Raw genomic sequence first — 72,089 nt, 5'->3', positions numbered from 1 at the left:
AATTAGGGAAAGCAGGATGAAATTTTGGACAAGCATTTCGCAAGATGTACACGCATCACTAGGAGTAAAATATTCAATAAGTTTCAAGTGTAACGGTCCTTTTATTTTCACTATAATTATGTAATCATAGTTCAGTGAAGAAAATAATATCGACTGTTAAAAACTACTCAGTTTACAAATACACTTTTCCTCCATTTTTCCGTACGCCTTTCCGCCCTACTCAGATACCTAAGGTATGTTCGTGTGCTGCTCTTTGTCCTTTGCAAACGATGACAAGTTGTACTTTTGAACACCTTAGTAGCGCCCTGTTAGTGCACAAGCCTCGTTATATTGTCTACCTATTTATGAAAAAATCTTGCGGCATCGTAATCAACACACTGAAGACAAAAAGTCTTATTGAAAAAAAAATAGCGAAGTGGTACAGAATTTGCATATAGGGCTAAACATTTCAGAGATTCTAGCTCATACTGATAACTAATAATGATCAAATTATTAGAGTAAAATTCTGAAAGATGACAGCCGAAATTCGCATCATTTGAATTTTGTTTAGTGGATGCGCTCTTTTTTAGCGACGTGAGTTAAGCACCTTCTGCCACACGCATATCCGTGATTGCTGACAATGATCAGTAGCACTCAGTGTTTCAAAAAACATTATTGAAATCGTTATGGTGCCAAATATTATGCGAATGACTTAAGATATCGGATCTTTTTCATTGTCGGATGAACTTATTATGTAACAGGGCTAAACACTTGTAGGCATGTTCTTAAGAAGCTGCTTAGTTATTTACCAATAACTAAGAGCGTCAACGTGGCGAATGGCCTCACAAATAAAACAAAAGTGAAAAGCAAGATATGTTCAAGTGGACTAGGTTTTATGCAGCTGCACAGCTCCTTTATTCAACATTTTACTTGACTTAAAATGAGGAAATACGTCGCATCTAAATTGTTGTATGTAGCCCAAAATAGATAATATAGTTGAATGAAAGTTTTGTATTTAAACGAACCTTTGTCCGAAAGTTTTTCCGCCATTGTTGATTCTGCAGGAAGAAGGAAAACATCAATCAACGTTTTAATGAGCTGAATGTTTTGGTAATTTTTTGACTTGCAGAAAACTTTAAAAAAAAATCATTTAGCTTCAAACGTACAAAACTGGAAATACATACGAACGTTCCCCAAATATCCATTTTGCCTACGATGCTCGGCATAGCAATAAAGTGTTTAATTCTGTACTCTCAACCTGTAGCACAATGAAAGAGAAATTCGCTAGTTCGGAATGAGGCTCTTTATTTCGACAGGTTGATGAAGTAAAATGAATAATTTTGAATGTTAAATCAATAGAGACATGCGGCAACCTTTTAGTAGCATTGCGTGCAATCCCTTTTCATGCGTGATTGAAAGTCGTTGTGAATGTATAAAATTTCCGCCAAAGATCATGTGGCTTTGACGCCTTGACTCTGTCGAGGAATAATAATGCCTCATCATGACCGAGAATGTGAACTCCTACATTTCTCCGGCGCAGGACACTTAAAGTTAACGCTTTAAAAAGTTCTTGAACATAAAAAATTGAACACTTTGGATTTACATCGCCTTGTCTTCGTATTTTCAATGCGTAGGCAACAATACTTATTCAGTGTTCCTTAACTAAGGTGATACTTTTAGTGCAAATATGGAACACTGTTGGTTGTTTTAAATTTAGAGTAAGAAAACAACTCTCAGTGACGGATAATGTTGTACACTGCAGAAAAGTTTCTTGCTATTTATATATTTTTTTTTTTGCGTAAGCTCCCTACTCTCCAGAAATTGTTGCGAACTTGATTTCGTCGGTAACGAAGTTACTGAAGCTTTACATGGGCCAACTGAACTGGCGTAAGATTATCTTGTGGGTTATGGTTGTAAACATGCATCTTTGGGCTATTTTAACCAGCTAGCAAGTGTGAATACGGCGCTATAACTGCTTCTCCAATCGCACGCTGTGAGCTTTTGGTGGTATTGTCACTATTGTGCATACAAAGTCTGGCGCAGGTGTGGAAGCCTTCTTTCTTGTATCTACTTATAAATGACAAGGAAACTACTCTCGCAATAGTATCAGAGACTCTTAGCCAAAGAACTTTGCTCAGCAGAAATATTTCAGGAGGTTTCTAGAGCAGACATTTGTTTACTTTTTAACTACATCATAACAGCCGGAGGAATCAGAATATTGTAACTAACTATGAGCCCACATTTGCCATTTACACAGGCGAGGGATTGATTAACCCATTTGATTTAGATTTTGGGTATAAAGAGACATATATTACGTTTTGAACTAAGGAATCTTCTTGTAATCAAGGGAAGAAAAACGAGACGTTTCTATAGTTGTCAAGTCTGTAAAACAATGAGAACACATGAACTTGTCTCCTACTGAATTCGCCTTGAGAACCAAAACGCGTGAAGAATTTTAGATTATATAAAGGCGATTCCTCAAATTCGCCTTTTCGACCTTCGCAATTCAATCACAACGGATAAAAAACAGCCCTGCTTCTAATTAAAATACCATTTGTAGCTCCTAGCGTCACGTTTCGCTGCCCAACTTTGATTCTTAATATAAAATATTGGCTTAAGTGTATCACTTCGCAATAAATACGGGTGACTTCATGCAGAATGTTGTTTAGTAGGATTATTTGTTTTCGTAAACTGTATTTCAGAAAAGGCAAAGGTTACTATGCATTGTTCGCAGCTTTCGTTTTCGTATGTGACACTGGGAACCAGGAAGGATCCCAATTATTCACTTTAGTCTGCACTTACCAATGGAAAGCAGTAAGCAAAAGATCCAGACTTTCTGACGCATGTTTGGATGACTTGCCTGCCAAAGACTCGGTATGTGGTACCGCTATACCAAGAAAATGGGCTTATGTACTATTTTCTGCAGTTGTGATTTTATGCCTATTTGAAAGTATATAACCTGCAACCCAGTTACCAGAGGCGCAGGTGTTGTTTTGAAGAGCAGAAACATACGATGTTTTCCTTCTCAGAGAAAAGAAACACCGTTCTGAAAAGGTTATGTTGATGTGTACCTGTTACTTCATGTTGTGCCAAGTGCTTATGGCACGTAAACGGCCGCTGACGTACGTCACAGATCAACGTGAAGCGAGAAAATAGATGGACAGCAGTGAAAGGGTGCGGTGTCTAACGGACAGATACATGCGCCCATACAGACGACCTGCGCAAACACAATGGACATCAAGCAGTGGGCGTACGATTTGTGACGCGCCCTCCTCCAGCTTCGTGGTCGTTTTTTTTTCTTTTGCTCCTATGCCGCCTAGAGAGAAAAGCTCATATATGCACTTAAAAAGAGAAAACAGGCTTTTATAACGTTATGTGAGTGTGAAAGTAATGATCATTTCAGGGCGAGGTTGTTGTGTTAGTCCGAAAACATGTCAAGGAGGTGTAATTTATACAGCACAAAAACCCACCGGAACGGCGCGCGCCGATTGCTGTGGCGGGAAATGTGACCCGCGACACCACATCGGGAGGTTTCAGTCATCTGGGTTCCAGGTCACGAGGGTCTACCAGGCAATGAGGCTGCCTCGCTCGAGATATATACACCCGAGCGGCCATAGAGACCCTGCTACCCGGAGACAAAGACCCCCTCATCACCTACATGGAGCTCTCTGAGACTCCCAGACTAAACGGAAGAATCTATCCACCACCAGATAAGTCTCTGACACCCTCAGAATGCAGGGCCTGGAGAAACATTCAGGCTAATCGTTTCTTTCCTCATGTTACTCTCCATAATGAGTTGACAGGGGACCCAGAGGCTTGCAATCTCTGCAACGTACCTCTGAGTCAAAATCACCTAATCTGGCAATGCCCCGATTCTCCGGGAGCTAAAGAAACTGATCCCCTTGATCAAATTACCTGGGAGTCCTACATCCGCAACCCAAATGTGGATGAACAAAAGATCGTCCTACGCCTGGCGGGGGAGGCTTACTTCAAGACCTTCTCTGCGGCCACGGCGCAGGATAGACGGCAAGGAGACCCTCCCCCTGGCTGAGCCCCTGCCCCGAGGTCCATGTCGGCGTAAATAAAGTCTTCTCACTCACTCACTCACTCACTTACTCACTCACTCACTCACTCACTCACTCACTCACTCACTCACTCACTCACTCACTCACTCACCCACTCACTCACTCACTCACTCACACGGGAATAGGCCGATCAGGAAGCGGCGCGTAATTGGGCTCTGCCTGATAAGACTCAACAAACATCCAAATATAGGTTCCAGGATGATGTAGCTGTCCTGCGGTCGGTGCGATGTACTGTGTGAGTAAGACGTCTCTGCGCTGATGACAAAACTACTGATAAATCTGGTCGGGTCTTGGTCACGGGGTGTCCAGGTCTTCGCGGCAGGCAAAGTCGGTGTCATTCACTGAGTATACCTGGACGCCGATGTGCACGCAAATGCATGGCCTGTAAAGGCTTATTCTTCATCTGCGACACGAGAGGGCCGGTTAAGGTAGTCAAGTCATGAAATCCCATCCCGAAAGATTTCACGAATGGCGCACAGGAGACTTTGGGATGGAGGTTCTTCGATAGTGACCACACTAGTTACATTTGCCAGCCGCCCAAACTTCGATGTAATGTGGCGAGCCTTGAGGTTGTCGAATGTCTGGCAGTGTCGAAAAATGTCGGTGACCGAAGTCAAGTTGTCCTTGGCAGTGAAGAAGTTGTAGACGTCTTAAGCAATGCCCTTGAGCTTACCTTGTCTTCCTCGGTCATCCGACTGTCTACTGTCTTGCATTATTTCAGTATTGCCTTTATGTAGGTGGTGTAAGTCTCACCTATTGTTGGCCCCTCTGGGGAAGTATCTCCTTGGCCTGTTTCTTCTTCGCAGTCAGATCGCGGAAACGTTCTTTTATGGATTTTACAAAGCCCTCCCAAGTTATCAGGGAGACTTTGTGGTTCTCGTACCACATCAAGCCGGTCTGCGTCAAGAAGAGCATGACATTGGCCAGCTTATTCAGTGAATCCGGTCTGCTGCATTTCACGGCAACGAGAGGGGGACAAGCCAGGTGACGGCTCCGGCGAGGCTAGAGCGGTTGAGAATACACCGTGATTGTAGGCGTAACCCAGCACCTCCACCAATTTTTTAAGATAGGGCGGTTTCACGTCGGAGTGCTGAGCAGGTCGAGAAGGCAAAGAGCTAGGCGCGAAAACGGCTGCGCGTAAGACAAAACCTTTCTAACGAATGTTTCCTTCTCTTATGCTACCCTGTTCATCTTCTTCAGGACTGCTACAATATTAATAATTGGCTGTTTGGATAATGAGAGCGCTTCTCCTAGACCTACTTAAAAGCGTCCTTTTAATTTGTTACGATGTTTTACCAAGAGCGGTCCAAAAACGAGAGCGTAATCCATGTAACTGCGCTGAATAAATATTTCTCAAATTTTTTGTGCATTTTTCGTCCTACAGTAATAATTAGGTTGAGACAGCCGATATTTTCTTACTAGTGGTCGACTAAAATCATCGGTTTCATGAAGTGTGCAAAGCTAAATTGACATTTGGGAGTTAGTGAGACGATACATGGAAGCCTATGGTGAAAACAACTCCAGTTCATAATTTGCCTTTTTTACTGAAGGACACGAAAATCTAGAAAGAATACATTAACGCTCAACACCAAAAGGATTCCGCTGACACCAGTTGTTCATAAGCTTACCACTTCTCTCATAAGTAAATGATTTGCCGTTGGAATTGATTGTTCGAATTGGGCCTATTACGTTACGGTACGTTACGTGCGTAAGCAAGTCGCGGAGTCGAAAATTCTTTAAATCAGCGTCGCTTTCAAACCAATAAGTGTAAATTGAGAAAGGTTACAGCATGGGGTCTTCCGTGCTGCATATACTAGCATCCATCGAATGTTTAGTGACGCTCCTTGAGGATTAATATGAAGAATTCTGCGATTCTCGTTACACAAGCCATCAACATAGTAGACAAAAAAGAGCATCAGTTGAAAATGACGGTGTGCAAAAAACAGTGTGGTGGGAATAATTAGGTTGTAATACAAAACATTTAACAAATATAAGCAACACTAAACTCGGCAGCTCTGCATGTATTCTGAAGATTATACCGCGGCAGTGGTGGCGGTTTTGAGGCGAGCCAAAGTGAAGGAAGCGTTTGCTAAGGTGTAGGGCGTTTTTGAGCTAAACTAACATTTATGATGAGCGACCCCACAGTGGAATGCTCCTGAATCATTTCCACCTATTAACACTTTTAACGTGATCCTATGTCACACACTCTAAGCGCGTTCCTGCATCGAGACGCGTATGGGATTGAATCTGTGTCTTCGGGCTCTTCGGCATTAGAGGGATGCCGAGGCGCATTTATGCTGTAACACGTTATTCGTTATTGCAGTGCATATAGTGGCAAGACTCTAAATTCTTCCTGATACTTTCTCTGAAGTACCTGTTAGAGCCTACTTGCAGTTCGGATATCGCAACGTATCAAGCTAGTACAATATTTTCAATAAATGAAGGGCTTTCCGGTAATCCAAGAGGATGCAAGTATATTTATGCATCAAATATGTGTTTCGTTGAAATAAATAGGAAAATATTGTGACATATATGCCCTGCATCGCAGGACGTAAAAGAAGACAACGATCAGAAGGAGTGACACAGAAGACGAAAAAGTGGCAGCAACGTTCAGTGCTAGAAGAAGGTTAACGCTGCTGTGATTCTGTGCTTTGTGTACTGCGTCATCCTGGACTAACGTTCGTGCACTAACCTTGCCACGTAACATCTTGGTGGAGGTGATCAAAGATCCCCGTGTGCACACATAAATCCATTTAAGCAGCCGAAAGCTGGATTTGCGCAGCGGCCGCCACCTACCTGGGATCACAACGTCAACAACAGCCACTATGACCTCTGAGGCAGCTCCTGCCACCGCAACAACAGCGGCGCAACCACTCGTCCTCACAAAAATCCGCCATCCTCCCATCTTCAATGGCGAAGACAAGACAGATGTTGACGACTGGCTGGATGAATACGAGCGATGCAGCCGGAACAATCATTGGGACGCGACCAACATGCTGGCCAATCTGATATTCTATTTGGCGGGAACCGCTCGCACATGGTTTCAAAATCACGAGCACGAGCTGGTGACCAGGGAAATTTGCAAGCAAAAGCTTCACGACTTGTTCGGAAAGCCCATTGGACGGGCTCTCGCAGCCAAACCGAACTTTCGTCTCGCGCCCAACCCGCTACGGAGTCCTACCTGGCCTACATTCAAGACGTGCTCGCGTTGTGTCGCAAGGCGAACAGCTCCATGCTGGAAAGTGAAAAGGTAGGGCACACCCTCAAGGGCATCGCAGATGACGCGTTCAACATCCTCTTCTGCATGGATTGCTCTACCGTCGAGTCGGTGCTTCAAGTTTGCCGAAGATTCGAGCAGGCTAAACAACGACGCCTGGTAGATCGCTTTGAGCGCCTTCCGAACACGGCAGCCACATCATCCTGCGATGATCTGGCTCCTCTGCAACAGCCTTCTCAGTCCGCAACAATGACTCGGATCATCAGGCGAGAACTCGAGGCATTAGCTCCTGCACCATTCCCCTCTCCAGTGCCTGACACCGTGGCCATGATACAGGCTGTTGTCCGACAGGAACTTGCCAACGTCGGTCTTTCCTCCAACCCCGTACCGCCTTCGTCACCTTCGCATCCTGTTCCTGTAGTGGCTGCTGCAACCACTAGCCAAGCTCCCGCACGTCGCTACGTTAATCGAAATCCTGCAGAGTGGCGCACCTCAGATGACAGGCCAATTTGTTTTATTTGCTGTCGAGCCGGCCACACTTCCTGTTATTGCCGCAGTCGCACCTTCCCCACACCTCGTTCCTATTACAACGCTGACCATCGGTACTACTACGGACCTCGACGCTTCCCTGCCGAACCTGAACAGCTCCGCCCCGCATATGATGGACCTGGACAATTCCCTGCTCACCCAGATGAACCTCACACCGAAGCCGTCTCAAGTGTCCGTCACTCCAGCCGATATCCATCTCCACGGTCTCGTCAATCTCGTTCACCGCTACCTCATCGCAACTCCTCCCCCTCATACGCCGGCGCCCACTCGGGAAACTAGTGAGTGCAGCGCCCGGGAGTGACGCTGCATTACCGACCCGGACTGTCAACTCGGAACTGACCCTCGCACCCAGACGTAACCTCATTGACATTTTTGTGGACGGAGTCTCAGTTTCTGCCCTTATTGACACTGGCGCCCACATTTCCGTCCTCAGTTCCTCGCTCCGTCAACGCCTCAACAAAGTCCTCACACCCGCTTCCTCATCTACCGTTCGTGTTGCTGATGGCAATACAGCTACTGTGATCGGTATGTGTACTGCGAGAATTATCATTGCCGACCGCCATATCCCTGTCCTATTTACAGTCCTCACCAGTTGCCCTCACGACGTTATATTAGGACTCGACTTTTTAACTGCACATTCCGCGCTCATTGACTGTTCTTCTGGACTGCTTCATCTGGACCTGCCACTCTGTTCTGACAAACAGGCCTCTGATACCTCAACGCTCCGTCTCCGCTCCTCTCCATTTACTCGTCTGCCACCAGAAGCTGCAGTGTATGTGCTCATGTCGCCTTTCCCCTCCGTTCCTGATGGCGACTACGTTGTTTGCCCCATAACCGACGTGACACTGCAGCGTAGAATCGCTCTCCGTCATAACATCGTGCACGTAGAAAATAACAACGCTTATATTCCTGTCTTGAACTTCGGCCTTTTTGTGCACGTTCTTCCTGAGGGCATTACTCTGGCCGAACTGACCCCACTGTCTGACGCCACAGTTGCCGCTCTTTTGCCTGACCCTACTGCAAAACTGTCGACACGACCTGCACCGTCCCCATCTCTGGAGGCCCGCATATCAGGAATGGTTGCATCTAATTTGCGCCCTGACCGTGCTACAGCACTTACGAGTCTTCTGAATTCGTACAGCGATATTTTCGATTTTTGTGACCGCCCCTTAGGACAAACGTCCCTCGTTACACATCGTATCGACACCGGAGACACCCGCCCAATTCACAGAAGACCTTATCGAGTCGCCATTTCTGAACGACGCGTCATACAAGATGAAGTGAACAAGATGTTAGCAAAAAACATTATAGAGGCTTCGAGCAGTCCCTGGGCGTCGCCTGTCGCGCTTGTAAAAAAAAAGGACAATACCTGGAGATTCTGCGTTCATTACCGACACCTCAACAAAATTACAAAGAAAGACGTTTACCCGCTCCCCAGGATAGATGATGCCCTCGACTGCTTACACGGTGCCAGCTATTTCTCTTCCATTGATCTTCGGTCCGGTTATTGGCAGATCGCAGTCGACGAACGGGACCGAGAGAAGACCGCCTTCGTCACTCCCGATGGCCTGTATCAATTCAAGGTGATGCCTTTCGGCCTGTGTAATGCGCCCGCAACATTCGAGCGCATGATGGACTCTCTCCTGCGCGGCTTGAAATGGACGACGTGCTTGTGTTATCTCGATGACGTCATTGTATTTTCTTCTACATTCGAGAGCCATCTCCATCGCCTTGATGCCATTCTTGGCGTCTTCCGAAGAGCTGGCCTTTAGCTGAACTCGACGAAATGTAGCTTCGGCCGACGTGAACTCAAGGTGCTCGGCCACGTGGTCGACGCCCGTGGCGTTCAACCCGATCCAGACAAAATACGTGCTGTAAGTGCATTTCCTACACCCCGTTGTACCAGTGACGTGCGTAGTTTTATTGGGCTTTGCTCCTATTTTCGGCGGTTTGTACCTAACTTTGCGGAGACGGCTCGTCCACTCACCAATCTTTTGAAGAACGACGCTCCATTTTGCTGGGACCAAGAACAATCCCAAGCCTTTTCTGCGCTCATTGCAGCCCTCACCAACCCGCCCGTCCTGGCACACTTCAATCCTTCGGCACCAACAGAGGTACGCACCGACGCCAGTGGTCACGGTATTGGTGCCATACTCGCCCAGCAGCAGATGGGTCGCACTCGCGTCATTGCTTATGCCAGTCGCCTCCTTTCTGCGGCTGAACGAAATTACTCGATCACAGAACGTGAGTGCTTAACCCTCGTGTGCGCCATTACAAAGTTTCGCCCTTACTTGTTTGGCCGCCCGTTCTCCGTCATCACCGACCACCATGCCTTATGCTGGCTTTCTACGCTGAAGGACTCTACTGGCCGCCTAGGTCGTTGGGCCCTCCGCCTTCAGGAATACACTTTTTCTGTCGTCCACAAGTCTGGCCGGCTGCACGCTGACGCCGACTGCCTGTCCCGCAACCCGGTAGATCCCCCACCTGCGAGCGAGTGCGACGATGACACATATGTATTGGCCATCTCTGACCTTTCAAACATTCGCCATGAGCAGCGCTTAGATCCGAAGCTTTGCAGCATAATCAATCGCCTCAGCACTGAACACCTTGATGCTACCCTTGCTCTGTTTGTGCTCAACAACGGCACCTTATACCGACGGAATATGCGACCAGATGGCGCCGAGCTTCTGCTCGTAGTCCCCGAACCACCGTTCTTCAACAGCTGCACGACGCACCCACAGCGGGTCATCTTGGCGTATCTCGTACGTACGATAGTCTCCGCCGCCGCTTCTTTTGGCCAGGTCTCTATCGCTCTGTTCGTCGTTACGTTGCTTCTTGTGACCGGTGTCAGCGACGGGAGAAGCCCTCGGCTATGCCTGCTGGATCCCTGCAGCCGATCGACATCCCAGTAGACCCGTTTTCCCGAGTTGGCCTTGACCTCCTCATGCCTTTCCCACTTTCTGCGTCGGGGAATAAATGGATTGCAGTGGCCACGGGCCACTACGCGCTACGCTGTCCTCCGAGCGATACCCACCAGCTGTGCAACTGATGTGGCTGCGTTTCTTCTCCATGACGTCATCCTGCTCCATGGTGCTCCACGCCAGCTGCTCACTGACCGTGGCCGTTGCTTTCTTGCTCGAGTAGCGGATGAAATTCTTCGGTACTGCTCCATTAAGCACTATTTTACCACCGCTTACCATCCACAAACGAACGGCCTCACCGAACGCCTCAACCGCACGCTCACGGACATGCTCTCTATGTATGTCTCGGATGATCACCGTGACTGGGATATTAATTTGCCGTTTGTAACGTTCGCGTACAATTCCTCTCGTCACGACACAATGGGCTACTCACCGTTTTATCTTCTGTACGGCCGCGACCCTCCCCTTCCTTTTGACAGCGTATTGCCTCCCACCGCTAACGCCAGTTGCTACGTTCGTGACGCCATCTCCCGAGCTGACGCAGCCCGTGTTAGTGCTCGCCGACGACTGGCCTATTCTCAAAAACGGCGCCATGATTCTCGCCACCGGGATGTACACTACTCTCCGGGCTCTCTCGTCTTGCTCTGGACTCCCGCTCGTAAAGTTGGGCTGTGCGAGAAGCTTTTGCCATGCTACGCAGGACCCTACCGTGTTTTACGGCCAGTCACTCCTGTGACATATGAAGTCGCCCCTGTACATCCGCCGCGACAGTCCTCTATGCCACGCACCGAGATTGTTCATGTCGCCAGAATGAAGCCCTACTACCCCTCCAGTAGTTCGTCCTAGTGCGCACCGGGACTGTGCTTTTCGTGGGGGGGTAATGTGACCTATATGCCCTGCATCGCAGGACGTAAAAGAAGACAACGATCAGAAGGAGTGACACAGAAGACGAAAGAGTGGCAGCAACGTTCAGTGCTAGAAGAAGGTTAACGCTGCTGTGATTCTGTGCTTTGTGTACTGCGTCATCCTGGACTAACCTTCGTGCACTAATCTTGCCACGTAACAATATTCTTCACTGGTTGCTTGTGACAATTGAGAATAAAGTTGATTCTCCCTTTTTTAACATTTCTGGTGTAATTAACGGGCTTTTAAACATTTAATACAAAGGTAAAAGCTAACAGCCATGCTTAGCCTTTCTCTCCAACCTGGAAAAAAATACTTGCAGTCTACGTATCGTACTGGTATAAGAATCGGTTACTAGAGTTTAATGCCGCAAAAGAAGCTTATGAGTTAAAATGTATGTCGCAGTTGGCTCGACGGGAATAATCAAACAAACCCATACAAACCTTTAACAACGTAGTGATCTAATTCGTAGCATTGGAAAAAGTCGCTAAACCTGCCTGCCTCTAAATGAATGCTGCCTAAAATTTTTGTGCTCATCTCGCACATGATTGCACGCTTAGTGCTTTCTTTTCGTGTATTTGTCAGGCGTAACAGTTGGTGTTTGCACACGTGGGTGACGCTCGTGACGCCACGGGTCTTTTGTTTACCTTCTCCCATCACACAATAGTGTAATTAGCTGTAATAACTGAAAAAAAAAAACGAGGCGGGGGCTCAAAAATTCAAGTTGACAGTTATCACGCAGAAAATGAATGAGTTTGTGACAAACCTAGCTCTTTCAGCTAACGAATCTACAGAATTAAAACATAGTATACGGCTACTACTCCACCGCGTCATCAAGCAACGACGTTCAAAAGCCACTATTAGCGCTTGGAATCTTGACCTGGAGCTTGCACGGAGCAAACTGGAATAGGTATGTATTTCAAGTTGGCGTATTTGATGAGATTTATTACAGTTACTTTAAAACATTTTTTTTTAAAGCAAGTAAAGACATGGCCTTCCGTCACTGCTTTATCAATACAACATCATACACGGCACCAGTTTTGGAACTTTGAGTCATTCCTGCACTGGCATAAGCAGCACCAACTGTGTCCTGCTCCTTTGAAACTTTATAAGGCTTCTACGATTCATGCCTACAATGAGGTAGCTTCAAGAACCCACGTCTTCGGCTCCTCTTTAGGCTCCCTGTTCCAAAGTGTGAACACTGCCACCTCTTTTGCCGCTAAGCGCTTGGTTTCACCCTAAATGAGTAGACACACATGCATCAGTACAGTTATAAGCTACTCCATTACGTGAAAGAAGACATGGTATTCATATAAATCTGCATTTTAACCTAGCTACATCAACTCGCCGGCGTGATCATCGGTACCATGTCTAACTAGGGATCCAATGATCTCGGAGAGTCCGGCTTCTATCCTTCCTTTCTATTTAAAAGAAGCGGGCATAAGCAGGTCTCGCCAATAAGTCTAAAAGATCACCATGTAAATGCATTCGCAAATATACTCTTAAATTTTATTTGTCTGTAGCGATGAATCTCTCCGCTCAATACTCATTGCACTTGCGTATTCTGGCGTGAAAATATATGTAAACGATTTTTTCCTTTTTTTACTAAGTGAAACATACAAGCTCCGCAAGCTTAGATATTTTGGACGTTACGGAGGCCCATTGACTGAAATTAAGATTTTAGGTCCCTGGCCAAGGCGATCGTCTGTGGTGAAGGCCTCCCAGGCACTGCTCCGCTTTATGAAAAGCCCACGCCTAATCGAAAGACTATGAGTTTGCTATGATATGACTGTGACGTGATGTGAAGTGTCATGTCTGTTATGTGACTGTACTAACTTCAACTATCCCTCTCTCACAACTTTTATATCCACTCATCCGCTACCCCCAGTGCAATGTAGCAGACCAGTTGCTTTTACTTGTTAACCTCCCTGCCTTTCCTCCTCATCTTCCTCCTCCTCCTCCTCCTTGGACGTCTCAAATGTATGAGTCAAGTGGAAACTCGTGCTTTGTATTTTTTTCAGCCGCGGGGGCATGCTTGCCCTACAGCTGACAAAGTGAAAGAACTGCAGTATTTTTCTTTTATTTATATAACAAAACTGTTATAGACCTTTAATTTTTCTGGAAGGAAGCGTGATTGTCCAGCCAAACAATAAAAGTGTATTTGTTGTGCGCAACACGAGCGGAAAAATAATCGCCCCCGTAGGCGTCTCAATATATAACGTCGGCGATCACATCTGGCGTAGATATCTTGTCCTATCCTTTGTTCAATCTACTGACATTATCTGAGGCTCAGACGGACGCGCCGGTAGCCTAGCGGCTGGAAAGGTGACAGCGAAATGCGCACCATCTCCGCGATTGCTCAATCCGTCCCAAAGAGGACTGCGTGTCTATGGTCGTTCGTGAAAGCGGCAAACAGGAAGAATCACGTCATTGTCAAGGCCAAAATACAAGTCGTGAAGAACTGGTTTTACAAAAATGTTTACTCGGTGAGGTGTGCACGGACACTTTTGATGTATTATTTATAGTTGGAGAACGGTGAGCCTGAAGCTTTTCTGTGCCAATCTGCACTCTTTTTCAACTGTAACGCAGCAGCCACTCCAGCTAAAGCAGCAGGAAAGCAGCTGAGCAGTGGCGCGATGGTAGCCGTTTCTAGCCGTTATTGTTTACTGCTGCAAGTGCAAGCTACATCACCTAAGCATGCGACCTCGCTATCCCTCGAGATGAGAAAAGAATCGGGCCGGATGGCTGGGGTCCAGCGTCCAGTTTCTTGAAGCATTATGCTACCAACAAAAACGCGAAGTGCCCATCAAAACTGGCTCATTACGTATCCGCTGGCAGCGCTAAGCTGCATCCTCCGTCAAAGTGCCCGGCGTGATTAATATCAGGTCGCGTCTGCTGTACTTTACTAAACTGTTGCGGTTATGCTCGCTTGGAGGGCTCTGAACTTACAATGGAGAAAGGTTCTCGAAAACTTGGGGCCGTTTTTACCGCCGTTCGACGTCTCGGACCTTCATTCAGCCGGAATAGAAAAAATAAGTCACAATTGCCAACTCCTTTAGGTGCACCTATTCCTGCATGTTGCTTCTCCTGCCACTTGCTGACGCACAACCGTGTGCAATGCTTTTCGCAAGGATTCTTCATACCGATTGAGGGAAACGTCTGTAGAGACTTTAACTGCCTTAACGATAGTTACCAATATAAAGGCTCTAATGTAACTGCTTCCTAACGTATGATTCCGCAAGAAAAGTCTCTACTCTTGTGGGTGTCATCGAAGAAAACGTTTTTCTAGTTTTATGGAGTCTTCCTATGAACTCTTACCATGCCTAGGAAGAGAGAGCAGAAATGGTGCGAAATCACAGGCTTCATTTGCGATTTTAAATGAGGGCTTCACCTACCATACATTTAAGAAGTTCTTGGGGACACCATTATAGCACCGGTCGATGTACAAAAGAAGTTGGCATTATTGATGGAGTGCGTCTGTTGTTGTCTTTTTTGTAATTTCCCGAACCCACTATAATCAGGTTCAGGACATTGTGTCCCTGTAAAGAAACGGCTGTATTTATTGTAAACATTGAAGACGTATGTTTAAAATCTGGCAATCAACTTGTTTCACGTGGTGTCGTCACAAAACGGAAACATTTAACGCAGGAGTTGGATTTTTTTTTTTTATGGCCAAGAGGTGCAAAATGGAGGCAACGCGAATTGCTTTATAATAGAGAAATCTTCTCGTATTATTTCTTTCAGTGTAGGTTTGTATTAGAGGTTTCACTTGCCAAATCAACACAGGCTATGAGAGACCCCGTAGTGGAGGACTCTGGAAATTTGGCCACCTGGGGCCAACTTTAACGTGCACTGACAACGCACACCACACGGCCGCCTTGCTTTCTGCTTCCATCGAAAAGCGACCGACGCGGCCAGAATTTGATCCCACATCCTTGGCCAAAGCAGCCGATGGCCTATAAGCAGTGCAGCCTCGCGGCTGGGCCTGTCGAGGCCATTCTTTCATCTCCTTCTAGCTGCATGAAGTGTCACAACTGAAGCCTATAGGTGTCGCGGGAAAAAGCAATTCAATTTTAGAGAGTAAGCTCAACTACGTCACATCGCTAAAGGTTATTGATCTCGTCGTCGCGACATTGGGCTCGCTCAGAACGTGACCGCTTCTCCCCATGCCACTGCTTGCGACTTCGTTGTGCTCATCCACAGCAATATCTATGCACGTATGGAGAGAAAGACGCAGTAATTGCGCATGTCGTCGTGAGCACCTGAACCGCGCCTTCAGGTAAGGGAGGCAGGTTCGATTGAGAGAATAAATTAGCAGTGGTTTAGCTCTTGTTTAACCAGGAGGATGGCTAAAGCAACATCTGAATGGCTACGCTTGCAGTTTTGCTATGGCTAGGCCTAATTGTTTCGCTATGGTTGCAGCTTGTGGTTTCGTTCAAAAGAATAGACATGGTGATTATAGAACCGTTTTATTCACATTTCATCTTAGTCCCCCAGGAATCGAACCTCCATCCCTTTGATCCCCACCCCAGCGCTTTACCAACTGCGCCATGGCCCGGATCGTGAAACGCTGTTCATAATTTCCCTTGTCTACCCTGAAGATAGCGGGATGCCGCGATTGATCGATACAGCGCCTTCCCTTCTTGTAAACGTATTATAAAATGACGGCAAACTTGGATGCCTTCAATGAAATGATGGTTGTGTTCGACCAGGGGCACGCGGTGTACCGTCACAACAGATCATGACGTCACCAGGCAATTTATGCATATATGAAGCCTGCCCCGCCGGGCGTCCGACTCAGGAGTCCGTGCGGCGCACTTCATTTGCAGTTTTGCAGCTTCCTCGAGTGCCGCACCTCACAGCAAGCAGAATCAGATCCAGATGTCAAAGAGGCGTAAGTATAGCAGGAATCAGCGGCGTTTGAAATTAATTTACAGGATAGTAAAGGCACAATATCTGTCAAAATTCTCAGCGGAATTATGTACCACGCCGTAAGGAAGCGAGGAAGGTTGGAGTGAAAGAAGAGAGGGAGATAGAGGCGCCGGTAGTGGAGAGCTACGATCCACTGCGCCTTCTGCCAAGCAACCACATCGAGATCTGAAGAGTTAAAATTTTCAGCTTTCCTACGCCGTTAAGTAGCTGCTTTACTATTCTTACGACCGCAATGCCAACCACAACGAGACGGCACACGCCGAGGCGCGCGCGCTAACGGACCGCGCCTCGGTCGACTGGCCGCTGTGGTTCAGCACCAAAGACCGAATGACCGACTACAACGAAATAACCAAGATGTTCCGCCTAGCTCGCAGAACTCTTCCACCCCCTTGCTCGGGGCTCAGTCGAGAGCAAGCCGTTTTATTCAGACAGCTACAGACGGGCTCACTCCCCAGTCCGTCGCTGATGCAAGAATGTATCCCGAGACGCACCCGACAGACAAATGCAGAGTCTGCCGAACGGAGACGGCCGGCTTCGCACGCATGCTGTGGAATTGTACCAAGTACCAGGAAGAAGCTAAGTCTGGGAGGATCCCGCCGCGACTAGAAGCAGCCGCATGGAGCGACAATCAAGAGCAACAACTCTGGGCCGTCCAGCAGATCATCAAGGCGCTGGCCCGGCAGGGAACAAGCGAGCCGGCCACGGCGAGCGGGGACCCAGGCCGCGCGGCCGGTGCCCAGAGGACGCGCGCGCGCGCCAGCGCGCGTTCTACTGCAGACCCCGAATAAACGTTTTACCAATCCAAATCTCCATGGCTGACTGTTTACTGGCAGCTACGCTCTGCTGGCCATATATATATACATCACAAGATGACGAAGGTGCAATCGCTACTGAGCATCAGAGAGAGAGAGAGAGATAGCGAGAGAGAAACACCCTAAGATAGGCGTTTGGGGCTCGGACATCTCTTTTTATGCCAAGTGATCAATGTATTTTTGTTTTTTCGCGATGTTTCCGACCCATTCTTGTGCACCGTCTTCAAAGTTAGGCTGCGGTGCCTGTTTCCTGAGTTTGTTATCTCCACTGAAGGAGCAGTGTGTGGAATTTCTGGATATTTGAGGGAGGTCATTGAGAGTGTTAGATTTATTTTAGCTCATTGTTTCTTGAATACTTGTTTGATGTAAAGAGAAAAAAAGTTTACCGTGATCTGTGTCACATTGTCTTCCCAGATCCCTTGTATAGGGCCATATACAGTGCAGGCCGTGGCAGAGATGTATTAAAGAGAATTAAGTGAATGCAAGTGGCCGCCAGGAGCTAAGACCTTTTTTTTTCAATCACATACCGGAACATTACCAGTAAAGTTTTTGAGGGAAGGAGCTTTTTTTTACAGTGCGGAGCACATTGTTTATTCTGTAAGCAGGCGGAAACAATAGATCATGTTTGTTTGTTTTTACATTTTAGAAAGCGGTGTATTTTTGGGATATATTACAATGTATCATAAAGAAGGATTTTCCACTTGGCTCGCACGATATTCGATATTAGAGAGTTTTTAGTTGTACAATTTTAAGATAAAGCTCCGGCAGTGTTTTTTGTTTATTAGCTTTTTTGTCGTCTGCGTACTCCCTTGAGAATGTGTCGACAGGGGCATGCAGACGACAAACCACGCAGCGAGATCACCAGTACACAGACGGAACGGCACACAGCAAGACATACGTATGAGGAGTGCGCACTGTGCACTGCTTCTTTTTTTATATGCGGATGGTAGGGTAGGCGATGAAGTGTTTCGTCGTCACATCGCTCGCAGCTCGCATCGATATCTATGGCCGCATTAAAACGCCACAGGCAGTTTGTACCGATACCGAAATATTATTAGAATAAACCAGAAAGCCTAACAAAGGGAGCCTATGGAGATATTTATTATAACAGGGATATTTTAGTATAGAGAAAACATCATCTCCGTAAACTATTTCCTAGATGCAAATGTTCTGTGCAGAATTTCTGAATATGTATTACGAAGGAAGCAGTTCCACTCATAGCAGCACACTTTCCCGCACAATGCGGCGGGTTTCGTGTAGCATATTCCTTTGCAACAATGCATATTATGCCTGATAGTCCTCTACTTTCATAGCGCAAGAATGCGTTTAAGTTAAGCATATGTGGCATCATGCGGATCTGATACCCAGGACTGAGGGGCAACGTAGACGAACACGCAGAGAAAAACGTGTTCGTCTATGTTGCCCCTCAGTCCTGGGAATTATGCACGAACGCGCCCCACAAGCTATTATTATGCGGGTCCGCTGAGGTAGAATACATAACCGGAGGTAATGTCGTGTCTGATTAGCGACGAGCACATTTTCGGCGACGGACGTAAATGAGGGTACTGAATCAAATCCCTCGTTGGTACAAAATGTGAGTCGACCTTTTCAATTTTTGACCAATACAGATATTGAAATGCGCTAGCCATTTTGAAGAACTTTTATTCTTTGAAAATTTGTTTAACTTTCCAGATTCCTGAATCTTTCAGTGTTCATTCCGCATGAATGTTCTGACCTCCATTGCTGTTAGCGTAGTGGAAGTGGTCTTCATTATAGTCTCCATAGTCATATTCATAGCTTCCTCCGTCGTTGTAATAATAGTTGCTCCCGTCGTCGTAGTAGTGAACAGTTCCTCTGGGAGCTTTGCATTTCAGTTGTTTGTGGTGTGACGGTAGACACTTTCCCAGATAACACACTCCTATCAAACAATTTCTCTTCCCGCGTTTATTATGGTTTCCCCTTTTTGGCAAGCTCTGAAAAAAAACAAAATATCATTTAAAGTGCTTAGTAGCATTAACCGCATACATAATAGCATCCCGTGCACTCAATCTTCAGCCTTCTACCTCTGAATTAATATACTTGGAACACGTCACCCTTTCTTGGTCTAATTTCACACCGATACTCAAAAAGGAATTGAGAGCTTGTACGGCGATTAGTAACAGCTTTGACGAGAGCACGCGCCTCTTATAGCAGAAAGTAAGATGAATAAGCTACGGAGACCTTTAATAACACATTGCCTTAGTTGTATATATATTACGATTACCTCCATATATGGCGCCCCATTAGTCATTTACATTTTGCCTCTCGTACGGGATTTGGTCGCTTGCTTTATTTCATCAAAAATTAAAGCAAGGAAGCTTACTTTTTGCCTAGGAATCTGGAATGAGAGCCTCAAGAGGTTTCTAACAAAGTTATTTATCGGATAAGCCGTATACGCAAATAACAGCCCACAACTACGCGTATATTTATGAATGACGCAAATATGCAACATATACAGCGCTACTGCTTTGGTGCTTTCCTAATGGCCATATTGATCGACGTGTAGCAGTTTTATATCTCAGGGAAATGGTTGAGAAAGTCAGTGAACAACCCCTTTTGGGAAATGAGAATTCTACCGTGAGTTTTTTTCATTTACAGAAAGTTTTCTCATACCTTGCGAATATATGTCGGTGCAGTCAGTGCACGTAGTTGTACAGCAAGGTGAGCAATACGTAATAGATAATGATCAGTCAAGGCACGATTGACTATATTTAAATAGCGAACTTTTGTGCTTCTGATTTCAAGGAGCAGGATTATATAATAAATGTGATGTTCTCAGTAAGAAATTTGAGCTTTTTTTTTGTTTTCATTTGTTTGATCGGCAATGCATATGAGAGCATTTACCGTCAATAATACGCATCTTTTCGCTCCGAAAGTGCACTGCCCACAGTGCACATTTTTACAATGGCCTCGCTTGGCGTACTATTGTCACGGAAATCATGTTAACTACCTACACAGCGCAAAATAGAATTACGGCGTTAGTATTTTCTGGAGTTGGAATGCGACTGCTAAATTTTAAAGTGTGCAATTTAACAAGCCAGCAATACAAGCTTGAGGCGAATTCGGAAGGCTTAGGAGTTCTGTTTAGAACCCCGTTGCCGACAGAGAAGGCTTAGAAATTATACTCAGGTCTTATTATGTTAACTACCTTCAATTTGGTAGTATGTGTTTGGCCCCAAAAAAGGAAATTGTGAAAAGGAAGAAGTGCACAAGGAACATGCCAGTCAGTGGCATCGTGATCGTTGCGCGTGCTGGATCTGCCTGTGTTCGCTGCCGCTGTGTTCGAAGCTGATCTGCTCAGTCCTGCTGATCAAGTCCTGTTGATCCGCTGAATAAACCCCCCCTTCTTACATTTGGTGGAGCTGCCGGTCAAGATCTATCCTCTCGCCCTGGAACTCCGCAGCCGTACATTACCACCTCGTGCGATGCCTGAGGACGTCAACCACCAAGCCGTACAAGTTGGCTCTGCCATCATCTGTCCCGGCTCCCTCCGCCAGCGTGACCCCGCCATCTTCAGCGGCACTGACGACCACGATGTCGAGGACTGGCTCACATCCTATGAACGAGTGAGCGTTTACAACAAATGGGACGCGGAAAAAAAGTTAAGCAACGTCATTTTCTATCTCACCGGCGTAGCAAACCTATGGTTTCGAAACCATGAAGCGGACATTCCATCATGGTCCGCGTTTAAAGCCAGCTTCTCTGAAGTCTTCGGCCGGCCAGCTGTGAGGAAACTCCGCGCTGAACAGCGCTTGCGTACGCGGTCTCAGCAAGTTGGCGAAAATTTCACGAGCTATATCGAGGACGTCGTCGACCTGTGCAAGCGCATTACCCCCACACATGTCAGAGGCCGAGAAGATCAAGCACATTCTGCAAGGCATCGATGACGATGCCTTTCAGATGCTGTCGGCTCGAGATATCCGCACCGTCGCACAAGTGGTCACACTGTGTCAAAGTTATGATGAACTGCGAAAACAAAGGGCCATAACTCGCGCGAACACCATGCACTCTGAGTCCCTTGCTGGCCTGACAGATGCATGTGAACATTCTGCGCTCCTACCACAAATTAAGAGCTGCATTCGGGAAGAAGTTGCTCGACAGCTCTCCCTTATATCCTGCCATCAAGAACCTTCCTCACACCTAGCTCCCAGTTTGCGCCACATTATTCAAGAACAGGTAGCTGAATCTCTTCCTCCAGCCCCTCAACCCATGCCTGTTACAGCGCCGTTAACATATGCGGCTGTTGCGGCCCGACAGCCACCTGCATATGCTCCACCGCCGCCAGCCTACGTTCAGCCGCCTCCTGCGCCTGCGCGAGAACCTGCGCAGTTTATGCGACCGGCTCCAAGACCACGTAATCCCTGGCGCACGACGGATAACCGGCCAATCTGTTGCACTTGCGGGCTTGCTGGACACATTTCTCGTTACTGCCGCAACCGTCTCCCGGTGTCGGCACCACCTACTCATGGTTCTGCATACTGGTCTCCGACGCCTTAGTATTCCGCGCCTACTGAGCCTCCAGCTGGCCCTCAGTTCTCCCCAGACCGCTCAGCCATGTCCGACCGCCGTTCACCGTCGCCGCGACGCCGCTCTATCTCTCCGATGCGACGTCGACAGAACGCTTCACATGAGGAAAACTAGAGGCCGCAGTTCCTGAGGCGAGAACTGCGACCCAGTCGAACTTCCCAAGTCCTCATCTGTCGCCGACAAACCTAATTGAAGTTTTCGTCGAGGGTGTTGCTGTCATGGCACTAATTGACACTGGTGCTGCGATTTCGGTAATGGACGCAAAACTATGTCGCACTTTAAAGAAAGTGAAGACGCCAATTGCGGGACTTTCGTTGCGAACGGCCAGCGCTCATCATATCAAGCCTTTAGCAGCGTGCACCGCTCGAGTAGTTATCCAAAATTCCCTTTATACGATTGAGTTCGTCGTGCTGCCAAGTTGCTCGCACGCTGTAATTTTAGGCTGGGATTTCCTGTCGCGTCATGCTGCTATTATCGATTGTGCTCGAGCTGAAGTGGGGTTCTCGACTATGCCCGATGCCTTACCAGACGCTGATCAGTCAAATTCCGGTGCTAAAGCCCTCGTCGCCGAAGATATCGACCTTCCTCCCTGCTCTTCAGTGCTTGTTCGTGTCGCTTGTGCATCTATTAGCGATGACACCGTTCTCTTCACACTAGCCCATACTTTCCTGCGCCGCAAGTGCCTTCCTTTGCCCTACGCAGTGCTCGCTATTTCCGCTGGCTTTTCCATGTTATGGGTCTCTAACCCTTTCACTCCCCTACTGCTTTGCGCCATGGCGAATGTCTCGGAAGTATCCAGCCAATCGCATCTCTTCTGATCTCTGAGGAACCTGACGACGCGCCGCACTGTGCCGTGACTGCGCTCAGCCCCCCTTCAATTGCGCCCGCTCCCCCCTCTACAGACTTGTTTCTCCGTTCCATCGATGCCGATCCTCCTCCAGAGCAGCGCACTCAGCTTTTGAATCTACTACATCACTTTCGCTCCTCCTTCGACTCTCATCAAAGTTCTTTGGGTCAAACTTCTACAGTCACTCATCGCATCGACACCGGCACCCACGCACCACTACGACAGCGTCCCTATCGTGTGTCTGCAACCGAACGCCAGGCTATAGAAGAGCAAGTCGACCTAATGATCCAAAATGGCGTGATTCAGCCCTCAAGCAGCCCTTGGGCCTCACCTGTTGTCCTTGTAAAAAAGAAAGATGGTTCTATCCGCTTTTGTGTCGATTATCGCCGCCTTAATAAGATAACGCGAAAGGACGTCTATCCTCTCCCACGCATCGACGACGCTCTCGATTGTTTGCAAGGCGCCGAACTCTTTTCTTCCCTAGATTTACGTTCCGGGTACTGGCAAGTCCCCTTGGAAGCGGCTGATCGCCCCAAAACTGCCTTTGTAACTCCCGACGGCTTGTACGAATTCACAGTTATGCCGTTTGGCCTTTGTAATGCTCCGGCAACATTTGAGCGGATGATGGACACCATTTTGCGTGGCCTAAAGTGGAAGACATGCCTCTGCTACCTCGATGACATTGTCGTCTTTTCTCGTGACTTTGACACACACCTCTACCGTCTGAAGCACGTTTTGACCTGCCTATCTGATGCCGGACTGCAGCTGAATTTGAAAAAAATGTCGTTTTGCCGCCCGCCAGCTCAACATTCTCGGCCACGTTGTTTCCAAAGAAGGTGTATCTCCAGACCCTGCCAAACTTCGTGCCGTAACAGCCTTTCCCAAACCGACTTCCATCAAAGATCTCCGTAGCTTCCTCGGGCTGTGCTCTTACTTTCGCCGCTTTATTAAGAATTTTGCTTCCATTGCTGCTCCCTTGACAGAACTTCTGTCCGGCAGTTCCGACCTTTCGTCGTGGTCACCAGCGTGCGACGATGCCTTCAATGCTTTACGACATATCCTCACGGCACCGCCTGTCCTACGTCATTTCGACCCCACAGCGCCTACTGAGGTCCACACTGACGCCAGTGGTATTGGTCTCGGCGCTGTGCTCGCTCAGCGCAAAGCAGGTTATGCTGAATACGTGGTCGCCTATGCTAGCCGTACACTCACGAAGGCTGAATCCAATTACTCTGTCACTGAAAAAGAATGCTTAGCGATTATTTGGGCTCTTACTAAATTCCGCCCTTACCTCTATGGTCGCCCTTTTGACGTAGTGACGGACCACCATGCGCTTTGCTGGCTTTCTTCACTGAAAGACCCGTCCGGCAGACTGGCAAGATGGGCTCTTCGCCTTCAAGAATATGATGTCCGCGTTGTTTACCGCTCTGGCCACAAACATCACGATGCCGATGCACTTTCCCGCTGCCCCCTTACAGCTGAGGTCGCGAGCCTTTCCCCTTCCGACGATTCCCAGCATCGCTTCACATCAATGACATGCCGTCAGCGCAGCGGCAAGATCCTTGGATAAACTCTATCCTCGATTTTATCTCCAATCCTACAGCTGCTTCTCCATCGCGTGCTCTCCGCCGCCATGCTTCCCACTTCGCCATTCGTGATAACCTCCTCTACCGCCGCAACTACTGTGCAGATGGCCGCAAGTGGTTGCTAGTTATTCCCCGGCAGCTACGTTCGCAAATGTGTGACTATTTCCACGCTGACCCACAATCCGGTCACGCGGGCGTCTTCAAGACATACACTCGTCTCCGGCTGCGTTACTACTGGCGGGGTATGTACACCTTTGTACTCAAGTACGTTCGCGCATGCCTCACCTGTCAACGTCGCAAGCCATCCCCTCAACGTTCTGCTGGAGAGTTGCTGCCGTTACCCAGCCCACCACGTCCTTTCGACCGCGTCGGCATTGATTTGTACGGGCCGCTTCCCTACACTGCGGCCGGCAACCGCTGGGCTATCGTAGCCGTTGATCATCTGACGAGGTATGCAGAAACCGCCGCACTTCCATCTGCCACAGCGTCAGAAGTAGCTTCCTTCATTTTGCAGCGATTTGTTCTTCGCCATGGCGCACCTCGAGAGCTGCTCAGCGACAGAGGACGCGTTTCCTTGAGTGATGTTGTAAAAGCCTTGCTCACCAAGTGCAACATAATTCATAGAACCACCTCCGCCTATCATCCCCAGACTAATGGCCTCACTGAGCGTTTTAATCGTACCGTTGGCGACATGCTCTCTATGTACGTCTCCTCCAACCACTCAAACTGGGACCTCGTCCTTCCGTATGTCACGTACGCATACAATACCGCAACGCAGTCTACTACTGGCTTCTCTCCTTTTTTTCTCCTCTACGACCGTCACCCCTCTGCAACAATCGACACCATACTCCCGTATCAGCCAGACATATCAGAGTATACACCTGCGTCTCAAGCAGCCCAGCATGCGGAAGACTGTCGACAAATCGCCCGCGCATTCACGGCTAACACCCAGTACCGCCATAAATCCAACCATGACAGCCAACACTCGACACCGCACTTCTCGTCTGGCGCTCTTATGTGGCTATGGATACCTTCCAATGCCCCTGGACTATCTTCAAAATTTCTTGCTAAATATCATGGCCCATACCGTGTTCTGGAGCGCACCTCTCCGGTTAATTATGTGGTGGAACCTGTTACGCCGTCCCATGATCTACGCCGGCGCGGACGCGAGATTGTTCACGTCCAGCGACCCTGCCGTCTTGCTCACGCCGTAAGTCGCCAGGATGTCTCCTCTTCGTCCCGCGGGTAATTGTGAAGAGGAAGAAGTGCACAAGGAACATGCCAGTCAGTGGCATCGTGATCGCTGCGCGTGCTGAATCTGCCTGTGTTCGCTGCCGCTGTGTTCGAAGCTGATCTGCTCAGTCCTGCTGATCAAGTCCTGTTGATCCGCTGAATAAACCCCCCATTCTTACAGAAATATTAAAAGGTAACATTAGTTAATTATTTCTTTATACACTGAGATCTGTCGCGTACATAATATCCGCCTAGTTGAGCAGACCACCTGTATCGACAGTGATGACGTAGCTCACAGAGGGTGCAAAATAGCGATAATTAAAGAGATAAAAATTCTCTATATATAAATACTGTTATTGAAAAAACCTCAGTGGGATTTGCTTCTCCATTTCAGTGCAGATCTCTACAGGAAAAAACTAACCTTCAATGATGTTTGGTTATTTCGCTATTGTAAATGGTAGCAAATTTGTCAAAATGCAGCCTAGAGCTGCTCAAAGATTTATTTCGAGGAAGGAATACTAACGTAGAGGCATGGGGTTCCATTAAGAATCGGGAATGTCTTCCTCCCGCACTGTCCGTTGCAGGTAGCTGTAAACTGAAGAAAAGAGAACAAAGAAATTCGAATATAAAGGGAGACGTTTACATCAGGAATCATAAGGTGGTTTGTTTCTTAAATATGTTCATTAAATAAAATAAGCTGGTGCTTACCAGTTGTCCTTTGGTTTCTAGAGTTTTGTGCTTACAGCCATACTTGTCGATGAGTGTGCCTGCAAAAATAATTCCACGCAGAATGTAATACACTAAGATGTTTATAAAAACATTATTGTGAAAAGCTTATCAGCTGGGTTCCAAAAATATATATCTTTAATGTGTTCCGAAAACGCACCTACAGTCATCACTATATATACACTAGATATCTGAGCTAAATTCTATCCAAGGAAACCCAGCTAAGAGCTTTTCACAGTAAATTGGGCTAGCCTGTAGTATTGTTTTTGTTCGAGAAAGTTAAATAATTAAGAAAGGAATAACTAGCAACCTCCTTAAATATTCTCATGAGGAAGATAATATTAAAGTAAATGCTGTAGATCGCGTAATATGACTATCTACGTTGTTTCTATGAAGCTAGTGTTTACACAAAGTGTTTTTTTTTTTTTTTTTTACCATCCGAAAACGATACGTGGCAGAATAAAGAACGTTTCTCGAGCCCGTGGTGCACTTTCATATCCCGAGAATCATCACTGATTAAAAAAAAATGTTTTTTCAGTGCAGCGCTCTCTCGAATTATGCTTTGTGTGTTCACTTTGAAAAAGATTTTCCATAGTAGCAGATCAGGTCACAGCTTTTTGGAAGGCCAATAAATGGAGCTGCTGTGCTAAATCCTACAGACAGTAGCTCACGCCACACAGCTAAGACTCTGGAGCCTGGGCTACACCTGACCGGTCCCCAGCCATACCTTTCTTGAGGGATATATACCATATGTATAGAGGCGAGGTGAAGACACATAACAGCATGTTCGAGTAAGTCTTCAATCGCCGCCGGCCTCGCTTATCAAGCGTTCCTTATGCTCCTGGCTAGGAAAGATACTTCCATCGGTGACGTTTCATTCTGTCAAAATGAGCTGCGGAAGCAACGTGATTCTATGCGGAGATCTCGTAGACATGCCAAAGTCCTTGGTGGTTTGGCATTTTCTCCATTGTCTGCGGAGTTGTCTTTGTTCATGCAGAGCGACTACGACTTCATCGACGAAGAAGTCGCTCGCCAGCTGTCACTCCCTCGTCCTGTTCAACGGAGCGCCTAACCTCAGCACTTCGCACCGTCAATCGCACACCGGCTATCCGCCGCATTATTGAGGAAAATATGTGCTGAAGTCCTGCTACCAAATATTTCTCTTCCTTCTCTACGAACGGTACTCACATAGAAGTAACCGTTAGGACGCAGGGCTCACTTCAAACTCCATCTTATTATAGCAGCCCGACATTTTATGTTGGACTCTCTTAAATACCATCAGAAAGGAAAGCAGTGAAGGCGCTCCTTAAGTTTGTAAAGGGCTTGGTGTTGAGTTCAAATTTTTAAGTCTAGGCTCTGTACTCCCTTTTACTCTAGACCTCTGGGCATGTGATAGACTACTTACCTTGGCGCTCTTTCTTTTCTTTTTCTCCCTTTGTTCCCCTCTCCACGTGTAGGGTAGCCTACTGGGCATCGCCTAGTTAACCTCCCTGTCTTTTCTATTATATTCTCTCTCTCTCTCTCTCTTTACATCCGCCGGCACCAGCTTAATTTACTCAACCTCGAAGATGCACTGCGGACCTATGGCGAACCGCCCGCAATCGCCTCATCTGCTACGCTTGCCGGCTTCCGGGCTACGCCGCACGTCTTTGCCATCAGTGTCGGCTTCATCCCGGGAAAGATGTGCATCCGTATAAATATTATTCCGAGTTACACATGCCCAGTGCCTCTTCTGGATTGTCACGCCTCGCCCTCGGTACCCTACACACCACTGGCCTTCCTCTCGCCAACTTTCCATTCCGGCGACGCTCAAGCGACCGGCTCCCACACAAGAGGAGAACTGAATGATGCAGTTTTAAAATCAAGAACTGTGTCTTATGCTAACGCGTTAAGTCGTCTGTCTTCTCACGCAAACGAGATTAGGTATTCCTTGAAGGCGTTTCTGTTTTCGCGCTAGTGTGTAAGGGAGCTACCATGGTCGTCATCATTGATGCCTTTCGCCGAAACATTTGCAAGTTAATGAGGTCGATGTCGACATTTTCGCTTCGTATAGGGAGTTCGCAGTGCATCCACTATGTGGTAGCGTGCACGGTACGAGTTTGACCCCTGCCACTAATTCATAGTTTGCACATCTGCACCAGTTTTCTTATCATGTAATTGACTAGGTAAATATCATCAAGCTCGCATTATGAGAGCACATCTACTCTAAATTGCTCGCGCCATCCGCTTTTAAAAGGATCTTCCGGACTACACAGCCCTGCGGTAGAGTGACATCTTTCACGAACTACTGAAATTATCCCTGGATTCAGACCAGATCATTTCTATATCCGTGATTCATTTAACTTTTATTTTAGCTACTTGAGCCTATTACTGCGTTGATTCTGTTCATGCACACATTCCTGAAATATGCACGAAGTATTTGTTTTTTGCACTGTGTGATATACTGTGACTAGCGCATTTTCCCTATTTTCTAATATTGTGAAAGAAGGTCAGGTCGAGACAGCAAGGTCGTGACGGCAAAGCAAGGTAAGTCGTGTCTTGCGTTTAATCTGATGGCGAACCCAGGCGCGTGCTGGAGCCGGCGCCGCGGGATGGTGACGATGGTTTGTACAAATGAAAAAAAGAGCATGGTATGTACAAATTAAAGATCCATGGCTCATAATATTGCACATAGTTACTTTGTTACTTGCATAACTTATTGCAAATAGTGATCGATTATCTGTGCTCGCTTGGTTTACTCTCCTGTACCCTTATATTTTGACGTGTTTTTGATCTGTATTTTTCTCAACCTCATACACAATCTTGAGACTTATCAGGTATTACATAAATAAATAAATAATCAAAAGTAAATAAATGTGTAAGTGTATAAAGTATTCAATCAGTCATGACTACCCCATTGGTTGCCTTGCTACCGACAACAGACGGGTCTTCCTTAGCATTCCGCCTTCAGTCACTGCAACAACACCACTTAAATATGGTTAAACCTCGTTTAATACTTTAGAAGGCAATATGGAAGCCGCTAACATTTGCTATGAAATTCTTTTAACGTTTTGGCATAAAAAAAACCACTAAATGATTGGTTGGGTTTGGTTCATGTTGTTTAACATCCCAAAGCAAATCACTTTATGAGGGACGCTTTAGTGGAGGGCTCCGGAAATTTCTAGCAGCTAGAGTTCCGTAGCATGCACTCACAACGATCAGTATGCGGGCGCCTTGCTTTTCGCCTCCATCGAGAAGAGATCGCCGGGACCGGGACTCAATTCCGCATCTTTAGTTTCAACAGTCGGTCACCATAACGTTACACTAGACTGCACTGCACCAACACTGCGGGGATAAAGGATTGGTGCTAGGGCGCACTTTGTGGCGATGAACAGGTCAGCATACCTACGAAGGCGAGTATTTTTTTGCTGTCATTTGACTTCGCAGCTGTTGCTTCTTTGAAAGCTTAGCCATACGTTCTACCACTAAGTCAGGATATGAATGCACCGATTCTTGTGTCTCGTATAGCTCTATGTGTTTTCCTCGTAGCATGAAGCAATATATTCCAAAACATGTGCCAACACGCACGCTAATAACCTTCCGATCTCATTCTTTAATTAAATATAAGCCAATCTTTTTTTCAATGCAACATTTGGCTCTACGTGCTGTAATTTGCTCTCACTTCGCCACATGCATTAATCTGCCCCAGGTAAATCTTTACTTGTCAACCTACCGTAGTCGTGCTGCTTCCTGCGAGGACCTGAAAAAAGGGTGAAACATTATATGACTTTTAAATTCTACAAATAAACGTTCAAATATATGGAACGAAAATGCCGAGGCATTTGGACGTAAAGTCTTCGCCAAGTCTTGGATGAGGGGATCACGGCATAAGAATATTGATAGTTTAGCTTTGTGCTGAGTGGTGTTTCAAAACGTTTTTATATCTAGAAATTTGTGTAATGTAAAACCCTTTCGTGCTCTCAGATTGTTCATGACTACGAAAAAGCAACGGTCTGTCATGTGTTCACCATTATGAAGGCATACTAATATAGCAGATGAATACTGAACTGGTCTACATACGTTTTGGTCGCTTTGTCGGTCTCCTTGGTGGTTCTGAAATAAATTACTAAAATCAACCCAGAAACCTTGCTTGGAGCTTCGTGTACCTAATATTGACTAATATATGTATAATATATTATACATATAATGTGTGTGTGTGCGTGAGTGCGTGCGTGCGTGCGTGCGTGCGCGCGCGCGCGCGCGCGCGCGTGTGTGTGTGTGTGTGTGTGTGTGTGTGTGTGTGTGTGTGTGTGTGTGTGTGTGTGTGTGTGTGTGTGTGTGTGTGTGTGTGTGTGTGTGTGTGTGTGTGTGCGTGTGTGTGTGTGTGTGTGTGTGTGTGTGTGTGTGTGTGCGTGTGTGTGTGTGTGTGTGTGTGTGTGTGTGTGTGTGTGTGTGTGTGTGTGTGTGTGTGTGTGTGTGTGTGTGTGTGTGTGTGTGTGTGTGTGTGTGTGTGTGTGTGTGTGTGTGTGTGTGCGTGCGTGTGTGTGTGTGTGTGTGCAAATGCGAAACACACATTAAACTAAAGCCTGCTCATAGTAACAGATAAGCTGAATCAAACGTATCAACCAACTAAATCGAGATTGGTAATCCAACCGATCAATCATTAAAATCTACTGATCTCGTTCTCGTAAGGAACTCTAAAATAGATAGCGTAATAAACACTCAAGCTATGCAAAGCATCACGATAGAGACAATGCGCGACCTATGAATGCCTCATTTATAATGAAATATGATGAAGCACATAATAATAAGGAAACATCAAGGTGTGACGTAGTTTATGTCCTGAAATATTCATTAACTGAAGTGAGCCTGCAAGCATTAAGAGACAGAGCTACTTACGTGTACGCCTCGTTCGTGCAGTGCCTGAGAAAAGAAAAATAGAGTAAACAGAGACAATAGTGCATCTATACTTAACAATATGTATTTTACAGTATTAGTGCTCCTAATTTTGTAATCAGGAAGTACAAAGCCTTTTCCAGTGATACTGCATGAAAAAACACGAGAAATGAGGATACCATTGGAATGTTGCAGAAAACTGCGGTTCCTGATAAATTTACTCTACCATAATAGTCATAAGACGTCTTACAGTTTTGTTGTTACAGGCGCCCTGTTGTTTACTGTTGCGGGCTTTGATGCTATACTTGCTTAATACAGACCTAACGCTAAACACGCCAATTGTGGCCTCGGGACACTGCGTGTTTATTCAGTCAATAATAAACAAGGTATTTTTATTATAACACTTTTTATCAAACTATGAATTTCGGTACATGAAAGCTGCGTCCCTCATAAATTTTAGACAGTTTTTGGCTACTGATTGTAAGATGTACCGCAAGGATATCTACAGTAAGGACTAAATAGTACACACATCTTAGAGAGCCACTCAAAACTGTCTTTACGCCTCGATGTAGGGCGCAAGAGAAACCAACATATGTGGCCCAAGTATTGCAAGAGGACTCTTTAGCAAACCTTTAAAAATATATAATGCAAGGCATGATAGTTTTCCCGCTTGTTGGCTGCAAAGACGGTAGTAAGCAAACATACGGACGAATGAGTTGAAAATGTTTCCGCTGACGTGGTCATAAAAAATGAGATGACATAGTATCAGCGTAGTAAAGTAATTTTCCACTTTATATAGGCACGTATCGCCTCGGCAAGGCGCATGTGCAAATTAACATAATAAAATGATTGCAGCCGTAATTACAATTGTCGTGAATAAGAGTTCCATGTTTTTCTTTTTCTTCGAGATAAGAAAAGGACTATTCACTTAAAAATACTCGAGCTTTCTTTTTCATGCCACAAGATGTAGCTGTAGTATCTCTGATGGCATTGTATAGCGACAGAATGAGAACTGCTTAAGAATTAGAACTTCGTGCGAAGACAATATAAAATTATTCGACGTGCCCTCAGCTCTGCCATTGACTGTTTGGCGCCAGAATTAATAGCTTCGGTCTGCGGCTCCTCGTACATCCACATAAACGCTCCCTTAATTAATAACTAATCCCTTCATCTGCTCCCTTATATCTCACTCGACGTGGTAGATGAGAGCAGTAAGCTGACATATTTAGTTAAAGATCCATATGCATAAATATCAAACGCCACTTTAACCATTCCTCGCTGGACGTACCTATATCACCTAGTTACGTAACATATCTCTCTCAGAAAAAAACGTTGTCGCTAAGCTCTTAATCAGGTTCCTCATACGAGTTAAAATGTTTTAGCTATAAATGGATGTTCCACATATATATGGAATTTTTTTATCACCTATGGAGAACCAGATTAAGAGTGTATACGTTACATTTTCGTCTGAAGGCCTAGCCAGGTCAACTGCCATCTAGCCAGAGGCTTGCTTATGTTTTTCCGCTGACTACCCCAACACCAAAACATCTTCTGCAGAACGGAGCTTTGAACGTTCTTGTTTTACAATGCTAAAAAAAAAAAAAAACTTTGGTTGATTATTCATGAAGACTTACTTTGTGATACGGGCACTGCTGTTGTAGACTCGTTAGTCATCGAAGTACTCGAGCTCGTCGCGACCGGCGTATCAGTGCTGGGTCCTGCGGCTTTCATCACCACGAAACAAGAATTAGTACAAAGCAGTAAATATTTATTACCGGACATGACAAACTTATTTGTCCAAAAATGGCATCCAGCTCTCACGCTTCAACATACAATTGAAGCATGGTAGCAGGTGAATGGGTTTATTATGCTCACTTCATTCAAGTGGTGTTTTTCTTCCGTATTCGATATGGATGTGGAGGTAAAGGTAATGTAATGTTCCGGAGTTGAAGGTTTTGGGGAAAATTGCTTTTTAGGCGTTATGACAGAATATGCGGCATCCATTAATTTTCCCATGTTGCTTTTATACACCTAAGGAATTTTAATTCTGTAAACCCCATATGTTCACGGGACCTGTATATGTGACCATCGGTCGAGCGCGCAAGACCGCGTACGTGCACAGTGCCTCGGAATAGTATAGCTTTCCCTGTGTTAGCTACAACTCTCTCCATGCTCGAGCAGAAGAGTACGTGCTGCCTGTGTCGTACGTTTCCCACTCAAAGTCACCCCTACTACGTCCAAAGTATAAAGCTTCTTTGTATATCCGTATATTCTTTTTTCCCTGGCAATGTAGCCCCCAGAAGAACCGAAGTTGGGGACGTACGTGACTGTTGTTTTTGTTGTGCGTTATGTTTTTCAAACCTAAGATGGCGGTCATGCAGTGCTAAAGTGTGGTGTGTCTACGTGCGCCTTCCTCTGTGAGTGAAATACTTTGTGCGCTCTATGTGTGCTTTGTTTCGGACCCCGACCCTGCGCACAAGGCATCGTCGACAAGGGTTTAAAAAGGAGCCGCCGAGGCCCCAAAGTCAGTCCGCCCAGTTCGCTCCTGAAGAAGGAAACCCGAGCAGCCGCGTGCTCCCGGGGGGGGGGGGGGGGGGGGGGGGGGGGGCACCCCAGCGCCGCCGCCGACACCGCATCCTCAGACCGCAAGCTGCACCGGAAGGACCGTCGCCTTCGAGTGACGCCCATCTGCGTCGTCTCAGTGATGGACTTCCGCTGCGCTCCCCGGTCAATTGTATGTTCAAAACTGCTCTGAACTTTCTTTCCCCTACTGTTACTTGAATTGTTACTTCCATCACGGAAAAGCAAGACCCTGTATACGTAATTCGAAGTATTTAAGCCGATTGTTTCTTCACTCATGTCGTTGCCTTTTAGAATGTTAATTGCTGCCCTCTAGATGCTTGTGTATTCCTCGTTCTGAGCCTATAAACATCTTATTGTTGTTTCAAGTCAACGCGTCTTCGTCTCATTTTCCACGTTTGCTTACCGGCTACGCCGGGCATCGAACGACCACCCCCCTCTTTTGTCAGGTCTCGGTGACGACCTCCGGTGATTACCGAGCGCGTGACAGGCGTGCCTCTACATATGAAACTAAAGTTGAAAATAATCTGAAAATAAGTTGAAGCTGAAAATAAATTCACATTGTGTCGTGCCTCTCGTGCAGGCGATCTCTGCAACAGAAGCTCTCACAGGCTTCACGGATGAAATACGTTGACAAAAATTGCTGAAAAAACGTTACAGTCTCATCCGGAAATAGGCCATCGCAAAAATCCACATACATTGTCGATTCATGAGCTATCAGCGTCCACAAGAAAGTTCGTGAGGCAATGCAGCGGCGGACAGTGCTCACTGGTAACCACAGCCAAGTTATTGCTAAAATGCCCGTTACGCTGATGACAGTGGGACATCAAAGAATTCTCTTCTGTACCTTTACAAAAGGTTCTCAGCAAGCCTCCAGACAAAATAGACAACCAAATAGACAACTTGGAGATACGAATATTTGGTGTGTCGGAATTGGTACTCATGTGGAAGCCTGCAGAGGAGAGCTAATCCGGAGGAAAATGCAAAAATTCACTGGTGCTTGTCAAGACCAATTTTATTCTGCAATGCGGTGGCATGGTTCCAGTTTGATTGGTGGCAAACTTTAAGAACTGAAAATGTCCGCTCCAAATAGTATTTTGAGTTTTAATCACGGGTTTGTAATTGTTCTCGCACTTTCAAAAACTAAATAATAATTTGGTACTTGAAAGCGCTACCTCAGAAGCATGCTTCGAATCACAAAACGATGCACGATTTTAAGAAACAAAGAGCTCGAATTCCGTGTGCATTTCCCGGAATCAAAACGCTAGTACATTTTGGTGTGGGGATAGTGTACCAGAAATGGGGCAATAACATATGATCACAGAAAACATCAATGAACATTTTGACGTTCCGAAAACGGTGAGCATAAACGCAGACTAGGAATCAGAAAGAAAAGCAAATTATTTCCAGCAATATTTTCGCAAATATGTTTGTTATAAAGTGGATGATATGTGCATTGTCTTCCCGGGCGCGCAGAGTTTTTAAAATACTTACATAGCAAATTACAATGCCTGAAGCTTTTCTTCGAGGAGAATTAATAAAGCACTATGAATTCCCCACCCTGATCCGAAATTATTTTGCTACGGCAAAAGAAATTGTATCTTTCAAATAAAGATTGGTGTAATTTTAATGTTAACTATGGAAGAAAGATAAATGACAAAGTAACAGAATAGTGAAGTGTTTCCCATTTTATAGGACCATAGCGTCTCCTAGCCATGTGTGTAATTTACATAATAACATGATTGCAGCCATAATGGTCATTATATGTCCTGCATGAGAGTTCAACCGTTCTTGTTTTCATCCAGATGAGAAAGCGACTATTCAGAAGAAAATTACGCAAGGTTTCTTATTCTTCCAACAAGATGCAGCTGCAGCTTCTCCGACACTACTGTGTAGCGACAGAATGTCAGCTGCTGAACAATTAGATCTTCGTGCGAATAAAATAAAAATTAATACTTTAAGGTACCCTGAGCTCGGCATTACGGCTGCTAGGTGGCAGAGATAATAGCTTCAGTTTGCGGCTCCTCGTAGATGCAGATAAGCTCTGTCTTAATCAATAACTGATCCCTTCATCTCCTCGCCTATACCTCAGCCAATACGTTAGATCAGAGCAGCAAGCAACCAAATTTTGTGAGAGACTACCAGGCATATATAAAGCACCACTTTACTCATTCTGCGCAAAACGTCCATATAACGCCTAGGTTTGTAATATATCTCTCTCAGAAATAAATGTTGTCGGTACACCTTTAATCTGGAACCTCATAAGCGCTAAAAAGTGTTCTAGTTATAAGTGGAAGTTGCACTTATAATCAAAACTTTTTTGAAACATATTGGATCACAATTGATAGTGTAGGTTAGACGTGCATCTGACTTGGTGATGCCATACCCTGCCATGCAGTTATGGCTCGTAGTATTATGACGTCACACTACCCGCCGAACGAACGGAGGCAAACCCATGTCAACTGCCAACTAGCCAGAGGCAGGCTTATTACTTTCCGCCCACTTCCCCAACGCCAAAAAGCAGATCTTTGTCGGAAGAGAGCTTTGAACAATCTTGTTTACAATGTTAAAAAACCGACATGTTATTATTCAAGAACACTTACTTTGTGATGTGGGCACTGCGGTCGTAGACTCGTTAGCCACCGGAGCACTCGAGCTCGCCGTTACTGTCGCATCAGTGTTGGAGCCTGCGCCTTTCATAAGCACGAAACACGAATTATTAGAGAGCAGTTTAAAGCAAACAAAACTTGTGACACCTGCAGTCTCACGTTCCAGTACAGGTAATTTGATTTGATTTGATTTGTGGGGTTTAACGTCCCAAAGCGACTCAGGCTATGAGAGACGCCGTAGTGGAGGACTCCGGAAATTTCGACCACCTGGGGTTCTTTAACGTGCACTAACATCGCACAGCACACGGGCGCCTTGCTTTTCACCTCCATCGAAAAGCGGCCGCCGAGGCCAGGATTCGATCCCGCGTCCTTGGGCACAGTAGTCGAGCACCGTAACCACTGAGCCACCCCGGCGGGGCCCAGTACGGGTAAACAGATGCCATATAATTGCTCAACTGTCAGGTGAAGACAAAGCTGAGTCGGTGTGGGTGAAAAAAAAATAGATATATGAAAGAAGCTGTCCAATTTTGAAGTGCGCGCATAATAATGGTTGCTTGAAGTAAAACAAGTGTAAACATCCTAGAATAGGCTCTCGAAGTAAGACACGTCATTTCGAAAAAAATGAATTGTTTGAACACTGCGACTCATATGGACCTACGAATATCAGTCGTATATGACCCTTTAGCATAATTGGACCAATAAAATTATTTTTCTGTGAGCGCCAACAGAAAGTTAGTGGAAAGTATGCGAGCGCTTCGAAGAAGACTATAATAAAACACGCTACGTCATGACGAAGAAATCTATATCCCCGAAACGTTCCGTTAGATGTGCTTTGCCAAGCTGTATATACATTCAAAGGCGGCACTTCTGGCTTCTGGGTTCGGATGGGGCAAGCTCCTCGCTTCCTTCCTTCTTTGTTCTAGTGCGAAATACGTGGCAGGAAAGAAGCAAAACACAAGCGCTGTGTTCCGTCCTTCTGTAATAAAATACGCTGCTGCTTATGCAAAATTATCTCGCAAACATTAACGTTCAAGCGACCCAAAGATTTTCTTTGACGGTAACTTTCCTACTGCATAATAAAGAGATAAAGAACCGGCCATAGCTGCAGACGACAAAGTTTTTACAAGCACAGACACTGCAATGAAGTAGAATATCAGTTTTGTTCCAAGCACAGGCAGCGCTCTCATTCTTTGGAGCAAATGGAGGCCATGGATATCGTCTGCGCAGCCATTTTCTACAATCTTCAGTTCTCCTTTATTTCCTTGAATAATATTTTAAACAAAATGCAGTATAGGTTTTATATAGTTAGTGAAATTATTACTAAGCGAATTCAGCACGTGAGCCGGTATGTAGCACTACGTCTGAAGCTTGCGCGTTTTGGAGAATCACCTAGCGCATATACCGAGCCTTTTGGTCTATATGAGTGGCTTTCCAGTTATCAATTTATCGGTGCATTAGAAAAATAGATTCCGTTCAAACCGCCTTGGCATATACGTTTTCACTCTCCTATTTCAAACACTCATCTTATATTAACGGCCTGCAGCCTCTATTTGTGCACTCTGAAATGAGAAAACTATTTCTGTAAGATCTGCGTTTTGTGTTGCCATGGGTCGCAATCTCGAACTTGCTCGCCATGGGATCGGCGCTGTATAAAGACACATATGTTGTTCTTAAATGACCTTTTTTTCTTTCGCAATTTGTTCCACGGTGTTCGTGTTTGGTCTTCACGAAGGTATAACTGTTATTATGTGCATTGAGGTGTTGTAGATGCATGGAGAGATCGAAAATCTGCTCTGAATTTTTATATTTGTGGGCGTTATACGAGGGCTATGTCTAATTCTATCTCCCATGTCCTTCAGCATCGGCGTATGGCAGATATGCTTGTAAATGCGGCGTTGTTCTACGCCTGATACTGTAATCTCTGTGAAGCATGACAATGCCTTACGTCCACCTCTCCCAAAAAAAAAGTTATAAAACAGTCCAACATGTATTCCTGGTCTCAGCATTCATAGTAAATTCAGAAATTAGAAAGACAGCAAGGAGCAAACAGGAATGTAATTGGTATTACATTTGCCAGTGCGTCTCAGCTGATATTTAGTCACCGTGACGTAATTAATTTTTCAACAAAGGCTCAACAAGGTGAACTCCGCGGCCGTTATCACTTCAGACTAAAGTGGAAAGTTATCAGCAAGTATCGACCAATGGCAATCTGTGACAAAAGCAAGGTACGATGCTAATGTTGGCACCCAGCATGCCCGACTGGGAATGAAAAATAGTTTTAGCACCCATAAGTATGCATAAAAATGAAATATTTCACTTGAGGTTTCTGATTTCACATTGAACCTATGACTTAATTCTTAAGTTCAGAGCAGCCATATGCATCCTAGAACAGATCTGAAAATTATGAACCGTCATTTTGAAGACGGAGTGTTTTTAACAGGCCACGCCACGCATGGGGGTACGAGTCAGGATCCTAGACTGCAGAAATACATGGAAGCAAGTTATAGAAAAATATTGTTTTTCATTCCGCAAAACAAAGTGCAGCCGGCCGGTTGCTAAACGTTGGCGAGTGCTTTGAAAAATATTGTAGCAGAGTATGTTCACGTCACATTGAAGCTATCTATATTTAAAATATGCGCTAATAAATATGTGTTGTAAAGCCGGACATATTACCAAGAGGCGGCTATCGTTTCAGTGCGACACATTAGAGCGCACGCTTCTCGCGTCGTCCGACTTGCTGTCACGCAAGGTACATTCCCTCGAATATAGTGCCAACCAAAGTACACAAATGCTTACGCTGAAGACTTGTCACAGAACACGGTGAAAGAACCGCAGACCGTAGCATACGACCTATGCAATATTTACAAGCGCTAGCTGCGCTCGGGGACGCCGCAGCCGACTGCACTGGAACTGAGCGTATCGTCGGTGCCACTCTCTGCTATACTAGAGTGCGCCTTTCTCTCTTTCGTTTCCTTGCAATGGTATTTCAGCAACTTACGCATAAGCTACATAGTTTTGAGGGATAGTGCCAGCAAGTTAACGCATATGTCAACATGTCAGACTACTTGGGAAGATTGCTGTTAGATTACTTGAGTAGCAGTAAGTAAATTTCTTCCAATAAACAAAACCAACGGAAGTATAATTATTTTTACGAGCCCCGGTATCTGCTATCTAATCATCAGGAGCCTCTAACACGCGCTACGTACAGGAACTCTCAGTCGTTAGTAAGCTCTACAGGGGCGTATCTGGCTTTGCAAAGATTTTGTTTTTCAAAGCTGAAAGTATAGATTGCAAACGAAATGACGCATGCATACCTTTTCCTGTTGTACAATGCGTTCACCAGCGTTTACTAACCCGGCAGCCTCCATCTCTCTAAAACAAGAAATATATCTGTAAGTTTTACTTACATGGTTTATACCAGTCACATTCCCATACACCTATGCGATTCGCGTTATTTAAAAAATACTTCCTTTTTGAACTGACGTTTCATGCCCTCCCAATCGATTGTAAGGTGTTCATGGCTCCTCCGGCACCAGGGAATGACTTCATGGGCGCACTATGACACAAGGTCATTCCTTTAAAAACTTTCGTTTCTACGTATCCCTCTTTACGCTAAACCTACTTTTGGCCCAAGTCCGATGCGGCCTCCGCGAGCGCCCGTTTGTTCGTAAACGTGATGTTGGTCTGAAGGCCCTATCGTCATTCATTTTCACCTGATATTAGACTTATCTGCTGGAGAGGAGCGGTCGGCCTTATCTAAAGGGTGAGGAGAAACAAATTGTGCTCGTCATTTGAATTCTTAAGCAGTGGAAGTCCTAAGCTTACAAAAAGGACTATAGAAGAGTTGCAAAGGTCCGATATATAAACATAACACAATTTTCGCGCACACATTTAAGCTAATGATTACCGTCATTTTGATCCGTTATGTTGGTCTTTATTGTTTCGTCTGTCTTAACGCAGCGCAAATTTATTACAGCAGTTTTGCACTACCTGGCCGCAGTGGATTTATTTCAATAACAATCCTAATATTTCGTATATACAGTCAATAAATATTTTCTTACACATGGCCGGGATTGTGCGCTTTTATATCAATGCATATTCAGACATTATCAAACTATTTCGGAAATATATTTTTGGGGATGTTTTCGCACATTGTTTGCTAATACGATATCGATTAATGGAGCAACACAATTTGTTCGGCAGGATTCGAGGGTTTTCACCTTCATACCTGAAAATATGTATCAGTCTTCTTGATATTTCAATGATATTTTGCTTGTAAAGGAGAAGTAATTGAAGCTTGGCACATGTCTAAGGGTGGACACTGGCGAGTCAGCACTCCAGTCAATTTGCATATCGCAGAATGAAATTGCCTCTTTGGAGGGTTCAATTGAATGATTCGTCGTTTTTTGATGCTTAGGTGTACCTACGGTGTGGGGCTTTTTAAACTCCCTTTACCCCTGACTTTGCCTCAGCGCTGTTATCTGAGGTTTATGCCTAATGTTTACACATATTGGTGTTTCTGATGTTTTTATGTTTTTAGTGTTTTTACTCTGCTTTTGCTTCAATGTTCCGACTCTGCTTTTGCTATGATGGTAACTCGTGTTTGTTTGTTTGTTTGTTTGTTTGTTTGTTTGTTTGTTTGTTTGTTTTACGTTAGCAGATCTTGATTCTGTATTTTCGTTGTTAGTAGTTTTGACTGAGCTTTTACTGTGACGTTCTGACTCTGATTTTGCTATATTCGTAACTCAGAACTACTGGTTCTAAATCTTTTTTCATTTCCGCCAAGGCCAGCTGGCTGCCTCTGAAGATCCTGGGTTAATAAGATAACTGTTGTGCACTCGCAACTATTGTAATTATGCTTCGTGTTTCCCGTTTCTGGTCTTGTGTGATTTGGAGTATAAAATAGGCCTCTCTTTCAATAACATTTAGTTAGTAGTTCTGCGCTAGTTCTGTTTTTCATTGCGTTCTTAAGACTTTGTTTCCTCGCAATGCTCCTCTTCATGATGCCTCACCAACTAGCCACACGAAGGTATTAATTGCCTAGTATGTTGCGCTTCGTCCATATGTGTGCTAGGGCTGAACATCTGTCATCACTTTAGCCGGAAACAGCATATTACGCATCCTTGGTCGAGACTCTGCGCGCAAGAAATTTGAGAACTCTTCAATCTAGGCTAGCAAATCGCGAGGCTTAGTGAAAGCTGTCGGCGTGGTGACATCTGCCGACTGTGACTGGGATATCACCGCGAAATTTAAGGCATGCGTTTAAGGCACAGGTTGCCATCATCAGCAAGGGGATACTTCATAATTAGCTTTCGTTTTAAAAGCAATACATTTCAAAGACTGCTTGGATACTGTCACACTCACAGCACTCGAGTAATTTCGCAGCATTTGGCGCCTTGACTTATCTTCCCCTTAAAACCCGCCATTATATATCTGGTATGCACTAGTCATCGAATTCACGTTTATCTGTTTTGATAGTGAGAGCTGCTGGTTATGTTCTTTCCATATTCTAGAGAGAATATTTTATTGGACAAGGGCTCGACGTTCACGTTAGTAACCCATATATACTGCAGCACACGGTTATCGGGTCATTCAAGCATTGTTCATTGCTCCGCTCCAGTTCTTAACTTGCGCTTACACCTACGGAACAATTTAAAAAAATAGCCGACAGTTATGCTAATTGGTCGGTCTGAACGAGTGACATGTCGCCTAGGCAAAATCCTCGGCCGGCGTTTTCTCGATACCGCCGCCCTTCTTATTCCTAGTTTGTCGTCTCGTGTAATTCTAACCATTATATCATGCCCGGCGTTGCTATATTTATTTATTATCTACGGGACATTAATCGATATGAATTTAAGTTACTAAAAAAATTAGTATAATGTCTTGTTTAAGCTTACCAGCTGAAGTGTGCTCTCCGTTTGTGGACATGTTTGTCCCCAAAGTAGTCGCATCCGGCAGGACTGGTGCCTCGGTGCTCCCAACTGTAGCTTTTGTAGGCAGATAAAAGAAATTAGTCGGCAAACGTACTTATTTTTATTCGATTATATGAAGCTAATTCCTCCGAAATTAGCGACTGCCTCTAACGCTTGATCTTACACTGGCACAAGAAACCCTGCTATAAGGCTTATTACGCGCACTGCACCCATGGCTCCAGGAGTGCTGCTATGCTTGAATGCGCAAAACACGTGGAACACTAAGTTAGTGAGGTCTTGTGTTAAATAACCTCCTAAGTGAATATAATTAATTTGATATGTCTCTATATCTTACCCAATTTAAGTGGGCTCCTGGTATATTCAGATTGCGTAGTGCCACTCTTTGAACTCAGCAACGCTCCTTATAAATGTACACCCTTTGTCAAAAGTTTAGAGCCCAAGAGATTTGTTTCAAATCCGTCCAGTGGCATTGTTTTAGCATTAGTGGAAGTCGCTTACATTGGAGAGGGTAGGATAAAAATTCGCCTTACCTTCACTAAAGTTAGAACTCTCATATGCATTACGAACCACACGGTGTGGCTCAGAAGCAAACACCCCTGGGCTCTAAACTTTCACAAAGACTGTACATACCCTGCAGCTGAATACACAGCTAAAAATGATAGACACAGTCACATTATTGCCTCAGTAATTGTATATATTACGAAAGCTCGAAAGACAAGCACTATCTAATAACGAACTATGCGCGGCCCCGAAATAGATAAGAAGTTACCGGCAACTGCTCTTCAGCTTCCTACTAGAACTCCAGCTAAACAGGTAACAGTGGCTCTGGAGAGAGCTCTCTCATTTTTCTGCTACGCATATTACTATAGTGATAGCGTTCAGAATTAAACAGCCATGTCTTTCATATAAGGCTAGGAAATATTTATAAGTAAATTTGAATAGCAGAATTGCAATTGTTAGAAAACTTCTCGGTAATTCCGAATGGAAGTGGAAACGCCGGTCATTATCATGCTGACTCTAATTGCAAATAGTAACACGATTCCACGGTTCCAGTATTCAACCATCTGACAGTATTCAGAAATGTGGCGCAACAAACACAAACACAAGAGAACAGACACAACACACGCGCGTGTGTTGTGTCTCTTCTCTTGTGTTTGTGTTTGTTGCACCACATTTCTGAATACTATGCAGCACCAACTAGCCCCTCAAGCCGTTATTTTGAGAAACCATCTGACACAACGTTCCAAACTACCGGTGTTAATAATTCGACTAGGTTGCATAATTACATATGACACTGCCTTATCTTTTAAGACGCCAAATATCTTAATGTGCTTACACGCACCATTTCTCAGGTATTAAGAATGTGAAACTGACCTTTTGTGGTTTACAAACTTTAATATTTTTATGAAAAGGGACGTCATTTCATGGACCTCTTTGTTCGTTCCCACAAATGCTTCGTTGGTGAATACTCAAAATTATGTTCTGAGAATTTCTATGCATTTGCGGAATTTGAACCGGAACCAACACTATTCCAGCGAGAATCGACTCCTGGGTTGTTTAAGAAACATTATGTATATCTAAACTAAACTGCTAGGCTTCTAGAACGTTGCTAAGTAGAAATCAGTGTTAGGATAAGTAGAAATTCTGAGAGGTAGTATTGTGAAGCTGAAACCTGTTGCGTCTTTGCAATGGGAATTGAAAACCTCTTAATAAAGATGACGTTCGAAAGCAAAGGTAGCATATTACCAAAGAATATCGTTAGGAGCCCAATATTGTCATATAAGCGAGCGTAATCTCCACTGAATGATCACTGTGGAGAATTGGTTTTGTTGGGTGAATAGCGTTTAACGTCTCAAACCAACTCAGGTTATGTGGGACTTAGTAATGAAGGACTCTGGATGATTTGAATCATCTGGGGTCCTTCAACGTGCACTCTCATCGCACAGCACATGACTGTCTTGCTTTTCAGCTCGACCATGTTTACCGAAAAGCAGCCACGGCGGAGGCATTCGATCCCGCGTGCGTGGGTTCAGCCCTCGAGCGTACATACCACTGAGTCAAACTGGCAGAGTGCTGGAAACAATTAGTCCCGGCAGACTAAAAATATTCATTTCCCATGCTCTTCGCGAAATCTATTCGAGCACGTCATTTGAGAAAACACTTAGCTTCGTGGCGAGAAAACGATGCTACATTTTGCCATAAAAAGGGCCTCTTCCGGTGACGCTTTCCGTCAAATTGCACAACCGCACCAAAACAACTGCTTCTAACAACAGGGAATGTTGTTAGAAGCAGGAACAAGAAACTGCTTCTAGCAACAAATGCAGATTCATGCCAGAAATTAAGCTCCGTGCACTTAAAAGGATCGCTGGAACAACTTCGCCAGTGCTTGTTCAATATTGGACACTAGCTTATCAAATTCGTGAACATTTTTCCGGCTCAAGAGAGATGTTTGGTTCTGAGAGGTGTATTTTGCTAAACAACCGGTCAGTAGTTGTAAATTTGTGACGTACATTCAGAAATCATTTGCAGCCCATCCCTTTTCATTGAATGGCAGTCCGGTGCAGCTTCTAAGGCTAGCGATAAAGCTTTGCTGTTGACTCATATATTGTGCTTGCTATATAGACCGGTGATTGCGACACCTGCTTTTCGTTTTCAGGTGCCCCCTATGCTATATCTGCTGAATGCGTTGCTTCTTAAAATGGTCCCACTGAGATTTTAACGTGGTATCCTAACAATAAAGGCCGATTTTTGTTTTGTCTCAACGCTCCTTTGAATAGTTTTTCACTCATTCGAAAAGTATAGAGTTGCTGAATAACGTGATTTTTGCCCCAAAACTCAAGCATAAATTTGAATCGAAATTAAGTAGCTTGCCTTACTAATCAAATTGAAGAGCATCTAATATAGTCACGTCTACATTGATTCCCGTCAGTAAATATTTGTGTAAATAAATAATATGCACTTTATTTATTACACTATGTTAAATAACCCTTTGTGCATTGTTAATTTGGATAAAACTTGTAGCGCCCCCTTCCTCCCTAATTCTCATTCTGGGGGCTATGGCGAAATGTGAAATGAATAAATTTCGCTTTTAACTGTCAGCAACTGTTGATGACAAGATAGAACATTTGAAATTAATATTGGAATCTGGCCAACATAAATATATGTACCTTAATGATGCTTGTGTACTATCTTCACTATTTTAGGTGCAACAGAAAGTACGCTAATAGTTAGAGATGTCCGCCTAACCGATGCATCCTCGGAGCTATCTTACAATTGCGTCTACGCATGCGTGCACATTTTGAAACTAACAGGTTTACCTTCGTCTGTGTTGTTTCCAGAGGAGTCTGTTCCTGTAAGAGAGTAATAGCAGCAGTTCATCACCAGCATTCTCAATAAAAACCTCAGATACCGTAACAAAACAGAAAAGTGATTGTTAGGATCTTAATATTCCTGCGATACACTCAGTACTGAAAACTAATAAATTGCAAGATACAGGTAATGGCATCAGATATAATTTTTTGCACCTTGATGCTGGTCAGCTTAGTAACAGAACAGACATTAAGACAGCCTCTTTTGTTTCCTACAAAAAAATATTAGACGAGGTATATCTCAATCTTGTTTCTTAAAGTGTTCGTGCATGTAAGTTTGGTGCAAATAAATCATAAAACGATGCAGTCCCCCCGGAATGATAAAGGTGGAAAAGGCCTCCAAACTTTTACTAAGCACATTGTAGTCCGAAATACCGTAGCATAAACTCGACATACAGAGAAGTCATTTTTATAACATACGAAAACACATGACTTATATGCTATCGTATTCTCCTATTCTCGTTTGTGCTATAGGCGACATTTCAGTTTGATTCTAACTTGCGAAACCGCATTTATTCGAATTTAGTCCAATAGGTTCCTTGAAGAGGCGGGAATTCAAACTATTAGGTATCCATATGGATTCCAGGATTTCGGCCGTCGTATACAAAACACCATTCATAAAACGAAAACAAAATCAAACAGATGTAGCCGTCGCTAGCAGTGGTCCATAGATGGATCCATGCAACCTGGGAGGTCGTCCCGGAAAGTTCTTTCGCACGCTCCTTCCGATGCATCACCCCCGATGCCCTTGATGTCACAGAATATTGTGCATTGTACAAGCGGACAAAGAGACTAGCGATGACGGGGACCAGTTAGGTTTAGACCATTTTACAACCCTAGGAGAAACCGGTTTGACTGGGCTCTCAAGGGGTGAAATCGTCAACACTTTCCTATGCTACGAGAGCAGCCCTGCTTACCAATATGGCAGCACCCTTCATCCCTTTATAAAATTGTGTATATTATATCTCTTCCTTCAAAGCCACCACATGAAAAAGAAATTCAGCCATAAAGGACAAAAGAGCCTTAATAGACAGCCTATCATTGCAAAACTCAGATGACATGATTGGGTGTTTCAGAATGTTCGGTGTTTGCTATTGTTTGGCGCCTTAAGTGTAGCCTTTCACTGCAGTAATTGAAGCAGGCACCCAAAATCTATCAGAAACACATGAATCCAAAATCAGGGCACTTTTCTTCATCTAAAGTGCTGCTATCTACAAAACATACGAATGAAGAGCAGGCATGGAATTTTTATCACTTGGTTTTCCCGTGTTAGAGTCCGCGTTTCGGGGCAGGCGAAGTAAGAAAACGTTTATATACTGCGCGGTGCCCATGCACATTATAGCATGAGTAGTCTTAATCATTCAGGAGCTGTCGGCAACAGCGTGCCATTAAATCGTCAGAATTTCAAATTCTTCCTTCTTCTTCATGTCACCAATTTACCGTTTCTGATTGTATTCATTGCAATTCTACAACACCGTTGCCGTAACTAGATAACTGAGGTCGCCTTTCTGCCTAAATGAATAATATGTACTTGATAAAAAAGTAGGTCATTGGATCAAATCGTTGTGAAGACCTCGAAACTTGAGTAGAAGTAGAAACCGATACCCTCATCTTCTCAGTTCATAGTGTGAGCCTGAGGGTAACGACGTGGGTGATGACCTGTCAGCTATGCGTTCATGCCTCCTCCCTCATGTGTTTCATGACAGCGCGGCTGATTGCAGCAATCATTTGAAAACAAAAACTGTTATCCTCCTTCTTTGGTTTCTGGCAAATGTTTTCGGGGAAATACCGGTACAAAAATGTTCGGTACAAAAATACTTGAAACACAACATTGCTGAAAGCACATCGTCCATTTTCTCGCAATCCCATAAGCGCTCCCTCCCCACGTACTCTATAAACCTGCGATTGTGTTCTGTGTGTCACTCCACTCAGGCGCTTCCTTTGATATTTTGGTGCTGATAGCAGCCACAGTACACAGCCCTTCCTCTTCACTGAATCCATAAACGTGTTTACTCTGCCAAAGGCACACAGAGCAGGCCATCACATGAGAGCCTGGGTAGCGTTTTTGAAATATTTAAATATTTAGAACTCGTGTTTTCTAAGTTATACGACAGTCATTCTCCTTCTATCTACAGAATCAGGGTGTCATTCAAAAGAAATAGTATTTTTCATATAAGCTCGAAACCGATACTATAGGCAAAACATATTTGTAGACGTTATTTCCTGGATGATAAAAATTTTCTTCGACAAGTTGCAGTGCTTCACTTATAAGATTTGACATTACGTTCTAAAGACGACAGAGTAGTGAGCTTTGTGAAAAGTGGGATGCCGTATTTCATGGTAATAGTCATTCCTTTATGCAGGTTTGCACAGGAAAGAGAGCGCTGCATTTTAGTTATTCGGAGTAATTTCCACCACTAAAGCACTAAAATGCAATGTTCTCTTTCCTGTGTAAACTATATGATGTCTTTCTGACTTTAAATTTTCACTCCCACCTTCCTCCCTTCCTCTCAGGCGCGGCGGAGGTGTCCACAAAAAAAGAGTGAGAGATGCGGTGCTCTTCCCTTCGAGTGAACCAATTATTATTATTATTTTAGTGCTTAGGAACTGGAAGCACATAACTTCTTTTTTTCATAAAGCAAAGCAACCACGAAAACAATCGCTATAATTAGGATGAACAGTCGTCAAATACGATGCATTAAAATCCAAATTTTATACGTCCGCCGACATAATGGTGTAATATTTTGATAAGCACTTACGCAACCGGAAGCAATGTATGTAATGGGCTAGAAAATAGTTATATTGACCCATTCTGGCTATAATTCTGTTAATGCAGGCTGTACTGAGTGCGACCATTGTTATAAACTTGTAAATAAAAAGTGTTAACAATAATTTTATATTAGTGACACTGAAATATTTCTTAAAATCAATGAGAATAAATTTTGCTGCATGCGTCTGAATAGGTTCAAGTCAATGCTCCAAATATGCGTGAATCGTTGAATAAACTGACAATGCAAGAGAAATTTCAGTGGGAAACACTGTTTGACCTGCTGATTTCAAAGTGAATGTAAGCCCTACTCATAACTTCTAATGCAGCTGATGATATGCAAAATCTTTCAGTAGAATTATTCGGGAAGGCAATTGTATATGCGTTGCGTTCTCTAATGTTCGTTCCATCTATAGATGATACGTGTGTCTACAAAAGGAATATCAAGCTTGGTGGCAAAGAATGACTTGCTTTGAACGGACTCGCCCTTTCAATAATTGGCAAACCTGTCGTTTCTATTCGCCTCTTGGAAAAATAGTCTACAAATATTCCATATAGTTTTTTGTGGGATAACTTAAATTTCAAACTAAGGTGCCACTGAAGCAGAAGTCTCGAAAATAAAGAGGTTACATACATTCAGCGCTTTGCGAGGAAATATTTTATTTTAAAGCTTTGGAAAAATATATGATTGAGGATCTCTTGGACTTACCATTGATAGGTAGGGGACTCTCAGACGAGACTCCTGTGGAAAAATGCAGAAGAGGTTTGAATTCAAAGTATGAAACTTAAAGTCAGTTTAATATACTGAGACTATTACAAGCCTGCTGCTAACACTGTACACGCATGTTTGACTAAAATATACTGAGTCCAATTAAATCGCCGAGAAGAGTTAAAAATGCATTGCTAGGGATACATTCTTGTCAGAAAACGTATGCTACCTCTACTCTTGCACACTGCATGTAAACAATTTCTGTCATCGTATTTTTGCCAGCTTTTTAGAGCTATCAACCGCAATACCTTATAAATGTCTTGATAACTATCGTAAATCAATTAGAAGCAAGCTTCGAAATGATTTTGCGTTATAATCGCTTCTACTAACTATATGTCACCTAAATATGCGTCACAAAGTGCTTACCTTTCTTAGTCGCTCTTCCGGGTGCCGAATAAAAAAATTACTAAATTTTTAAATAGCTATGCTTTCAAAAAAGACAATGCCTGTCTAAATTTTGTAAATAGAAATTTAGCGTAAATAATTCACGCCATATATTAAGGTAGCCCCACAAAGAACTTGATTTCGCCTTTTTATGATACCGACAATAAGATCACAGTTTGCGTTCAGAAACCTGTTCGGAAGAAAATTTCTTTAATCGAGCTGGCAATCTAGTAAATAATTGTCAACGTGCACAAAACACCATGATTTCTCACGAGACATACCTTGCTAGATTATTTCTTCTACTGCCATTTTTGACAGGAGAATTTCGTATTCTGAATAATGTAGCACGTTAAAGAGTGACCTGATTATCTAAGAGCAGCTGGTATCAGCGAGCGTATCTCGCATTCCTTCACATTTTTGCTTTCTTTCTATCATAGGTGTAACTGACATCTGTGACATGAACAATGACACTGAAGGCAGGCTTTCGTAATTTATTTGTATCATGTGTAGAGTTGTATTGCAGTCAGCAGCTTAGAGGAAGTATGGTGAAAGAGAATCCATGAGAGATGCACCTGTTACTTTTTCTATATTCCTCGTGCTTTTCCCAGTTATTTCTGAAAAAACTACTATGTGACATTCAGTTCATCAAATTTATTTATTCTAGACGTCATCAGTCGCCCACGCTCTAGTTTTCAACATGCTTTTTTTTTTAACTTACACACAAGCTAAATCACATAAGCGCTATACTGAGGTCATTTATTCACCGCGTAAAAAGTGAAGAGCATGTTAAGGCAACAAATTATGCCCCTAAATGACAAGGATAAATCTATACGATCTGCCATGTACAGTTTCATGAACCCAAGCGTGTGCGTAAAATTTATTGACTCACCGGCGATTTCTGTGGCGTTCAAAGTCGTGGAGTCAAGAGAATCTGAAGAGGAAGATTTCGTCACACATCACTTAAAGCAACAACTAAAATTGGAAACTGTTAGGGATGTCGCGTTCATCTCCTCATGGAAAACAGGCAAGCGGACGTCGCTTTGCCTTTTCGTTTATTAATGATTCAAACTAAGACGTTTATGATATTGAAACCTCTTATTGTCTGCGTTTTTCACTATTCGGATATTTCTTGTGGTGGTGTACGCACACCCGCAATTTCAAGTTGTCAAGCTCGAGAGCCATTTCTTTCTTCTCTCTAACTTAGACATACAGTTGTGCATCCTCACCGAATCACAACGAGACGGCCCATTCGGCGGAGCGAGCGCTTACCTTCCGCGCCCCCGAGAAGGACCGTTCCGAATGGTGGTTCGAAACAAAAGACAGAATGACCAGTTACGAGGAAGTGACAAAATTTTACCGACTAGCTCGACGGACAATGCCGCCGCCTCACCCGGCACTTAGTCGGGAGGAGGCGGTCATCCTAAGGCAAATGCAAACCGGGTCACTCCTAGCCCCGGCAATGCTACACGTCCTCCACCCAGACATCTACACGAGTGATATGTGCAGTGTATGTCAAGTGGGTCCGGCGGACCAATGGCACATCATGTGGGACTGTGCCAGGTTCCCGACCGAAGCTGCATCCAGGACATACCCGCCGGAACTTCAAAGTGCTGTGCAGAATACAGACAAGCACATGCAACTATGGGCCGTCCAGCAGGCCCGGGGTGCGCTCGAAAAGCACAAGCCTCACACCCACCACAAACGGGTCAAATGAGGTAGTGCAGAGTAGGGCTTAACCCCGGGTAGACGCTTGGCCAGCGTCACGACGCGTTAACCCGTCGTTTGCCGGCTCCCTAATAAAGTTATACATACATACATACATACATACAGTTGGGACTATAGGTATCATCTGCAAAGAGTCATGCTTGCGTAGATACACCTTTGTATGGTCCTGAAACAACTGCGCTCCGCACAAGCACGAGTGATGTTGCACTTGATCCCGTTCTAATATTATAGGACTGATGCGTCAAGTTTTCTTGAGATTCCGCGAAAGGTACCCCGGCGTAGCTGTTAACTAAACTAGCGTGCCTAGTTGTAGCGTGCTGGACTGGGTATCAAAGGCACCAAATGGGTTCCATTGCTTCTGACCCTCCAATCCTAACCTGCCTTCTTGAGTTGGCCACGTTTCATAACGCTACACAACCCGCCAGCGTATCGCGGGTCACCCGGCAACTACCATCTGCCATACGCACGAGGTGGTTTAGTTTCCCTATATACACCCCATTTTTGGTCTGCGTGGCCTAGAGTTAGATACTATATGTTCAGGGTAATAGCGTAGCTGTGGCTAAACTTCCACTGTAGTTAAACTTCCCGCGTATTCACTACATTACGTGGTTCATGCATGCCGCTTAAGATGTTCACTAATGAGTAAAAGAAATCGCGGTTATCAAATGACACAAACCCTGAGCTTCGTTCATGCCTCAGAAAGAAAGGTAATAGGTGGGAGTAGACTGCGTTTTATTTTTTTAATTTCAGCGCATGCGAGGGCTAAGTATCTGCCCGACGCCCCTGACCACAATATAGCAGCTACAATTGTTGTGAAACTGTGTGTTGTGATAAGCCTAAAAGTAGCACGATGCAGTGCATACTGACTATGGCTAGCAAAAAAAAGGGAAGTTTCCATCTTCTCCAAGCGATGTGGCAGCGGCTGTGATGAAATCAATTCATCATCATCATCATCATCAGCCTGATTATACCCACTGCAGGGCGAAGGCCTCTCCCATATTTCTCCACTTAACCCGGTTCTGTGCTAGCTGCATCCACTTGACCCCTGCGAACTTCTTAATCTCATCCGCCCACCTAACTTTCTGCCGCCCCTGCTACGCTTTCCTTCCCTTGGAATCCAGTTCGTTACCCTCAGCGACCATCGGTTATCCTCTCTTCGCACTACATGTCCTGCCCATGTCCATTTCTTCTTCTTAATTTCTACTAGGATATCGGTAACTTGAGTTATTTCTCTGACCCACTCTGCACGCTTTCTATCTCTTAATGTTACCCCTACCATTTTTCGTTCCATAGCCCTCTGGGTTGTCCTCAACTTAAGTAGAACTCTTTTGGTTAGCCTCCACGTTTCAGCCCCATAGGTGAGTACAGGCAAGATGCAACTGAAATCAATTGGTGCCGCATAAATCTGGCTGACAACTTATTATTTTCGTCAGCCTTTCTTTATGCTAACACATTGGTTATCTGCATCACTTGTGCTGTGTTACGATGAACGCAGGTGATTTGAGCGCTTGTTTACTTGACCTATGTTTTTTGCATCCAGGGCGCCACCTGGGTCTGATGATGAAAATTGCTCTGCACTCGATTAGCATGGTGGGCTTTATATGGCCGGTGAAAAGGTAGGAAATGAATCAAGGCGAATCACAGTATACAGCTAAAGCTGGAGACCATCAGTTTAGACTAGGGCAATATTCTGTGAACAATAATTTTAAATTGTCGTCCGCTTTTCTGCTCGTATATGTATTGCAACTTATCAAGGGCAGCAACATAGGGAGCAGGAAGCGGTAAAACAGAGAAATCGCCTGTCATGTCCTCATGTCTGCGATAGCCCGCGCCTGTCATATATGCGCGGGTTAAGTACAACATGGCCTGCGATATTAAAGAACTGGAATGGTTATGTCGCCGACGGGAAACCCCTCGGACTCTTTGCACAGACGCTTGAACTTAAACGTAATGTCACAGCAAGCTCCCATGGCTAATCCAGGAAAGAAAAAACTTTCAGAAAAGAATATATATATATATATATATATATATATATATATATATATATATATATATATATATATATATATATATATATATATATATATATATATATATATATATATATATATATATATATTCGGTCTCTTACAATAGGGTCTCCGTTGTGTCGGCGCCACGATGCGTATGAAACTCGCGCGTTACGGCATACGGCAACCAGATGGCCACAAATTTCCCTATGTAAGCTACATGTCCTTATTTAGTTGCTGCATTGGATATACTAGGTCTTTAAAATTGAAGGAGCTAATAACGTTGCTAATTATTTAGCCATGGGTATATTGCCTTGTGGTGCGTAAGGTGAAATCATTCCAAGCAAGCTACAAAACAAGGAAGCCAAGTAGATACAGCGGTTTGTGACAATGCCCGTGATTGTAACAACGTCAATGATGGCAACAGTGCATATAAAGTTTTGGCGCATCCCGATATATTCTAGAAAAGCTGTAATCATTGGGTTAGTTACAATCTATAACTGGAGAAATGGAAACGCAGCGTTATAGCATCCTTTCTCTGGGCAAATTCGCATTTTTTTATTAATTGAATTTGTGACGAGATTCCTGGGATAATATGATTCAGTAAATGTATGCTGTCGAAGTGACAAATAAAGACTCTTTATCTGAATCGGGCCAATATAGGGTGGGTTAAAATTATGCCATGATGCATTCTATATTGCGTAAAAAGTGAGCTGCAGTGGATAATACCGAAAAAGAGGAAGAATGCGTTCAATATATGACAGCTACCCTCAATTTATTTCAGTCTGAGATTTATTTGTCCTGCCTCGCGCTCACCTTTTTTTTTAGGTAAAATAAGAGGGGATTAATATTTTCATCAAGCCTCCTTATCCTAAAGTGGACTCAGATACTTAGCCTTTCCCCAATGGGTAACAATTTTACAGCAGATTTTAACCCACCCTTTCAATTCACAAAATGTTTTCCTTTTTGTGTTCGCGAAAAAATAATTAAAAGCTAGTTTTACAGCACTCGAGAATTTCTTGACATCCTGCTTCTATGCGTTACCCAGAAAGAAGACAGTTGTGTCTAACTAATAAAAAACGCCTCATAAAAAAAAATTATTTCTAACCACCAGCAATATCACACATTTTAAATAAATAATTTATATTTATTGATTTCAATTTTCGTGGTGAAATGTGAATAGACGGAAGACTAAAATTGAAATTATCTTTCCTGGAATTGAGGCCGCAGAGGAAATGGTAATATATTATCCCACATTAGCTAATATCTTTGTGCGGTCTCTGATTTTGCCGCCTGATTACACTCGTTTTAGGGAAGACGCTTACTCCAGCGGTGTCTGCTGTTTGCGCACCAGTTCCAGGAACGATTGACACTACTTCAATCTCACTAATATGCCCCCTCTATTTAATCTGCTAGGCTGAGAGCACGCAAAGACGCCTAGTAAAATAAGGTGCAATATTTTCCATAAAGACATCGCAAAGGTATTCTGGTGTCACACAGATTCACAGCGCACCACATGAATTAATTAATAAATATTTATTAATTATTAGATTTTTATTTGAATGATGGGATTGCTCTAAAACAGATTTGTCTTATATTATTATAAACATAAAGGCTTATTATACAAGATAACTAATTTGAAAATTTCCGCATTGTTAGCAAGGTTACGTTGTGTTTCCGGTTCAGTGCAGTGTGTGGTGATGCATCTTGAGAATAATATACCCCCAGCATAAGGGGTGGTCCTCGCATTTCAATTTCCAAAGTTCTAATACTAAGCCATATCAGCCACTAGTGAAAGGATTTTACTGGGTGTCATTGCCTGATCTGGCTGCTTGTAATGTTAAGCAAATCAGGATAGGGCACTTATTTATAAATCTTTTGGAGGCTTCCTTATACTTGATGACTAAACATAGTCATTATTTTTGCCTATCAAACACAATTAGGCTAGGGGCGACTGTTGTAAAAAATTCTCAGAGGTTATTTTTGAGAAAACGTCTTTTCTAATACTTCTTCGGATTTCAGAGAATATATCACACTCATCCATTCGGCAGCTTCAAAACACAATGCATTGACGGATTTCGTGGTGTCGTTGAGGGAAACGGGGCAACACAGATGTAATATTACATTTTCACTTTTTACACAAAGACAGCTATTAGAATTTTCTGTTCTTTTTGCACAACAAAGTTTCGACATGCATAAAATATTTTAAACATGCGTATTAGCGAATTCAAAAATTTACGTTTGCCTTTTTTTTTGTCATCTTGAGTTAAAGGTGGGAACGTTCTAACAATTTGTTCTAACATTTGTTATTAACATTACTAGTTATTAACTAACATTATGGAAGGTTTATATGCCTTTTATCACGAGTTTTTGAAGTGAAGGAAATATATTCATTTTACAGGAGTCTGACTCAAGCAAACATCCTAAGACTCGCCACGATGCGGTGGTTAGGGCGCTCGTTTGTTCTGCCCAAGGATGCGGGATCAAATCTCTGCTATGGTGGCCGCTTTTTGATGGTGAGAAGAACGAAAGCGTCCGTGTGCTGTGCGATGTCAGTGCACATTAAAACTTCTCAGACAGACGAAAACTCCGGAGCCCTCCACTACGGTGCCTATCATAGTCTGAATCACTTTCTGACGTTAAACCCAATAAAGCAAACTAAAGCAGCAAATAGAATAAATGAAATAGCATTTTTATGTCTAAACATAACTCTAGGTCACCATTTTGCTACAACCACGATGCCAATTTTCAGCTTAAGCCGATTTAGTCGCTTGGGAATGCGTCTCATACATGTTTGTATTGCCTAAATCAAATTCACGCACAATAGATCTAGTTTAAAAGATAGGAGTTTTAAATCCAGACAAAGGCGAAAAGGCAAACATAATTTAGCTCTAATTTTAACTTCTTATGAGGCTGGATGCCTTTAGAAGACATTTACGGAAATGCACTGCAGGAGCTTTTCGCATGATTTTTTACAGGAATCTTTCGAAGCCCATTTTCAGTCTTAGCCCACTTGAAAGGATTTAACGAGTTGTCGGACGGAGCTTTATTTATGAAATCGCGATCTGCGATCCATAAGTGTATCTTCGAAAATTTGATCTTCAAGTTGAGATAATGACGCGAACCAATAGCTTCAAGTGACACTTTGCTTGTGTTAATAAAAACCACACACTAGGGAAACTAGCCTTATTTCTATATAACCATGTTGTGCCTAATATTCTACGAAACAAAGGTGCAGGAAACCTACCTTCTTCTCTTGTTTCTTGACATGCTGTTAATCCTGTAGCAGAATTGACAAATCAGTTGTTAATATCGCTCTCCCAAAATTCGAAATAACTGGTACATCTACTGAGTTGCGTTCGTTTACCTTACACTAACCCAAAGCAAGGAACATTTCGTGAAACGTCATTGCAAGTTGTGCCATACCTCAGGAAACATCTTAAATGCGTTCTGATATTCATCACTTCTGTACACGAAATTCGCGTGGCACGCTGAGAACATCCGAAAGCCGGAGTTATAAAAATATTGAAAGCAATGTTTACTGTTCGTCATATCGTCATTTCACATGTCTGGCAAGATAAGAGTTCATAGCGTACGTTATCATTTTGTTGTCTCCCGCGCCTAATTTTCCCTTTTTTGATGCGATGTTTACAATTCAAACAAACCTTAACTTAACTAGAGTTTATCACAGGTAAGCAAAGAAATGATTGCATTCTGTTCTTTTTCCCAGTTATAATCGTGTTGATTTTGCACGCGGATGTAGTATCGAATCATTTATCTTGATGCGTGCAGCACTGAACTCAATGCAGATAAACCGGCAGCCATCGACTAGGTAATAAAAGTTTCTTCAGTTATATTAAGGTTTTCACTGCAGACATTGCGAATCCGGAACAAAAGGCAATCCTGCATGACACTGCCAAGCCTGAGACAAACTTCTTGTGTGACGCGCTTTTTTTGGCCGCCCCTTATGCCTTGTACCTCCTAGCCTTGAGGCAAGTAACATCTTTCAATTATATTTGTACTCTGGGTGTAGGGAATCTCAAGCATCGTGGCTTTTCCTTTTCACACCTGTCAGCATGAGTAAAAATTATTAATAGTTTTGGTGGATGCGTTGAATATCTTCTGCCACGGCACGTATCTGTTAGACAGTAGAGTGCGGCAGTAGAATTTCAAAGCACTGTAGGCTCAGTTAAATCAGTCCAGAAAAATATGGTCCCGTAAGTTATGCTTTAAAAATGAAATAAGCACCCTGTTCATGACACTCTTAGGATTTTTAGCAAAAACCCCTAACAACGTGAAAAGTCTCAGTCACATGTCTATTTCATGTTTCAAACGCTTCTAAATTTAGGAAAGTGTGCGCTGTCTCCTTGCACGAAATCATGTTTGCCCCCCCTCTCCCCCCCCCCCCCCCTTCATTATGAACAAAATATTTTCTGACATGCCTCGATTAGAAGTTCTGGACCGAATACAGGAAGATCTGAAACCAAGAGGAAGGCGGACGAATGTACTTTATTCAATATGGCGCAGTAGATCTAAATCTCATTATATATGTCTATTCTTTCAAAATTAGATATGTAGAGCCCTACACGCTAGTTACGGAGACGATGGTTTCCGAACCATTAGCCGCATATGCATTCCGTTCTTACTACATTTTCTTTAAGGTTACCATCTAGATAAAGCAAATGTTCGAGAAATTTTTACACTAATGAAATGCACTATGTCATTAGAACCATACATCCATTCTCTACTTAGGTTACTGACTGTTGTCTGCTGTCATACCTTTTTTACTTCATTATGGAACCTCCTGCTTTCTATAGGCTCCCATCCCTTACTTCTGGATGTCCAAATGTTGTCATTTATCCACATTCTGTGACCACATCATCCCTAAATTAATCTTGGATTCCGTGCATAAATAACTTCTGCCTACAAACAGAACTGCGAAATTTGCCGTGGTTTATATTTTGCAGCCGCAGTACATTTTATGGGCAGGTCATATTTCTACATACCATATCTAATACCAAGGAGAAAGAACGAATTCTTGATATGAGGTAAATTCCTAGATACTTACCGATAAAGAATAGTAAGCAGGTTAACCAAAATACTGAGCTCATCTTGATAATAACCCCCCACCTCGAGGGAATTCTGTACTGTTTGGAGCGATCCTTACAGATGGGGATTTTATACGATATTCTCGTTGTGTTCTGTTTTCTAGCTTAGAGAGTGAAAATTACCTACCCATTTCTTTTTCGTCGCTCAATCTGATGACGCTAGAGAGAACTAAGGAGCCACGTCCATCAAGTTGGAAACGACACAAAGCGCTGTGAAAAGGTTATACATCAGCACGACGTCGTTCCTAAAGCGCTGACAGAAAGCGCGTCAAAAGCAAGATAAGGGTTGCAGGCAACAAATGCAAGTATCAAAAGTAAATGCCAAAACATTCGACTGAGATGCTCAGAGGGTGTCAAAATATAACTAAAAATATCTGTATGAAAACCGAAATCAAGGTCTACATCTTGTCATAAAAATGGTTGTAAGAATCTCGTTTCTAGTAATATTTTTCCACTTTCTCTTTACTGCCGTAACTAATGATATGAAAATTAAATCCTATCTTCACGTCCTATATGACCTTATCAGTTTGGCGCCTTGTCAGTTACATTTCTGACAGAGACAGTATTATGACGCCTTTCAAATGACAACCCGAGAGCTTCATCTCAACACCCAATCCTTACTTGTCATACTACATATAGATTACTCCAGCATCACAAACATAATTTAATAGCTATCATAGAAGCCATGCTTTGTTGTCTACACAGATGTGTAGTGGAAAGAAAAAAACGCATATAAAAATATCAATTGTTTCTAAATTAGGCATCGCTCTAACTGGAACACTTCTGTAAGCGTAAATTGAATTTCGTACTTCGGAGAAACTCTTCTCTTCGCCAACTGCCTAACAAGCTACTTTAAAAGATATGCCTCTGAACGAAGACAGACGCGTCGTTTGCAAATATGCACAGAAAGAAAACTATTCTGAGAAATCTTACTATTTTACAAACATGAACGCGACATTCATTATATTATTGAAAACTTTCAACTGCGTCCTCTCTGCGCCTGTGGCAGGATGCAGAGATTTTCTTTTTTTTTTTTTGGTCTGCATTGATTAGGGTCCTTGAGCTAACGCATCGCACGTTTTGTGGGAATGACTTGTCAATAAATTCAAGCAGTAATCTCAGCTAATGGGTAGCTTGTATGGAAAGTTCATTTTCCCATCCGAATATTTACTTCTTTGAGTACGATGAATGCCCAACTTTCACCGAAGGTTAACCTGGAGCACAATACTCTTCTATCTTGGCCACAATTGGAAAAATCTCTGATCTTGATATGCCTCTATTAAGGATAAACTTTTCTAGTTCTTAAACAGATTTGATAGAAATGTTTTGTTTTTGTTTGGTCAGAAACCGACTATTTGCTCACAAAGTCAAATCCCAGCCAGAGTAGCAAAGCACTGACATTAGGGGACGGATATGAGCGTGATAATATGTGCTGTTTAGGTCGTTAGACGAAAGCTTCGTAATTGCTTCTGCGAAATTGGAAAATCTTTTACCGTGGAACGCGGCGATAAAGAGCGAATTTGTATTAGGCTCATTTTATTCACGTTTATTCTATATAAACACTGGTCCTTGCTATGGTGCGGTGACGTTTTCTTTCTTTTAAGTTGATGGCTACTTGTGTAAACCTCAAACGGCACAATGATAACGAAAACTAGGTGTTATCGGGTATGGGTGAAGAAAATCAATTTTTCTCAAAGTCTTTGATTGAGTTTTGCGTTTTTCAAAAATAGGTATATGACGGCCTTCTCTTAATCAGCTCTGTAACTTTAAGCATCATTCTTTTTTTTTGCAATGAGCTGAAAACGTCCTATCTGGCCGATGCTGCTGTGCACTTTATCTCCTGTGCAGGACGTGAGATCGCATCCTTGTTTTCTTGTTATAGACTAATGAGTTTTTGAATGTTGCAGATTTATGTAGCTTACGCTTTTGTTATCTTTTCGAAAGATTTCATCCCACAATATTGTACGCGACGTTTCATTGCATACTTAAATTTTTATGAATCAACTAAATTATTGTTCTTTCTATGTTGCATAATAATGAAGCTTATGTATTTGCTCTTCTATGCGCAAAAATGCACTCACCAACTTGTTTTTCAAAACTACTCATTATCAACTTCTTTGCCGCTTTATTTTTATTTGCCTGTACAGCTACTTTTGCTGCTGGACCTGACATTACCTTTTAGCTATAAGTCCGCAAAGGGCTTTGCAATTATTAAAGTCTCCCTGAGAATAAAATGTAAAGGAAAGTGCTCTTGAGGCGTCACAGAACCCGCCAATCAAACATTTCCCGGCATGACAGCTACCGCCTTTCAAATGCATGCTTGTGATATTTCGAGGCTGCGGACTCTGTGCAGCGAGCTACAAGATGGGGTGATAGTGTTGCGGTCATCACGATGTGAACCACTGGTAGGTTACTATAGTGTAGAATTCTATATAAACGTCGATTGACGTCCTTACAAAAACTGGCGTCAAAAAACAGCTGAGCCTGTCACAGGCACTGCAGATGTTATTCCGATGGTTTGCCGGCGTAATTATAATAATCTACTCCTCAGGACATTATTTCGCTCTAAATATCTTCAATACCATTCCATATTTAAGGGTGAACACTCGCATTCAACATGTATAGACTACTTAAAACTGTTAATTGAAAACCAGTCTCTTTAATTGGATTTGTTTTTTTTTAATTAATAATGAAAATGCCAGTAGTCAAGCAGGCAGTGCCAAATCAAAGGGTACAGCAGTCGTATGTTAGATATTGAGAGATCTATTTTATTTATTTGCAATGTACTGCTAGTTTCATGCAGAAGGCTGTTGCAGGAAAGGGATTATCTTATGCGTGCAGTCTGGTTTCTCACCAAGAAATGAAACAAAAGACTATTGCTTGTAGAACATCTAGTGTTACGAGGTGAGCCAATGACGCGAGGAAGTGAAATAATCAGTAATTGTAACAAAAGAAAATAAATTGAAATCGATGCACATACTATAAATCTAGATTTGTGCAGCTGACAACACCATTCGCTAGCAGATTTAAGTCCCGTATGTTTGAGGAAAAAACGAAAATGTAATTGTGTCACTATTGTACCTGTATTCATGTAAGTTCGTGTTCTGATTTTTCCTTCAAATTTCAGAGTTTGAAAACGTCAGACGGTTATGTGTATCACTCCTGAATGCGTCATTTAAGATCACAAAAAAATATTTACGTCTCAGAAATTTGGCGCGATTAGGATAGTTTGAAAGCCAGCTTTGGGCCAATGTTTTATCAGTGAAACGGAACGATTGCACGTGTCATAAATAATCATCACTTTTCGCTGAATACTTTCTAGTGTGGCTATACAATGTTTATCAGACCGAAACAATTAGGCGATGACGTAATCAAATGCAGAAAAAACAAGTGCGAGGTAAGCTACTAACTTGTTGTCGGGGAAAGCAGATTTAAGGGACCGGTTTTTTTGAAGAAAGCACGGAAAGTACCCTAGATGTTATATACGAAACATGTCTATTTCGTTCTAGGTCAGGCGAGTTTAGAAACCCCAAGAGTTTGTTCTCACCTACTCTTTTAAGTGTTTAATACTCAATTTGATAATTTTAGATTGGAGGGCTCTGCTTTCCGGGGACTGTCTCGCAGACAGTCTTCGCAGACAGACAAGTCCATCCTCATCAGCAAATCTTGACACGAATTAGAAATTTACACAAGTAAGTCGTTAAGAACGGGCTGAATAGTATCACACCCATTATCTTTGTATATAATACAGTCATCTGCGAATAAAGGCACAGTATCGTTTATGTTGCCTGCAACCTGATTTATGCATAAAGAAAAAGAACGGCAACTAAAACAGCGCATTACGTTCCGTGAGGTAGACTTCCACACAGGGTGAGCGCTACACATAATATTACAGATAAGCTCGCAACCAATTTGTGATATTTCCTAATCCAAAACTGAACTAAGATTTATCAAATAATTTACGCTGAGATACGCGGGCAAAGGCTTTGGACACATCAAGAAATAACTTGTCAGTTCACCCAAAACTGTCAATGGTTGCAGTGAGGTAATGTGTAGTTTCAGTTTATTGCGCTGTAGTTGACGCAAAAAGTCAGGTGGGCGGATGAAGACAAGTTCGCAGGGGTCTAGTGGATGCAGCGGGCGCAGGGCCGGGTTAATTGGACTAATATGCGAGGAGCCTTCGCCCTTTAGAAAGTATTGTCCTGCTGATGATGATGACGATGAGTTGACAATCCCTTTCAGAATCCATGTTGGCAACTGCTGCTGATATTTTTTTCCACCAATGTAACTACATGTTAGAGAAGAATGTTCTCTAAGATTCTGAAAGCTGGCGTGATATCCAGATTTATAACAGGAATTATTTGAGCTATTTTCCAATCTTTTCATTCATCGTAGACTAGCAATGATTTCCCACGGACGCGCATTAAATATTTGTGCACTCAAACAGCATATCTCCTTAGGGAAAGGTTAGGTAGTTACTGTACTAGCTCCCTCAATGTCAATGGCTAGCAATAAAAATTCCGAGACCACTGTGGAATATACACTGCAGAAAGGGGAAAGTCGCAGCATTGCTGCTGCACACGATGCGTCACGTTTGCGCTCATTATCATTATCAACTAAATGCACCGTTTTATCATTGCTACTGTCATCATTGTCATTATCACCAATTGCAGCGTCATTGTCATCGCTGCTATCATCCTGACGGTAAACAAAAATAATGGTGGGCGTTTCTCGAACCCGGGCTTGGCGCAGTTGGTTAAAGCGATCTATTGGAGACCCGAGGTATGGAGCTAGGTCCGATTCCCTGTGGAGAAAGAATTTTTATTTTGTGAAAATGTCAGCACGATGACTGACAAGTGACACACCAGCGTACAGACCCGTTGCACAAATTCCACGCACAGATCTTATACAGAAATTTCGCACACAACTCTCGTTAATGAGAGCTACTTTTCTTATTTATTCTTCTTGATTTGGATTTTAAGATGTGTTCAAACAGACGACCGCAAACTCAATTCCACCGCCATGTTTGTAGCGGCGCTGCCATATAATTAGTGCTGATATAAGCGAACACGGTTGTTTTTATCTTTGGTAGATTTCACCAGGTTTATTTAGTTTATTGTTTCATTCCATTCTAAAACTATTTTGCGGCTCTCTGTTATAAGCTTAACAAAATATTTGTATCTTAGTCTTAGACGCTCTCGACGTGACTTGAGCAGCGCGGCAGTTGTGTTCACAGAGCTGTACTACTTAACAAACTCTATGTCGAATCCACATCAACGTTAACCGACGCGGACTACCGCTGTGAACTCGAGACAACCGGGTATTAGTTAATTTAAGGATGGAGTTTTCTAATGAAGAAACAAAAAATGTTGGAAAATGCACTACACTGTCCGTTTAACGCTGTTGCAGTAAACCTTTATTAATGTTATGCATGTGTAACAAATAGCAGTTAGCAGACGTGTCTTCCTGCACAGGCCTGGTTATGCAAAAGTTATGTATTTTATTTCGCCTACCTTGCCACCATCGATATCTGATGCCATGAGCCTTCTCGACGATGGCGCTCTATAGAGTAGTAGTGGTATAGTATAAATCATTTTTTGGGGAAGATGGGTTATCGATTAAGGGCGAGGTTGATTGGGTCCTCTGTCCAGGACTCCGCTGGCTGAAGCCGTTGCCCGAGTACTCGCAAGCAAGGTCATTTGTGCCGCAGGCCACCTCCCAATGTGCCCAGGAGGAGGAAACAACTTTATTTTTAACGCATTATTAGGCGTCAAGAATATCCTGGGCAAGAGTCACTAAGGCCAACTGATATTTGAGCTGGTCAGATTCTAACCAAGCCCGCCACGTTGAGGGAGGAGGGTGTGGATAGTGAGGTAATCGAATTGTAACAGAGCATGAAAACATGCAATGTTCTCAGTTTGCATAGCGTTCGGAACAGTTTGGGCATGCGAGGGAGTGTCTGACTCGGTATAGAAACAATCTGGCAGGAGTAAGTAGTTTAATATTTATATGCGTCTTAGAATGCGTATTTGCGTGGTAGTGAGGGATTTATCAGGAAGAGGACGTGTGCGAAGAGTTTCTATAATGTTGTCATAGTGAATGCGGATTTCTTTTTTGTAGTGAAGAATAGCGTCCCACCTGAGTAGATAAGGCCAGGGAATCCCAGGCTCCCGGTGCTGAAGTTCGCGGGCGAGGCGATGCACAACCTCATTGCCTGGGATTCCAGCGTGACCAGGAATCCATCTGAGTGTGACAGTGTTAGGACGTAGTTTCGTGAGATCTCTGTTTAGATTATCTTGCAGTTCTTCAGAAATGTAACCCGTGTGAATGGCGCGTATAGCGTGTATTGAATCACTGTATATTGTATGTTCTGAAGGGCTAGTGGGTGCTGCCCAAGGTCCTGAATACTGGCGACTGTTGGTAAGGTCTCGAGAGTCGCTGTAGGAGGAGGATCTATGTAAGGACCGAGGGTATGCGTCACTACATCGCTACAGCTCTCAATTGAGTAAGCAGCCACTCCGACGTTAGTTCGGGATGCATCTGTGTAGACGATCGCGGAATTTGTAGGGTGAACATGGTTGGAAGCGCGAGTGGAACGTCTACCTGGGTTAGTATCGGGTGCAACGTTTTTTTGGATATGGGGTCACTCTGAGGTTATCCGGGAGAGAAGAAGGAGGGGTAATTATAGGGAGGTCGACAGGTTTTAGTGCAGCCTGCTGTAGTATACAATGTCTTTGTTTGGTGCTAAAAAGACGTGCCATTTGCCGGTCTTGACGTTGTTGTATGAGGTCTCCCAGGGGCAAAAACAGCCCCGTAGAGTACAGGCGCTCCGTGGACGTATGGCATCATCATCATCATCAGCCTGACTATACCCACTGCAGGGCGAAGGCCTCTCCCGTATTTCTCCAATTAACCCGGTTCTGTGCTAGCTGCATCCACTTGGCCCCTGCGAACTTCTTAACCTCATTCGTCCATCTAACTTTGTATGTATGTACAGGGACGTAAGTGCAGCCTTGTACAATATATGAAGCGCAGCATCCATCTTACGTCTTTGGCGACAGATTAGAGTAAAGTAAAGAATTGTATATAAAATTTTGCTAAAGGCTAATGCGTGGACAAGCTCCCTTACTTGACCCTTGAGTAGCCCAGCGTGCTTATTGACAATGCGGCGAACTAGATGCGTAAGCTGATTGCAAACTTTAACGGCTGTAGAAACATTGGGCTGATTAGTTTAATCATAGATATGAAGTCCAAGGATCGGGCGGGACGATACACGAGGAATGATGTGACCTGCCATTGTGAGATTGATTAGCTTGTTATGTTGGCGTTGATAGCGAGTTTTTGCAATCAGCAGCAATACGGGGTTTTCAGATGCGGGAGATAGCCCTACTTTATCAAGATAACTAATGACGGCCTCGATACCTTGCTGTAGGGTCTCCTCTACTGCTCCAAGAGACCCAGGAGTGCACCAAAGAGTAAGATAATCTGCATAGAATGTATGTTTTAGGTTTGGGATAGATGCTAGAATACGAGATAGGGGAGCCATACCAAGCTTAAAAAGGGTGGATGACAGAATAGCGCACTGAGGAGTACCACGTGTGAGGGGGAAAGGTTCAGATATAAAATCAGGGAGACGGAACCTGGCCGTGCGGTCGTGAAGAAATGTCGTAGGTTAGCCGTATATCTTTGGACCACAGCCAGTAGAGGCAAGGATGTTTAATAGAGGATCGTGAGCAAGGTTGCCAAAAGCCTTACGCACACCAAGGGCCACTATGGCTTGGATCTTGGAAAAGGGCGGAGGATCAAGTTCGTGCATAAAGAGGTCCCTAGTGGACACACCCTTTCGGAAACCAATTTGCTGAGGGGGAAAGAAATCTTTAGATTCAAGATGACCCTTGAGCTGATTGAGCACCATCCGTTCCATGGCCTTTCCCAGGCATGATGTTAAAGAAACTGGGCGGAGGTCTTGAATCGCGTTGCGCGTTCTTTCCGGGGTATGACTGGGTTTCTTGGCAAGTCCATATCATATGGTAAAGATGTGCTTTCTGGCCACAAAACGTGCATTGAGCTGAGAAAGTACCCGGGCTAATTGTGTGCATTCAAGCGGAGCTGCTGTAGGGCAATGTAACCGCCTAAGATGACATTCTTCTGGTTTATCTAGTCTTTTCGCAAGTGCTTGGAATGTGTGTCTCACTAAGCGGACGACGTTTGCAGTATCTGGCAATATGTAATTAGGGGCTAGGTGTGGTCACTGAGTGGAGTGATCAGGCATCCTGGAAGAGGAATACTTGGGCTACGGCATGTTCACACTCGTTTTCCTCTACCCCTTCATGACCAGGTACCTATATTACGTTTGTGTGAGACGTGGTGTCTGGTTTCGGATACAATTTTACAGGTCAAGGGAGAAACCCAGCCTCACATGTAGTTTCTTGATGATGTTTGGAAGTCGGTAACGACATATATGGAATCGGCGTTTGTGGCGGCTAATGCGATTGCTGCCTCCTCCATTTGAGCGACGTCTCAATTTCTAGCCGTCATCCCCACTACCGTATGGCCTAGATGAGTGCCGACTACTCTTTTTATGCCTTCGTAGACACCAGCAGCATCTACAAAGAAGGTCTCTTTGTCCTTGAAGTAATTCTAATCAATCGTCCTGACTCGTGCTTTGCGTCATGCCTCATGATATTGCGCATACATATTCTGTGGTAGGGGCATGGTGTTCACAATGCCTTTCTAATTCATTGGTGCCAAGGCTTCGAATTCAAAGCTCCTAGTAGCAGACACTACGTATGGCTGTTTTAGAAACAGCGCGCCTACGTGAAGAAGGATGTACATAAAATAGGTATTGGGGGTGGGTCTAGATCTCTGTTTGGAAATTCTTAAATTTTTGAAGTTAGCAGGGGATCGCGGACTCTTTTGTTTTATTCTACCTACTCAATGCGAAATATGGCGGCAACAACGAACGGCTAAAATGTTTGTCAACATCTTTCCTCCGTCATTATCTTGCCTTAGCTGTTCCATCTGATATTGCGCACTCGCCCGACCTTACTTCAGGAAAATGAACGCCCGATTCCGCAGTGTTGAAGGCACACTTGCGGCCGATATTAAAACGATTGAAGACGCCTCGACCTCTAGTCGGTAAATTTGCTTAAAATGGAAAGCGTCTGATCGATTGATGAAAGCGTTTGATCTCGACGGGAGGCATCGCCGGTGAGGTTAAAATATATACTTTTATATTCTCGAGGGCCTAACGCCAGTTTAAAGAAAAATAAGATTAAGGAACCCATCCGGCAGTATGCCTTATTTTTATCCGGTGGTGAAAACATAGGTCACTTTCATGCACGTCGCTACTCACAGCTAAATCAAGCCTTTTCACGTAACTTATACTTTTACACTTTGCTTTTTGTATGTAAAAGTGGAATAGGAAATCGTGTATTCCACACGAAACGCCTGAAACAAGACTCTTTGAACGTAACATACTTCCAATAAAACTACCCGAATTTCAGCAAACCTGAAAATATCTGTGGAACTCAGGATAAAGATGTGTTCTCTCGGTGGGAAACTTATAACTAAATGAAATACTCAAAGGAAGTGTTAAATGTTGGCCTGTCACTAAATCTTTACATCTTTTTCATACTTTTCCCGCTCTTACCTTTAGGATTGTGGAATATCCTAAGCCTTTTCATCGCTTCTACTGTGAAGAAGAAAGACAAATAGTCGAATATAACCGTACCACACCAATGGTTATTGCAGCTCCCATTCACTTGCAGACCATGGCGACTTACAAAATGTTAATCAACTTTTATTAACTGCATTCAACTTTTCCCCACACAACGTTCTGCTTTCGAGAAGAATGTAAAGCACGTAGCATAGCCATTTTTCCTGATCATTTGCTTCAAGTGCCGAGTAACTGCCCCTTAACTAAACAGGATGAACGTACATACATAATAGCGCCCCTATTGAATCTCGGTGGTTCTGCGTGCCAGCTTGCTAAATATTCTGACACAACAGAGTAAAATTCCCGTTATAATGAAAATGCTACATTGGCGTTGTCGACGTTGTAGCAAAAAACCACGGTTGCGGCTCTTGCACCTGATAGTTGGCGGCAGGTATTCCCGTGCCTTGATTTAACGTAAAAGAAATAACAAAAGAGTCAGACACTGTGTCCTAATTCACGAAGGTACGTTCGTAAGCGCTGGTTAAGCGGAGCGGTTCACATACAACTCTATGCAGAAGTGAATGTATGGGCTGTTGGAAGAAGAAACTAAGGAATTGGTAATGAGGCGAGTAGCAGTGTAGCCCATTCCTGCAATCAAGGAGCTGTCACCGCCGTCGACGCAAAAGGTTGGAGAAAAACAGCATCTGCACATCGTTTATCGCCGCCTCAGAGAGAAACTTCAAAGCAGGGTCCGTGCCGCTGTGCACACCATAGGATTCATATAAGTTGTGATTTGTGAATCCATATCTTCGAATTTTATGGCTAACATTTTTTTTAAGCGAATATAAAAGAAAAAACTTAGCTGTGGTCTATCTTGTTGTTAAACCTGGAGTTACGCGAGAGCAATCTGCATGGCTACGCTTAGGTTCGGCTTGCAAATAAAGGCATTGCTTTTGAACATAGTAGTTTACTCTATGGTTTCAGCTTTATCAGGCCATATGGGAATCCCTTCACGTATGGGCACCCCTTGCCTCTCGTCGTTGGTCATTCTCATTCGGGTGTAGACGTCTTATAATAGTATAACATCGTCTTTACGTCGACCTCCAGGGCACATCACCGTTACAACTTTCCAACGAATCTTCTGTCTTATAAACTCGCTGTTGTCGTTCGCCTCTATCAACTACCGGACTTATCTGCCTTCTACTTCTTGATTTCTTTTTACTTTTTTTATTATTTTTCTTCTTGTTTCACTCTTCGGGCAGGCATGGGCAGGCACGGCGAAATGGCGAGACTGTGGCCAATGTAGCGCTCGCTACACAGAACGTTAAAGGAAAAGTCAAAACGAATCTGCTGCGTTTCATTTTGTGTGTCTTCTATAAAGACCGCACAACCATTTCATTATTTTCCGAGAGAGACAAACGACGCACCCTGGAGAGTTTTATAGATCAAAAACGTCGGGATTAAAAAGAAACTGACTGTGATTATGCGAGTTTCTTTTAAGCGTTTCACTCGGAATCACTTCTTTCCCAGAAAGCATCACCCCTCAAGCGCTAATTTAATGTCGCATGATCGTGTTGTGAGCCAGGCTTCGTTTTCTAAGTGGACTTTTTTGACAGCTGAATTCGCCATCTAGATTTCAGTATTATCCACAGATGTTTTTTTCTTTTTTTTTTTTTTTACTTGACAAGCTAGCCATGAGTCTGACATTTAAGTACACTCGAGCGGCTAACAGTGGTCCACTCGAAATGTAAAAGGAGTCGCTTATTTCTGACATCGGATGCCCTGACTTAATAGCATACAAACCGGCGACCACTCGATTTGACAGAGGGCGCATTAGTACATCTCTGAGCAATACTTATTTTCTTGTTTTTCCTTCCGGCGTTTACGGTGTGCGAAAGCTTAGAAAGCTTTCTCTGCTATCAGCAGGATGGAAGCGCCTCCCTATACTTGGGGACACTTTTTCTTGGCAATGGGCGCAAAGGTAGGGAGGCGGGGCCTTTAAACGTGTCGCTCCGCCATGTAGTCCGACCGCGCGGCTATCGGCCTGCATAGACGTTGCAGATCATTTCTTTCGTTTGCTTCGACAGCCAGCGTCTCTTGAACTTGACTCGAATCTTGCCTGGTGAAAAAGCTTCAAGTTGTTGCGGAGTGAACGAACCAGAACCGGAACGACCCGAACAGGTGGCAGTCGCCATCTTGTCTGCAAAGTCGGGGCGTCTCTAAACCGGGAGACAGACATCACAGACGAAAACCAATCAATCAATGAAAGATCAATGAAAGAGCCAAATCGGATACCATACCTTGAAGTAGGGATGACAGCTCTGATAAGCCACTAACTACATTGTTGAAGCATTTTCAGCACAGATGACGAACAATTAGTGGGTCTCTTAGATGTTTCTTAAGAGGAGAGTGGCGAAAGCCTACCTTTCCTTTTCTATCATTTGCCTCTTATCGGCCTTTATTGCAGTGCTACATGTAATTATAATTGAGTTACAGGGAAGGGAAGGCACAGTATCTGTCATACTTTCTCCCGCCGGTGTGAGTTTGATCGGTACAACATCCCTCCTGCCGCGTGGCATTCCTCGGAGCGTGTTCAACTGTGGGATTGCAGATTGTACGAACGCTAGACAAGAACACATCTCGAGGAATATGACAGATCTCGCGCACAGATCAGGCACACAAATATCGCGCACCACTCTACCGCGCGGGATTTCGTTCCATGCCCCTAGAAATGACTTCGCCTTAATAACATTTACTAAGAGCCTTGTATTAACATCTCCATGTTGTTTGTCTTACATATACTGCTCTTTTGACAGTCGAAACGCCGCGATAACCCCTTCTACCTGCCTTCATTGCGAATTATTTTTCTGACCATCCATCGGGTCCTGCGGTAATCTCCTCACATTGCCACCTAGAAGCGATGGCAAGCATACCCATAGCCATTATTTCATTTATCTATAGCCCTTAAAGAATGCAAAGAATACAGTCTGACCATTATGAGCACCTTCATACCGCTGTGCCGCTTAAGAGGCAACACTATTAGATGTGCGAACTGTATTACTTTAAGGCTCATACCATGCTGATGTCCGCAAAATACAGCTCTTAGTTTTATCTGCTATATTGACACAAGAAGGGCGGACATCTCTAATATGCTCAGCAGGAATACTTCCGACAGTCATGTAACATATCCAAAAGAAATGCAAGAACGCTCAGGGGTCTCCATGCACATATTTCTGGACACAAAGAACGACAGAAATTGGGAGCCTTTCACAAGCATGCCTCCTAGCATTAAAGTGTTATATAGCATTGTTATGAGTTAATAGCGGGCTCCAGAATTACAAGGAAACGTCGGCTCGCATCACAGCATCTGATAGTGTTGACACTAATAATTAAAATTTATTCAGAATATTTCGAACCCATTCCTGTAGCAAATATTTGCTTGCTTTCCAATAACCTGGTCTGAAGATTTAATAGATCAAATAACTGCAATTCTCTCTGTAATACTGTTATTTGTGTTATATATACCACCCAAATGAAAATATACTGTAGAATATTACAATATATTTTGACCAATTCTCTTGTGTTAGTGTGGTAGCTGAATTCACCCCGATTGCAAACTCTCAGACAAACTGCTTGAAGTATGTTCTGGTGTGTTATTCATTGGAATAGTGACACAGTTTACACGGCAGTACATAATGAGCGTAACGCCAGCTGGCGTCATCATGCATGCTTCTAAGTTTATGGTGGCCTTGACTCAGATAATGTCATATTGAACCCGTCAGAAGTATTGAGCAGTTGGATCCTATATAGTTAATTGAAGTGACTGGACCTTATTTAAAAAAGAAACACTTTCAAATGATGATGCCTGTCACAACGAAAATAACCTCATCAAAAGCTATTCAGTCTAAATGTCTAGAATTTTGTCGAAAAAAATTCCGAGAAGGATGG

General features: G+C 43.8%; 1 protein-coding gene across 1 annotated transcript; it reads right to left on the bottom strand.

The window, feature by feature from the left end:
* Positions 1-19,046: 19,046 nt before the first annotated feature.
* LOC146189021 (uncharacterized) lies at positions 19,047-58,588 on the bottom strand. The gene is made up of 14 exons (XM_084605163.1): positions 58,444-58,588; positions 56,623-56,655; positions 50,531-50,572; positions 49,198-49,230; positions 45,671-45,703; positions 42,318-42,407; positions 36,415-36,504; positions 32,866-32,955; positions 31,235-31,258; positions 30,416-30,448; positions 30,069-30,095; positions 26,339-26,397; positions 26,154-26,225; positions 19,047-19,371 (listed from the first exon to the last, which is right to left on the bottom strand). The coding sequence occupies exons 1-14, from the start codon at positions 58,484-58,486 to the stop codon at positions 19,111-19,113; spliced, it is 930 nt and encodes a 309-aa protein (XP_084461289.1). The 5' UTR covers positions 58,487-58,588; the 3' UTR covers positions 19,047-19,110.
* Between the last annotated feature and the right edge of the window lie 13,501 nt (positions 58,589-72,089).

The sequence above is a fragment of the Amblyomma maculatum genome, chromosome 5 (genome assembly GCF_055883805.1).
Source record: "Amblyomma maculatum isolate TAMU_Amacu chromosome 5, ASM5588380v1, whole genome shotgun sequence".
Lineage (NCBI taxonomy): Eukaryota > Metazoa > Arthropoda > Arachnida > Ixodida > Ixodidae > Amblyomma > Amblyomma maculatum.
This window is presented reverse-complemented; position numbering and strand designations above follow the sequence as displayed.

What these genes read in the sequence shown, in the direction of transcription:
- LOC146189021 (XM_084605163.1), bottom strand. Translation starts at nt 58,486, where the DNA reads ATGAGCTCAGTATTTTGGTTAACCTGCTTACTATTCTTTATCG. An exon ending in TGCACGAACGAGGCGTACAC is followed by an intron (nt 30,449 to 31,234) that starts GTAAGTAGCTCT and finishes AATTTATTTCAG; the next exon opens with AACCACCAAGGAGACCGACA. An exon ending in ACCGACAAAGCGACCAAAAC is followed by an intron (nt 30,096 to 30,415) that starts GTATGTAGACCA and finishes CCCTTTTTTCAG; the next exon opens with GTCCTCGCAGGAAGCAGCAC.